Source organism: Haliaeetus leucocephalus, unplaced genomic scaffold, assembly GCF_000737465.1.
Source record: "Haliaeetus leucocephalus isolate CR32 unplaced genomic scaffold, Haliaeetus_leucocephalus-4.0 Scaffold751, whole genome shotgun sequence".
Lineage (NCBI taxonomy): Eukaryota > Metazoa > Chordata > Aves > Accipitriformes > Accipitridae > Haliaeetus > Haliaeetus leucocephalus.
Genome location: NW_010973187.1, coordinates 899,085 through 971,173, shown reverse-complemented (window position 1 = coordinate 971,173; position 72,089 = coordinate 899,085).

Sequence of the window (72,089 nt, the reverse complement as noted above, 5' to 3'; positions counted from 1 at the left end):
GAAGGAGCGGCAGAGACAAGGGGTGAGGAACTGACCCCAAAACCCCCATTCCCCGTCCCCCTGTGCTGCTGGTGCTGGGAAGAGGGAGAGAGAACCGGGAGTGGAGCTGAGCCGGGAGGGGTGGGGGGAAGGTGTTCTAAGGTTTTGTTTTACTTCCTAATATCCTTGTTTTGATTTGATTGGTAGTAAATGAAATTGATTTTGTTTCTTCCCCAAGTTGAGCCTGTCTTTTGCCCGTGACCACAGTTGCCACGTGATCCCTCCTTGTCCTTATCTCTACCCATGAGCGTTCCTTTATATTTTCTCCTCATCTCACCGGGGCCGGAGGAGGGGGTGAGTGAGCAAGCAGCAACGTGGTGCTTTGTTACCTGCTGGGCTGAAACCATGACAAGAAGAAACTTAATTGTGCTAAGGAAAATATATAATGATGGATTTTTGGAATAGTATAAAAACCAAAGATTTTGTTAAAGACTGTTGTTAAAGAGTGTTTCATAGAGGTGCAGTAGAACTGAGAAAAACTGAAATAAGAGGATATTGGGTAAAATTAGGCAGAAGCAGACACCTTTTTTTGTTAAATCTGCTTTTGTTGAAAAATGGTGAGTGAAGCCACACATCAAAAATTACTGTCAAAGTCTTTACTTGTTTCCAGACAGAATAAGCTGGTTTTCATTTCAGTAATATTATTTGTAAATATATTTTGATTTTAGAAAGTTCTGAAATATCTTCAAAAATGCCCCCCTTCTTGCAGACTGTATAATAGTCAGAATTCTTGTACTTAATTGATCCTAGACATCTTAGAACTAATACAAAAAGCAATTGATAGAAAAAATCTCTCAAATGTTCAAGCTTTATTTCACTTAAGGAACAAGACAGATTAATTATTATTATTACAAGGAAAAATTTATAGTTCCTTAAAATTAAGATTATAATTTCTGACAGTTTCTCAAAGGTTTGGTTTTGGGGATTTGGTTTGTTGGTTTTTAACTTGTCTTTTTCTCCAGATGTGGGAAAAGTTTTGGACACTAGTCAGAACACCATCAGCCTGGCTACTATGCATGTGAAGAGATGACAAACAGGTAGCTGCAAACAGATTTAGGTCTTGAATGGGCCTAAAGTAGGAGAAGAGTAATTTTACCTGAGAATAGTTTCAGGTGAGCTTAACCTCTCCTGTGTACCCAGTGTTTATGATATTAAATTAATGGGAAGATATTTGGAAACTAAGTGTGACAGAAGGAAATGAACAGAAGAGAAGAGGTAGAAAGAGATGTTATACTGCCTTTAAGCAGTGCTTGACCAGGTAAGCATTGTGTTTTCTTCATTCCAATTCAAAGTGAATCCATTGCTTAGACATTTATGGTGAAAATTCATTGTATAGCAAAAGAGGAGGACCCCAACAACCAGAGCATTATATCAGCTAGGAGGGAGAGGCTTTCTGGCACTGCTTCCTGAGCAAGACTCATGCCTGAGAGCCTGAGTGGCTCTCGCTCCTTTACAGGATACAGTTGAACAGGTTGCGTTAAAATACTGACTAGCACTGACCCAGTAGCATCAGCTAGGATGCCAAAAATATGATGTAGTATCTTTCCTCATGCACCAATTGCTGCCTCCCAGATTCAACACAGTCTGAGCATTTCCTTAATTTTGACATGCTAGGAGGAAAGGAGTTTTATCTTACAGTTGACAAATGCCAGAAGAATCCTTTATCCTTACAGTACCCTACAGTACCATTTCATTCCTTTTGAAAAAAACACCTTTTTTCTCTAAAAATGTAGCTGCTATTTTGATCTGCCTATTTGGGACTTCTGGAGAAAAGGCATACAGAACTTATGAGACACTAACAGACTCCAATTCTTAGCAAAGCAGCACAAAGTAGGACACTCATTGCTATGCTGCCCACATTCCTTTAAAATTGTTGCTGTTCTTGCCCAGTTCTCTGAGAACTGTAGAATTTTATGAATACATGTGGCAAAGAAACAGTGGACTTTGTTATTTTATTTTCTCCAGATTCTGACGCACCTCCATCTGTGTTTCCATGTACTAATTTGGTCAAAGAAAGCTTTTCTTTTTTTGCCTTTTTTTTTTTTAATCCAAGACAAGTAAATTTAAGTTGTTTTCAGCTGAGTACTTGTCAGTGTATCAGGTTTCTCTGATATACTTCAATGAGATAGTTCTTTTAAATTCAAATTATTTTAGGAAAAATGGGCTAATTTCCTAATCCTTCTCATAATGCCCCATGCTTGAAGAAGATGGCATTTCTGTTCCCTTAAGCTTTCTATTAATTTTTTTAAAGTATCTAGGGAAGGAATTTTTTCTGTGCCTGATACTTTTTAATCTATCATGCTATTACACTAAGAAAATTTACTAATTGTAATGCTCCCTAGGCAGATCTCCTGTTGCTGTCCTCACCTTCACAGAAGATCTAGAAAGGGACAGATACTAAATACTATTTTCAAATGTATCACAATAACTTAGGCATCTATAACTCCATTTTCAGTCACTACATTCAGAATAATTTTGGAAAGATGAGATTTGTGGTGCTTAAACGAGGACAAAAAAACCTTGTCTTATTCATTATTTTGAACATACAGGAAAATGAGATACTGATGTGGCCCTACAAGCAGAAATCAATGAAAAATGAAGGGATATTTGGTGAATGGATGACAAACCGAAAGCTAAAGAACATTAAAAATTTTTGGCAACTGTCTGGCAATGAGTGGCATCTGGCCTTTTTTGACACTAATGAGTGCTCACATATCTAAAATTTCTGTGGAAAGCTTATGCTTATAACTAGCACTGCCCAGGTAATTTGTTTAGCAAGGCTTTTTCTCCGGGAAAAAGTATAATTTCTAATATATTGCAGTATTTGACACTGTTTTAACTATAATGGAAAGGGTGATAATAAGGAAATTGATTGATTCAAGTTCATTTGCAGATTGTTGAACTTTTCACAACAGAGCTCTGTGTTTCATGTTCTTATATTCAGCAAAGGATAAACAAAAGACAAAATATATGAGTGGATAATTATAACACCAGGCATGGAGTAAAAAGAATTAATTTTAACCCTAGGTATTTTTACAAAGGGATTTTGTATCCTGTAAGTAGACATATTTATTCTTATGAGCAATTCTGAAGTCTGAAATGGAGTTCTTTCACTGACTTCAATAAAACTAGTATTTACTATAAAAGATCAAACTTGGGGTTTACATCTGACTTTCTGATAAGCTCTGAGGTTGCTTTTTTTAAAGAAAGTTGAAGAAATCAACTGTATTATTCATTAAATAAGATTTTCAACATTAAAAAGAATAGCAACTAAGCTGAGAGCTTTGTTTTTACCCTTAATCTAATTAATTACTTAAGTATGTATGCATGAATGCACACACACACAATTTACAGTTAGGTTTTAATTCTCCTCATGCTGGCTGCACAGCAAGGCACTACACATTGTTTTGCATTGCATTTAATACAATAGGATATTGGGTTACATTTACAATTAGAGATTTTGTTATATTTTAAAATACATACAGAGCTCTGGAAATAAAGGCAGCAAGAGATAGTTAGAAAGTTAAAAATTAAAGGTATGACATCAGTCTCCCTGAGCCATGACAATTACACAAACAACACACCCTGCTGCTGGTTGTGTGCTGTCAAATGCTTTTATTCCATTGTTGCACAAAAGCACAGGGGAATGTAAAAGGAACCATGAAGAGGAATCAAACCATGATAATTCCATTAAGCGCTCTGATTTTAAAAACCAGAATTTCAAGCACACTTCATAATTCAAAAAGAAATTAACCATTGCATCATACTTCAGGGTTATGAGATATGATGGACCACCATGTTAACCAAGATGTACACTTACATCATTTCTAATGCTTAGGACTTTGTGAGATGGCTGACTTAAAAATGCTATTGCCTATGTCTGTATAAATATGTATCACAGGGAGTGAATCTGCACAGCAGTTGGTGTTAATGACCTTTTATCCCCACTGTATGTATTTACTTTTTCTTTGTTTGGCTTGTTGTGTGTTTTTTTTTCTTTCCTGTTTTTTTTGCTTCAAATTATCCCTGGTCTGGTTCCATGATAGCACCAAAAAAACCCAAACAACAAAAAACCCCAACTTATTGGTTGGAGAACATCAGGTGCTTTTCCAAACCTTATCTGCTGATTTGGTTTCATCTGAAAAGAACCACATTCCAAGACTGCTCTGTGATGCAAAAATTTCACTAATTGGGGTCACTCACTTTAAAGGTTCAGCCTTGTTCTGTACAAAAATGCTAACCGTTTTTGCTTTTCCTATGCTGAGGAAACAGTCACTGACTACCTCCCCTTTACAATCCTTTGGAGAGTCATAAATTAACCCAGGATTATAATAATAGTAATGCCATGTAACACAGTAAGTGGTATCTCCAAAGAACAGATTCCTTCATTTTATTTTTCAAGCAGTTCATTTTGTAGGTCAGTTCAGGCAGGTAGCCAAGTACTAACTAGAGCATACACCTTGACCTGAACCTATAAAGTTCACAGCAGTTCTGAATTTAGAGAACCCCAGACTGGCTAAATGGAAACAATTATCTACTTGGTTTTTTTAGAAAAGAATAATTACCAAAATTCAAAATGCCAAGAGTATGATACAGTGTTTCTCTAGTACTCTCTTTTTTTTATTTATTTATCCAGTCTGTATGCATCTAAGTAAGTACCACATGAACATAACATATACATGTAGGAATCTACATCTCAGTGTTATCCAGGGTTTAATTTTCAACATAAAGGATAAAAGTTAGGAGTGTTCCATTTTCTGCCAGTGTTTTACCCATTTATTGGCACTAGGTTCTCAACAGATGAAGCTAGCCCTAACAACAATCTCTTTCTAATTCTTTAAATGGTTTTCTCAATTTGCCATTATAAAGGGATGCTTCCCACAGCTTACACAGCATAAACATGCTTTCCAGGATCTAGGAAAGACTGAGATGATTTAGTGATTTTTTTTGTTGCTCCTAGAAGTCTAGGAGGAGATTGGGTTTGTTAATTACAGATGCTCTGCTACTAGTAAACATTCTGAGGTGCAGTATACTAGGAACTATGATAATGCAGCTATTAAAAAGTTTGTAAAGAAGAAAAGTACTTATTCCATCAATAGAAATTCCTAATATTAAAAATAATCTGATATTTTCTCAATGTATTACTTCTATTGTCTGTTAAATGTTTTGTTTGTGTACTAAAAAAAGCTTCAAAGGAAGCACAGAATCACAACTGATTGAAATAATAGCATATCCAATACTTCTGCTCTATGCTATTCAATAATCAAACTGACATCTTCAGAAATGGGAATCCTGTTTCATGATGAAACTAAGGACAACCTTACTGGCTCTGCTGAGCTGTATAGACACTTTTACTTCTTGTGAGGTTAAGATTCAATGCATAAACTTCACATGTTTTCCTTTCGTCTTGGGTTGTAATAAGACTTACTGTTCAGTTTTAGTTTTTATTTCAAATGAAATGAATGTAAGTAATTATTTGGGGGGGGGGAGTTTTCATTGCACTGGTTTTATGAAAGCAATATATATTCTTGCTCCAATATCTTGATATTTTTTCTTGATTTATGATTCATACAAGTTATCTGCAGAAAGGTAAATTGATTTCTGTTTAGCTGCTAGATGTTGTCATACAGGAAGATTGCACTTTCCATAACTAGTTTAGTAGTGAATGGCAGTGACCTTTTTTTTTTTTATATATATATATATACACACACACACATATATATTAGCACTTCAGTATAACAGGAATGAGAAAAAAAAAAAGCCTAAGAAGCCAATTCTTTCACTGCTGTCAAGCCAAACAAGCAAATATATGTTAAAGTTTACTGCTAGCAATGGCAGAGAGATTGATTCAAACTTTAATTAGCACTGGCTTGAAAAGAAACATTGCTATTGCTTTGTGCAGTTAAACAAAAACGGTGCATGTCTATGCTACAAAAAGTGCAAACATTCTTTCTTTTCCTTTCTATTGTTTTTTTCCCTGATAAAGAACTGACCTAAGTTAATTCCCAGCAGAAAATGACAGGGACAAAACCTCAGCTGGCTGTTGTGGTTATTTACTAGGCACTTACCTTATTATGTGTTCTTCCTTAGGGATCAGGTACAGTGGTTCCTATGGGCAGGTTTGTTTGTCCAAGCTCCAGAAATGTCACACGTGAAATAGTAATTATTAGCAGAGATCACTTAGCCTCGATCCCAGTGCTTTCAAGATTTGTGTCTATTGTTTATTTACACCTGAATAGTTTTCAGGAGTTTTAACAACAGCAGACCCAAAACCCAACAAAGTTTCTTGGCAGTTTGTTATCAGAAGTGACAGAATGCCTGTGTAAGTATCACTTATCTAGTGGCTACAATCAACTTATTTAATAATCAATATGTGTAGAATATTTCTACTATGACCCTGTGTAAAAATTCATAATGAAAGTAAGCATTCACCTAGGAAAAATGGACAATCATATGTTGATAATTTATGTGAAACCTACAGGACTTTTGTAAAGCACTAGAAATGGTCCATAGCCACTGCATTTCTAAAGCTAATGAAACAGTGTGTGAAGTATTACCATTTGTCTACTTATCATTGTCAAATTTTATATAATTGGTTACAAAGACGGAAAGGAAGGTGAGAGTGGCATGCTTTGGCAGGTAATATTAAAATGCAGAATTACAATCCATTATGTTCCATTAACAGTGAACAACCTGATTCATAATACAGTGTTAAGTGCCAATTATTATAAGCACTCTGCTTATTAATTGACATGTGCTAGTAAGCATTATAGCTTTAAAAAAAAAGATGGAGATTTATTTGGATTGGCATCCTGATTCTTTCCAAGGACTGAATATGTGCTACGAAAAACTACTACCTTTAAACAAATTTAGTTCCTTGTGATGTTTATTCAAACTCACAATAAACTGCCACAGTAAATACATACTAATATTTTGCCTGGGGGGGGGCAAAAATGCACAAATATGGAGACAAAAATATCCTCCAAAATGTGCTGAGTTCCCATGGGTAGGTCCCTTCCTCAAGACTGCTGCCCTGAGTAGAATTACTAGAATTTTTCTCCTCTTTGAGTCATAAGCTCAGGTTCCCCACTTTGGTGAAGCAGTTTCTATCTCACAAAGCTTACCAGCCATTTAAGGTCTGAAGGTAGAATTACCCTTACAGCTTTATCTATATACTGTTGTTCTCTTTTGAGATAGAAACCTTCTTTGTGCTGTGCCATTCTGTTTGCTTCTGAACATCCCAAACTTTTATGAATTTTTATTTGATTATTTGAAATGTTTGAGGAAACATTCTCAAGGTTTTCTCTGCCTGAATTATACTGTTTAAATTAGATACTCTCCACAAAAAAACCCCAAGCAACCAAACAAATAAAAAGAACACGTAAATGTTAAAGATAATATCATGTTACCTTGCTCCTAATTTTTCACTAGGCCTACAGAGGAAATACAGGCATTCTCTGTAGGGAATCTACTAGAGAGAAAGCTGGCCTGCTTACATGCAAAACATTAAGGTCTGGATTTTTCTACAAAAATCTATTAGATTATAATAGAAACTAATTTCTCAGAAAAATTCTGCAGAATTTTCATCTGAGTTGTGAAAATGACTGCTGTTCCTTTTAATTGTTAATAGTGATATTATTAATACAGAAGTCAACACATATAGTTTGGAAAATGAGCCTATTTTACTCAATTTACTCAAATGTATCTAATTAACAATAGAAATTATATGCTTGTTTACCCTGAAAAAGAAGCTCAGTTAGTAGCAGAGTCAAGATATAGTCTGTTTACATTACAGTGAATTTGGTTAGTTTTCTGCTGCTTCTTTCCTTCTAACAAACAATAGCATACATACACTTCAGGAGAAATTTTGAAGCTCTCAGATACTCATCAAGCTCTCCAGGTGCATTTGCCATTTTGTATCCATTGGCTTCTGTTCTTCTGTCCATACATTACCCAGAAAATATGTCAAATTCTTGATGTAGGAAGCTTGACATTCTGTATTAAGCAGCAAAAAGATGGAAAAAATATATATGGGATTTTAGAAATTATCGTTATTGCTAATAATGTTGTAAGTACAGGCATACTTACTATCACCATTCACTTTGACACAAAATGGTTTTTTTAATGGAAAAGTGCAGATGAAAAGTCCCAATGAGAGCTCCCTCATGGGTCTCTTGATGTTTTGTGAAGTCAGGGGCAGGGTTTGCCAAGTAACAATTATCTAGCTAGCGGGACAATTTCAGTTTTGCATAAGAACATCGTGACCTCCCTCAGGTGTATTCCTCATCTGTGTTAGCTGCAAAGAATGTAGTTACAATTAATTTTACTGTACAGATACCGATTCAGTAACACAGCCAGCTTTGATCTATTTATAACAGTTTGCCTGGCAGTGGCCATGGTAAGTTCTTCAGTCACAAAAATGTAATTAGTCACTGTTCTGCTACGTAGCATAAAAATTCAGCCATTGATGCTATTTTTTTATTTTAAACCCAAGTTCATTTTATTCCATAGTGATCATGGACACAGCTGCACAAAACACAGAGACTAAGACTTCAAGCATATACCCTGCAGCAATAACACTTAGTCCCTGAGGTTATTAGAAACTCTTTAAGTAGACGTAAAACAAAGGTAAAAATTCATCAGCTGAGATTAGCTTTCTCTTGTTAACTAACAGCTATTATGCATGGCACTTTGAGATTCATTCTCCCAATGTGTTGCTGTACATAAAATAAAGGCTGATTGAGTGATTGATGGATAACAAGGCTAAGCTCAAGTAGAGCAAAGTTTTCCCTAGAGAAGCTTGAAAGTATTTAATGCTTTATTTTCATGTCAAGAAATTCTAAAATGGGATAAATGGGGAAAAATGTTTGTAAAGAAAGAGAGAAAAAAAAGGAATCAAAATCTGAATTCACAAAATATTATAACCTTTAATGGAAAAATATTACAATTTACTAACTGTTCTAAACAATCAGCCTAGTTAAAAAATTATGGTGAGAAAAACTACTCCAATTTATTTGAGGAAGGGCTTTTTGCTGATCATGTGTTAGAGTGCTGCAATATTTCTGATATGCTTTCAAATCTCTCTCTTCTGGTTTGAGAAGAATACTTCCCTTCTCCATTTCCCTCATATCTCTCTATGGATAGTACTTGAACTACAGTACACTACTACTATTGACCTGTTGAAGACTGTGATCTTGAAAATAGAAACAGAAAAAAATGCTAGAAGATGTTTTGTACAATCTGTTTAAAAATAATGTTATGGATTTGTTTGGAAATAAGGGGTTTTTTAATTTCTTTTTAGTCAGGTGCTGATTTATATCCACGTAGGTTTTATATCCCATGGAAATCCATCAGGCGTTGTATTCAAAATGATGCTGCAACCTGAATTGTATCATTGTGTCTTTTTAAAATATCTATGTCTCAGTTGCTTATCAACATTAATTGTTATAACCACTAACCTGCAAAAATATTTTACATAATTTTTTTAATAAAAAAGCATGTCAGTCTAAGAAGTTAATTCTTCCAGTCAACCCAGAAACTAATCTTCTCATTAATGGATTTAAAAATACACATCTGTGATGTAGAAAAGAATTTATAGATGAGGAGAAAAAAAAAAAAAAGCTACAGATCATCATGCCATTTTCCCCAGACCAAAGAGTGAGTTATCTCAGATATATCAGAAATGGGTGGATGGACATCTGCAAGACAAAGGGTTGAATCTTAGAGCTTAAATCTTACAGGCTTAGGTCATTTCTAAGAAATAGATGTTTAGGAATTTGGGAGGAGAAATTGAAACTAAGGCCATAAAATTAACTCAGAGCACACGAAAAAAGCAATTGACTTTTCTGCGAGAAATCATTCATGTCTTCCTAATTTCAACATTTTCTACCTGAGCAGCAAAGCATAAAAATCTTGCTTCCTACTCATAAGTGTAAATAATGACAAGTAATTCTTGGGGAAAAAAAAAGTAGGTGAAAGAGCAGAATTTTCTGAAGCCCTAAATTCATGGATACTTTGAACATGTTTTACTTTAAATTTTTATTATACAAATTGAACTCTTCATTTTTTGTCCTAGGCAAAAATGCAAGGCATTTAAAATATAATTAGGCACATGATAACATACCTATTCCGAGTCTCAAGAAACTGAGGTATTATTGTAAAGACTAAAGCAGATGAAAAATCTAATGTAATTTAAATACAGAGGAATGAAAAGATCAAGAGCAGGAGAAGTTCAGGAGTCAGCAAGAAGCACATAGATAGATACAAATCAAATCTGATGAGTAATAAGATACCTGATGTGTAAATACTCATCATTACTTCCGGTAAGTGCATTTTAAGTTCTTCAGGGTGGAAAAATGGTGCCTCTGATGTTAGTCAGAATATTTCCTTTAATTGTCTGTTGGCCTCAAGTTCATCAGTGTTTGACTATGACTTTTCTGCTGTGGGTTTAATCCTGTGATGTATTAGAAGCATGCCATTTTGAGTCAAAGTGCTAAATACAGTGATTTGGTTTGAAGGTGGTGGTAGAAACTGTTCTTTATTTTTTTGTGTATCTACAGTTTTCTGTTCATAACCTGAGACTTAACCACATGTTATGAATTTAAAAAAAAAAACAACAAACCAACAAACCACAAGATTTTGAGCTTTTGTGGACTGTAATCCTTCTGCACAGCTGTTCTGAAAAGATCAGCTGTATTGTTCATTTTGTGTTCTCTGAAAGACTGGAACACCTCCTGAAGAGCCCAGATGAAAATTTGCAGATGACTGACAAGACAATTTAAAAGAATTCAGAGCTGAAACAGTAACAGGAAGTGATCAAAACATATTAAATGATGGCAAAATTATCATGCAGCTTTGTTGTCTTAGTCATGATGATAGATCTGTGTCCTACTCTGTGCTAGCAGACCTAAAGTGATACTCCTGTTCCTATTCTCATCTATCTGGTATCTTTTTCAAACTTCTTTGTTACTTACCAGTTTCAGTGGTGGAGATGATCTTTTTAGGCCAGAATCCACTTCTCTTTTCTAGAAAAGCATAGAAAATAACTCCTATTTTAAAGCAGAAGAGAGGACAGAGTCTTCTTGGAAGACAGAAGGAAGTGGGTAAATCAGAGGATTTCAGCCTGCACTGTACAACGTGCAGAACAGGTCCCAGCCCTCCACAGAAATCATGTTAGCTAATCACAGTCGGCTGGAAAATAAGGAATTGGAGAAGAGAGGCAGACTGTTGACACCCCTATCCTCAGAACCACAGTAGTATCATAATTATATGATTTTTGTATTTTTGGCATTCATTTTTGTGTTTTCAGGCATTCAAATTATTATATTGCTAATAATTACCAGAAGGATGTTCACTTGACAACACCTTTCGTAGCAGACAAAACCTCTTACACTACTCAACCTATCAGTTTCACAAACACGTAACAGGGTATGTAAATTCTGATTCTTTAAAATTGCCATCCTCCTGTGGTAAAGAAAGTCTTGATGATGCAAGCTCACTACTTAGTAGTTCTTGCAACTGTGCATTACTAATGACTGATTGTATGACATATAAATAAACAAATGATAATAGAAAACGTCCTTGAAACATGGTTAAAAAAAACCCAGACAAAAACATAACAACAGAGTACTTGATTTGTACTTCTGCTTGCTTTTTTCTTTTTGAAAATAGGAACAAAGTGGTATATAACTACATTTAGTATATCGCTGATTACTTCTATGCTGAATATTTCCATTCTGAATTGTAACTTTTTAATTATTTTTTTTTATTTTATTTTATTTGTAAAAGTATCTTGCAACATAGACATTACCCTGGAATATCAAAGAAGCATACAGGTAAATTCTTATACCTAGAAGAGAAGAATGTCAAAGAATGTCCCTCCAGGTAGAGAAGATACAGACTAAGAAAACTAGTTTTCATTAATGGGCTGATAGTTGATTTGTCAGCCAGAGAGGAGAGGACAGGGAGCAGATCCTGGGAATCGCAGAATGTGGCTAACAGTTTTTTGGGGACAGGGAGAAATCACAACAGGATGTTGTGATTTTTGCATATAGATTTTTAAAATTTTTTTTACTGAGGGAAGTCTTTGATCTTTTGAATGATCTAAAATAACAAGTGAATGGTTTAGAATCTCTTTTCTGAAATCTGGATGTTGTGTACATCATATTATGTATCAATAAACAGACCCTGTTTGAATACCTGCAAAGGAGAGAGGGGAGGTACGTGAAATATCTCAGCAGCTGAATACAGAGACTGATTTCTGTGAGGTGAAAACAGTTTGTGTCCAGAAATCATTTCAGAGTGGCTAAAACAAATGTATTGTTCTACTGAATAGGAGAGAAAGGAGAAAAGTGCATCTGGGAAGGAAATTAATAAATTAAACCTAGAAGACCAAAAACACTCAGGAAGAGGGAGGAAAACTTGAGAATTCATGGACTTTGGAAAATGTGTAGAGGTGGAGATTGATACATAATTGATCCTTTGTTTTAAAAGTGGTCACTCAGGAGTCCTATGCATCTATGCATTGTGTAAGAATGTGCACACTTTTAAAAATCATAATATTATGAATATGCAACAGGGGAGTTTAAAAAGTATCCATGAAAAAGCACTGTTTTTAGCATTTGCTTTGAATTTTTTTTGTGGCCTGCCAGATTCCCCATTACTTCACTACAGACTGTTTAAAGAGGAGGTAAACAGTCTTTGGCTTCTCGTGGATAATACAAGAAAGAGGCTGCAACAAAGAGATTTGGACAGATAATGCTCTAGGAATATTTTCTTTTACATGTTTGCTTTTTTATTATTATTTGCAAATTATTCACAACAGAGTTCAGTGTTTACCAATGAGTTGCTTATATGAAGTCAATCAAGAAATTGTTTGTGTGAATGGTTTAAAATAGTTCAAGCCACAATTTGATTACGAACACCTTGCTTTGAGTTTTAACTATTCGGTCACTGTTGTTCTTGATGGTCACTTAAATCACAATATTATGTCCTTTTCCAGACTGAATGTCTCACAAGCCAGGAGTGAATTTTAAAGATGTTACAAAAGCACTTCCTTTACTAAGTGGAAGTGTCATAGCCATGATGATCTGAGAACATTGATAAGTAAGGCAATTTTTATTTTTAGGCTTGATGGTTCTGATAAGGCACTAGACATGTAACTAAGGCTGAGAAAATATACTAATTCTCCCTAGACACTTGTTTGTCTTTGAAAATTCACATAAGTGTAAGTGTTAACAAATGTCCTCCTTTGCTGCAGTCAGTCCTGCAGACAGAATGGCAACAGGCATCTTGAGGTATGGGACAAGCCAAGAGACCGGAGATGACAGATGAGTCTGAGTAGCTGAGGTGACAGGGTACATTAGCGTTTTTCAGTTGTGACTATGAGTCAGCAGAAAACCTTAAACTACCATACGGACATTTAAAACCCATCACCACAGTAACTCTAGGTAAGCCTGAAGACTCACAACATCAGACTCCAGATGACTGTCTGAGGCATAAAGAATTAAGACAAGAAAACTCTTTAAAGTAAATAAATAAATAAAATTTGTGGACAATCTGACACTGAGTTCTGAAGTCACTCATTTTCTAGCATGAATGATATAATAGTATATATTAAGTTTTTAATTTAATATTTCTGAAAATATTCTGTTAAAAAATACAGCTGGAACCTTAGATTTTTGTTTTGGACCCTGGTTGATACGACAATTAATTCAGAAACTCTGCACACAAGCTTAGAATGATGCCAAAAGCCGTCAGTGGAACTACTGCTCTTCCATTATATTTCTTATTATTTAAATGTATGTATGGTAGTAAATGGAAGAGCACAAATTACAACTCCATCCCTAGACAATACCATCTGGTGCCTTCCTGTGGTTCTTTCTGTGTCTAACACCTCTGTGAACATCAGCAATGAAGCACACAACATAGCCAGTAGTTACTCTTGCCTGTGGACAGCTGAGGTAGGGAAGGGATATTTTTAGATAGTTAGAGGAGATATCTCTACAGGGACAGGATGATGGATTTTACTCCTGATCCCATCATCAACTAATAGTTTCATTTGGGACATATCTATACTTTAGTTTCTTTATTGGTAAAAATAAGTATGCTACAATATTTTGGAAAAAAAGAGATGTTTAATATGGAACAGCTTTTGAATATAACAATGTTTCTTTTTCTAAGAACAGAATGTTGAATCAGACCTCAATTCCATATGGTTCAGAAAGGAAATTAAGCATAAAAACTATTATATATCCAAAGAGATTAAAACGAAGAAAAAGTAAAATCAAGTTATGACATTTAGTTCAGCTCCATACTTTTTTTTGCGCAATGCTAGTTATTTGCCAGTGAGGCTGGACAATTTTCCAATAATTATTTTCATTATATGCAGATTTCTATTAGATGTTTTGTATCAGTGTTTTACTCCTTGTGTCTTCTCAGTACAGGTATTTGTGTTCCCAGTGGCAAATTCTTGATTAGTAGGAAATGTAGACCTGAGAAAAATACTAATTCTGGTTCATTAATTGCAGTGCAGATGGATAGCTGCTTTCATGAAAAGCTACAATAGTATCTTTGCTTTACATAATCTAAAAGCCTATATTATCCTACAGAAATATCTGTGCAATTGTGCAGCCTGAAAGGACAAGAGAATGAATTTCAGCTTTATAAGTAAGTTGCAGTCAGTTGATAAGGTGTAGATAGGAATATATTTGTAGAATAAAAATCTTCAAATATGACTCATAATCTTTAAAAAAACTCATCTGTATGGTTTTTACTATATTTCATAGAGAAATAGGCTTGAATGGTATGTGAAAAGGCTCCTCCATTTCCCTCCCTCATTGACCTTCAAATCTAACTGTACGCAAATTTATATATATACATTTGTATAAACATATTTATATCTCAGTGCATAAAGAATTTGCTGCAATAACATGTCTTCCATACTGAAAGATCCAGTTATCCAATTATTGGTTTTTCAAAAAGAAAAACCACAAACATGCAAAATGCATTTAGGTAAATGCCAAATGACAATTTATAAGCAAAGTTAAATTACCCAAAAAGAAGGACCAGATTCATTGCTACACTACTGCAAGTGTTTCTGAAAGGCTAATTTATAAAGTTTCAAATGTCCAGAGTCTGTTGATGCTGTTAGGAGTCATTTATGTGTCTCTGTATTGTATAAGGAAAAATGTGTCCCATTTATAGTTAGTAAGGTGTATTTTTGAAATGTTCATCACATCAACACTGTCGATAGCTAAATATGATCTAATTCCAGCTTTCTCTTTGGTCACTAACAATGAGTTGACACTTCTATAGTACAATTCCTTTGTCCTATTTTTAGCGTACACTAGGATGAGACAAATTGCATCCTGTAAGTGCTTGTTTACCTCCACTGCCCATAAAGGAGTCTGTTTAGGTCATGTGGATGTCTGCTCCGTAAATATCCGGGGTCAGGTGAGAAGAACCAGAGCATTACTGATGAGGCAATGCAATACTCGGTGCCTAAGTACTTTTCTTGTTCCAGATCTTAGCCTCTAGTTAGCTGACACTGTCAGCTTTGCCCAGCAGTTTGAGACACAAAATTCTGTTGCCTAAAGAACTTCTTTGCGTCTTTCTCTATATGATTCTATTAATTTGACAGTTTTGGAGTTTTCTGGTTTGGGTAAAATAAGTGTTTAAGTAAACAGGAAATGACTGAAAGCTGAAAGGGAGTAATTTCTATCTTCTTTCTGTAACTGCTGGATCATTTGTCTCCGTCTTTTCACCATTCTTTTGCTGAAATTAAAAGGGGACAACTAAGCAACTTTGTGCAGCTAAAGACAGGTTATTGTTTCTAGCTTCTACTCTTTATTGGAATGCAGTGGTTTAGTACTCTGGAAATCAGGACATAGAAAAGTGTATTAAAAGTGTAGAAAACTAGGACAATAATAAAGAATGCTGGGGTTTTTGCCAGCTTAGGTCCTTGCACATTTTAGGAAGGTATGGATAATCACTTGGACTCTGGAGCTTGTTTGTTTATTTCCAGAGCTTTCCCCTTAGGTGGGTATAATAAATATGGGCAATTTGTTTTCTCCACCTGACCAGAACAACTGTTGGAGTTTTAGTTTTGTTTTACAAGCTGACCCATCCACTCAATCTGTGTGATACACCTGCTGAAGGCCTGGTTCCTGTAATAACTCAGAAGGAAAAGAACCAACACGGAAGCAATGCAATTAGTAGAGCTGGTTGTTATCCCATCTTTTGATCTTTTACAGTATACCCAGTAAGATGGACCAACAAAGCATAATAGAGTTCATTATTGGCTCCTGGTCTGGCAAGGTTCTTATGGCTTCTGAAATATTTAGGGCTGCTTGAGCATGCATACATTATTTAAATGAAAGAAAATAATGAGGGCTTTTTCATGGATATTAATTCTGGATTGATACTGGAAACTGAAATATCTGAAAATGGAGAACAATGGAGAACAATTTGTGACACAGAGATGCCATGCCTAAATTATTGTTTGGCTGTCTCCTCATGTGCTCCTCTTAAGGAATACCACAGATGATAGACTGAATTACCCATGATCTGCTATAGTAGCCACCCTTGCCAAGTGACTATCCTAAACTGCTGGTTTGGGTTTTGTTGTTTTGGAGGGGGTGGGGGGCATGGCTATAATATACAACACATTTGGTGCTGAAGTAAAAAAAAAAAAAAAAGATTCCAGTTATAAAGAATTTACACATGTTAATGCAGAACATGTTTTTCCTTTGGAATTAAAGAAATACTGAAATCTTTATCTCCTGAAAAGCTGGAGTGCAGTTTGAATGTTTTTGAGGAAGGTATGTCTTAGTTAAATGCACATTATTGGGCCCAGAGTGCACAGTGTGTCACATTAGATGATCCAATATCCTTTTCTGGCATAAATGTCTATGAAACTATGAATTAATAATATACCTATAATATCCTAGACAAAAAAACAGAGTACATGAAGATTAAGTCATTAATATAATGCTATCAAAATTCTAAAAGGAGGGAAGGTTACTCACAGCCTAGCCTACTATTACTGAAAATGCCTCCTTAATTACATGTCAACTGCATTAATTAAAAGATCAACAAGTATGATTTGTGTGGAGCGAAATACAAGGGAAATCTTATCATTAGTGGACTTTTCTTCTCCTCAAGACACTTCCAGGTCAGACTTCCCTTTTAAAATATGATCTGAAAAGTTTCCCTCTCTCTAATAAGTAAGTCAGTAGTCAGAAAATTCACCCAGAGGTTCTTCATACAAAGCAGGAAGGGTGATTTTATAACCTCTAAGCTTGGGATGCTAATGTTGTGGAAGATACCTCAGTCCATACTTTCCCAGCCCTTCATACTTTGATGGGATGTTTCTCGTGGGGATGGATCAGACAGTAACTTCATCACAGATCCTTCAACATATTTAAAATTCTAGTTCTGACTAGATTTGGAAAAATTTTTGACTTTGAGCAAAAATCTCTGAGGAATATCACCAAGTTATCTTTTTGGTACAAGACAGTAAAATAGCTATAAAAGTCATGTAGAAAATCAAGAAAACCTATTACAAATGTCTTAGAAACAGTGAGAGAAAGATGAAGGAGCAGAAGAAGAACTGGGAAAAGTAATGAGGAAAGTTGGAGAAAATTAAGTTCCCTGTATGTGATAATAATAGGATATTGAAGGGATTAAAGAGTTGAAAAGGGAGGAAAGAAATGTAAAAGATGATGAGGGAGAAAGCATAAACAGAGAGAGAAATACCTGACTTTGATGTTGCTATAGAGTGTAACATTTATTGCACAGCTATGTAATGTTATAGTTTAGTTATATTTTGTAATGATGAGCAACAATAAGTTGGTACTCTCTGTGCCTGAGAATAGGATATTATTTCAAGTGCATATTTATTTTCCACTCTATTCACATTCTATGTGATCTATGGCAACTACACTGATCTTATAATAAACGTTGGTGATTTATAGCCAAACAATGCATCAGCTATGAAGCAGACTTATTAAGATTTCATAGACTTTCACTGTCATTCATGTTTTACAGTCTTTTCTTTTTCTGCGCCCCCCCCCCCCCCCCTTTTTTTTCAGGGGGATAAGGGAATAGAGGTTTGCTGTTGAAATGTATGTGCAGAAAAAATACTCGCAGCACAAGAGAACAAGGCCATCTGTTCATTTTCAGCAAGGACACAGTGCAAGCATTTTGATTTAGTTCCACCACTGCACTTAAAATCAAAGAACAGAATATTCTCTTGATGCATGCAGTCATTTCTTGTAAACATGTTTCTAAGTGTTCCAATTATTACTGTCTAGTTTTCCTTGACGGGATGTCCTAGGCACTAGGGTATAAGCTGCTCTTCATCCCATCTGAATTCTGAATTCAGTCTTCACATATGTTGAGGGGCTCCTTTTTCCCTGAGGCAGAGAATTCAGGTTCTTTTTGAGTCAGATTATATTAATCATTGAACCCCAAAAATGCCTCTTGTTCTACACTCATTACCCCAACACAGGAAAAAATATTAATTTTTTCATAATTGTTTACAGTTCTCTGAGTCAGTATGAGTTCTAGTCAGGAGGGGTAGAAATGCTGATTTCTGATCAGCATTAGAAATTCTGGACTCAGTATAGAACAGGACATTTCATTGATAAACAGGTACATGAGAAAAATAGGAGAGCATGTGAATACAGTATAATAAAGCATAAGCATGTGAGTTACCACTTAAAGCAAACTTTACAGTAATGGAGAATCCACAGCGTTATGACTAAGAAAATGCAAGCAGACAAGAAAAGAAAGACCAAAATGAGATGCTGAAAACCTGTAAAACTCTCAAAGGATTATGGGGAAGTGGTTTGGCCAAACAACTCATGGTTTTTTGGTTTGTTTTTTTTTTCATTTCTATTTTTAAAGAGTCACCAGCTGTCTCTGGAAAATGCTAGCCAAAACTCATGAGTTTAACAAAATGTATTTATAAGTAATATTTTCATAATATTTTATTTGCAGATGGTTCTTTGAAAGACAGTTTTAATAATGTTGTTACAAACCCTCTATCAATCCTAAATATTGTCAGCTCAGAGCCTTGTCATAAAAGCAACAGAAATTTTTTGCAATTGCAGAAAGTTTTCATCCCTTTTGTAAAGTGTAATTGAGTTGTTGCCCCAAGACTAGTTTCACACAACAGTCATGAATCCCACAACATGGGCTAGGAGATTTTCTCAGCAAAGATCCATTCTCCTAAACTACTCAGTAAATACTTTTTTCTTTTGGACTCCACAATAATATTTCCCTGTTCCTACTGCCCAATCTCTACTTTGTATGTGTAAGAGGAAATTTAAGAATGCCAAAAAGGTTTGAAATCTGTGTCGGGGAAGGGAGTTGCTCAGCCTGGATAGTACAATAGGCCTTAATGTATACTGCTGTTGTGGGAGAAGGCAACTGCTGATCTAAGATGGACCTTAGCAAGTGGCTAGCCACCATAGTAGGGGAGAGGTGGCCACTAAGGTCAAGATAAGCCTTGGTGTGGCATTTGCTAGTACAAATGTATTTGGTATTGCATAGATATGGACTAACTGAAAAGTTGATTAAACCTAAGGTTTAGATAGTGAAATATCTATGGACTACAACAATTGAACTAATGCACTGCTGAGCTAACATAATAACTGGAACACACGAAAAACAGTGGGATAATGATGTGGTTGTGTCAGCTGCAGAAAGAAGAAGGAACAGTCATTTCTGATTAGTTTTGAGGAGCTGACTCCCCAGAGGATCATTTTCAGGACGAGAACGTGATGACCAAGGACACAGCAAGCAGTTATCTCCAGACTGAAAAACAAACTCAGCAAAATTATCAGTCTGCAAAACTAGGGAAGTAAAGAACAGAACAACATCATCAGTCTTTTGAGGGGATAAAAGGCAACTCGAAAGACTACTAAACTTTTGATGTAAGGAGGACCAGCACTACAGGTATCAGTGACTGAGAGTCAACTTCTGTAGAGGCAAGCACCTTCTCCAAGTCACCTTGACACTCCAGCAGGATGCTACTGGTTCCCCTGTACCATGGATGTGAACTCTAAGGACCAAGATAGGAGTCTTGTTAACTTAAGCTTGTTTGAGAGCTCAGGGATTTGGGACTGAGAGTGCCTGCCATACCCATAACACTATTCTGCTAATATTTTAATGATAGCATGATGTTGAGTTTGTAGTAGTTATCCACTACCATTGACATAATCTAATTAGTTATTTTATAAGATTGCTGATTATATTTTCTACTGCCATACTCATAATTATCTTATTGCCGTAATTGCTAGTTACTATTTGTTGTTTTGTCCCATAGTTGAATGTTGTTGAACTGTAGTTGTACTTATTATTGCTACGCTTAAGTGCTGGAATTCACATGAGCTTCCAATTAACAAAAGCTACTAAATATCATACATATCTGCTCACATCATTAATCTCTTTCTTTGCTGGATAAAACCTCTGCCTACTGCTGAAGACTATCCTGCTAACTGCTTGTCCATAAAATTCCACTTGCTCTCCCCCATGGTTCTTCATTCAGCCTGGCTCCCTTGTTGCCTTCTGACCTTCACTTGTGTCTTTCCATTAGTGCTCAAATGCTTTCTAATAAAAATTTTCACTTCTGGGCTCTACATCTAATCTCGCTTCTTCTTTTCCACCATATTAACCATTTTATTCTGCAACAGTGCTATGGTTTCTTACCAGACTATATCCATGCACATTTGTCTAGCCTTTCCAGACACCTCTAATTTCCCTTCACCTCTAAACACAGATTCCTGAACCACTCTCTGGAAGTTATATACAAGAATCCTGCTGACATTTTTTTTTTCAATAAGTCTCAGTTTACACCATGTAATGTGTTTTCCTTGAAACTGAACTTCCTATGCCCCTCCTAGTCTCTGTCTAGTCATCTAGCTCCAAAAATATCTTTTATTTTAACTGAATTCAAATAGGATAGTTTGCACCCTCATCTCCTCTGTCCACTTTCTCTTGCTGCCCGGGCACAAATACAGAGACTGGTTGTTCAAGAGGAACAATCCTTTTGGTGTAGCTTACAATTCTTAGATGAAGAGCTACCATGATTCATGAATATCTGCTGAGACCTGGCCAGAACATGCTCAGTGCAGATGCAGTGTTTAGGGAATGGAGCTGTGAAATTCTGCTTTACAATTGAATATGTATGAATGGGAATTTTTTTTTTTTTTTAGGCAGTGCAATTTGGCTAAACTGTCTGTTTTTCCACAAACATGGCAAAAATCCATGATTCCTGACAAACTTAATCTCCACAATTCAAAGCATGAGGCGTAAATAGCTTTAAACAAGTTTCTAGATTTCTTTAACATGGATAAAACCCCAGATATTCACCTTAAGCCTCTTTCAGAGAAATGTCTAGCCTATTTGGGCTTGATAATTTTTTTATTATTATTTTTAGTTTAAACCAGGTATACATAACCTTTAGAAGCTGAGTGTTCAGATGATTACAGTTTAACTAATTTTGGTTAAGTATTAAGACAGGTAGAAAAAAGGTGTTATTTCAGAAACATTAGGAAACCTTATAGTAAGTAATGTTATCATCACCCCTATTTGCTGTAATCAGTACAGTATTGCATTACTTTAACTGTTGTTAAAGTAGTTGTGTGGTTTAATAAAATCCCATTTAAATAAGTTGCGCAACATCTTTCTTTTCTCTTGGAACATTTTATTTAGTAGTATACAGGTCTTAGTTTGATCTGAATTTCTAAAGGATGTGGCAATATTTCCATGTAATATAGTTTGGCCATAAGAACTGGTGAAGACAGGATTTTTAATCAGTATCAGTTTCTCTGCAGAGAACTGTTCAGCTCTTTGTTTAACACCAGACTGATTTGTCTGCACAGTGCAAACACAATGATTTGTTTTCCCAGCAAGCGTAGTTTGTGTATCGTGTAGTCAAGTAGTATCGTGTTTTACCAAGATGACAACTGTGTTTGAGAGACAGAATTTACTTTAGAAATTGATATCAGTGCTCTGACAGCTAATGTTCATTAAGAGATCCCGAGAAATTTTTATAAGGATAAGGGTATTAAACCCATTTTGCTGGTGAAAATCTAGTCTGGGTAAGTTGATCTGTGTGAAACACCCTTATACTTCTCTCTGGAGTCTTTTTTTTTTCTAAACAGTCTTTTTTTTCTTGGGGGCATGGGGGGTGGGGGGCATTGTTTGGTTTTTGTTTAGGGTTTTTTTAAGAGAAGTTTTGTTACAGAGGATAACTACTATGCTACACCCCAGAGACATGTGCATTGAAGTAGTGAATGATCACACAACAAAAAGCTCTACTGAAAGAATAAAAAATGAAAAGCAAAGAATATAATGAAAATGGAAGTTGCTTGAATGAAAACTAATGAAATAAAGGGCTTTACAGATACACTAAACTGTGGTGTATTAGAAGAAGAACAATAGGTCAATTGTGGGATGACATTTTAAGGTAGCTTCTTGATACTCCTCAGTCAGTTTCCAAAAGTCATTTGCAGACATGATTGAATTGATGCTGGGTAATGCTAAGGGCAATTATTAACTCTTCACTCTTCCATGAATGAAGTTTGGGTATGAAAATTTTTCATTTTATTTTTAGGAAAAAAACACTTTGTGAGAACAAAACAAAACATAATGACCTTTGATGAGCATAGTAATATCACAAAAAACAGGTTGTGCACTTTGATGCTAGCATTAATATTTGTCCATTATTTTGTTACCAGGCTCTAAATTACCAAAGAACTTCTAAAACTTACATAGGGGACTGGAGGGAAGGGGAATCATCAGGAACTACTTATGTCTACATACATGCATTTGCATGAATACATGAATCAAGGAAATGTGCTAAGGCAGATACACAAATACTTTTCACAATGAAATAAGGATTATCCTGGGTTTGGCTGAGATAGAGTTAATTTTCATAGGAAGCTGGGAGGGGGCACAGCCAGGACAGCTGACCCGAGCTAACCAAGGGGATATTCCATACCATGTGATGTTGTGTATATAACTGGGTAGCAGGCCAGGGGACGCTATCGCAGCAGGGGAAGTGGCAGTGTCAGGTTCCGGGTGGTGAGCAATTGCATTGTGCATCACTTGTTTTGTATATTCTTTTATTAGTACTATTGTTATCATTGTAACTTCTCTCCTTGTGTTCTCTCAATAAACTGTCCTTATCTCAACCCATGGGGTTCTGCCACCTTCCCCCCCCCCTCCTTTCTGATTCTCCTCCCCATCTCACCAGAGAGGATGGGAAGGGGGGAAGGAGTGAGCAAGTGCCCTCCTGGTGCTTTGCTGCCGGCTGGGCTTGAACCACAACAACCATTCATACAGATTCATACATCAAAAATTAGCACAGTCTCATTTACACCTGACCCAATTTGGAATAGTCTTATACTCTGACAAAGTTTCAAATAGATTCAACTCAAGTTACATACATTTGACAGAGCTGACTTTGCTATCTGTTTTATAACTTTTAACATTTTTTATGCTAAACTGTTTTAAAAGTGCTTGTATTTCAAAATAATTTACATGCTTTTTAGGGGCTGATGATTGTTGTGGTCATTATCTGAATTATTGGCTGATAATTCCATGTGTCTGTTGCTTTGTGTGTACTCACTAATAGAAATCAGTATTTCATCTGTTCAAAGCTATCAAGAATGTAAACTTAATACTGTTTCTAAGCAATTAGCTGAGAATCCCTTAGTAGATAACACCTATAAAATGTAATCATGACACAGAGAAGTAAACCCCTGAAAATGAATAATTTCCAAGATTTATTGCTAAGCAGAACCCCAGCTCATTTAATGTGATGTAAGTACATTGAAATTTTATCAGCTCCCAGCTAAACATCTGACCTGTCCATGTAAACAGAACCAGGAGCTGAAAACAGCAGCAGAATAGATGTACTTACAATTCAAGAACATACTTCACCAGAAGTGGAAATTTAACTTGAAAGCACCTTAACTTTGGTGAAGGGGAAGGAATAGAGGAGAATGATTTTGCTGAGAATTTAGATACTTTGCCCATTTCCTGCATTTTCCCACATATGCTATCTTGCTTTTTGAGTTCTACACTTAATGTGTGGAGAATTTCCATTAACTTTCTGACATATAGTTAATATTTTTAGTGACCATGGCCTGTCTGAACACTTGCCAGAAAATGATGAAAGTGAAGAAATGGTTTCCCATGTTACCACAAAGAAGGTGTTCCTGTCAGTTCTTCCCTCTGACATTTGGTTCCATCTCATCCATGACTAAACCAACTATTGCTGAGCAGAAGAGTTTTTCAGGTCTGTGCTTTGCTACCTACTCTGTCTCTTTATGTGCATTTTCTAGAGAAATTGTACTATTAACAGAGAAGGAACAGTCCCTGACAAACAATCTTCTAGTTACAGACAAAAATTATGTGGAACATCATGGCAGGGATATCAATCTCCATTTTGTTTGTGTGACAAATCAATGAATCCCTACAATGGAAGAAGGCTCAGAAAAGATAGGTGTGGTGGGTTAAGCTTGGCTGGCTGGCAGATGCCCACCAATCTGCTCTCCCACTTCCCCTCCTCAGCAGGACAGGCAGAGAAAATATGATGGAAAAGCTTATGGGGTGAGATAAAGACAGGGAGATCGCTCAGCAATTACCATCATGGGCAAAGAAGACTCAAGTTGGAGAAAGAGCAATAAAATTTTTTGCCAGCAAAAATAGAGTAAGATGGCAAGAAACAAAGACAAAACTGAAAATACCTTCCCTCCATCTTCCCAGGCTCAATTTCATTCCTTCATTCCTGACTCTTCTACTTTCGCCCCTGAGTGGCCTTGGGGGATGGGGAATGGGGATTGCAGTCAATTCATAACACTTTGCCTCTGCTGCACCCATCTTCCTTACACTTTTCCCCTGCTCCAGCATGGGGTCCCTCATGAGGGACACAGTCCTTCATGAACTGTTCCAATGTGGGTCCTTCCCATGGGCTGCAGTTCTTCAAGAACTGCTCCAGCATGTGTCCTCTGCATGGAGTACAGTCCATCAGGGACATACTGCTACAGCATGGGTCCCCCATTGGCTGCAGCTCCTGCCAGGAGCCTGCTCCTGCATGGGCTCTCTAGAGTTTGCAGCTTCCTTCAGGGCACCTCCACTTGCTGTGGCTTGGGATCCTCCACGGGCTGCAGGGTGGATTTCTGCTCCAGCATGGTCCTCCGTTGGCTGCAGGGAGAACAACCTGCATCACCATGGTCTTCTCCATGGGCTACAGGGGAATCTGCTCTGGCACCTGAAGCACCTCCCCCAGTTGCTTCTTCACTGACCTTGGTGTCTGCATTTTTTCCCACTCCTCACTCTCTCAACTACTGTACAGCACTTTTCACCCTTTCTTAAATATGTTACCACAGAGGCACCACCAGCTTGCCTGACAGTCTCAGCTCTGTCTTGCAGTGGGTCCATAGGAACATCTGGAACCAGACATGTCTAGCATGGGGCAGCCCCGGTCTCTCTTCACAGGCCCCTGCTACCAAAACTTGGACGCATAAACCCAATACTATAGCAAGGATGATGTGCTCATGAATTTCAGAAAAGAATATAGTGACCACAGCTATTACAAAGGAAGCACAACATAAAGGGGACCAGAGAGTAGCCTTTGCTTTAGATAAATGGCTGTATCAGTTGACTGTGTCAAGCAGTTATGTAAATGGCCTTCTCTAGTCAATAAAAAGTATTATCTTCCCCAGCCAGACAGACCTGCATGGGAAAGTACATGTGGCTCTAATAAAAATTGAAAAAACAACAAAATGAAGTTTGAAGAGAGCAACAGGCTTGAGCTGGCTTTACCTCACATATTCCTGGAGACTGAAGACATCCAGCACCGTGCTGGTGATCTTACAGAGACCAGTAATAGGAATCATGTCTGTATTGTGATCCAACTATACATTGCAATTGTTATATTGTGTTTGTGTTGTGATTTCATTATATTGCTGTACTATTCTGCAAAATCAAAGTCCCATGTAACATGAAATATTCACAAACAGGTAAATTTTATATTAAACATTGAACCCTCCCTGTCTGGAATATCTAAAAGAACCTGGCCAGAGAGTACTGGATTCTGACAATTTACAATAATTTATTGTGCTCGTTTTGGCTGGGATAGAGGTAATTTTCTTCATAATAGCTGGTATGGGGCTATGTTTTGAATTTGTGCTGAAAACAGTGTCGGTAATACAGACATGTTTTCATTATTGCTGAGCAGTGCTTACCCAGAGCCAAGGGCTTTTCTGCTCCTCACCCCACCCCACCAGCAGGAGGCTGGGGGGGCACAAGGAGTTGGGAGGGGACACAGCCGGGACAGCCGACCCCAACTGACCTGAGGGGTATTCCAGACCATAGGACGTCATGCTCTCCATATAAAGCTGGGGGAAGAAGAAGGAAGGGGTGGACATTCGGTGTGATGGCGTTTGTCTTCCCAAGTCACCGTTAGGTGTGATGGAGCCCTGCTGTCCTGGAGATGGCTGAACACCTGCCTGCCCATGGGAAGTGGGGAATGAATTCCTTGGTTTGCTTTGCCTGCACACTCGGCTTTTGCTTTAAGTATTAAAATGCCTTTATCTCAGCCCACGAGTTTTCTCACTTTTACCCTTCTGATGCTCTTCCCCATCCTGCTGTGGGGGGGGAGTGAGCAACTGGCTGGGTAGTGCTTAGTTGCCAGCTGGGGTTAAACCACAACATTTATAAATATAAAAATGAGAGTTAATCTGGGAAAAAAAAATCCCAAAGCTAAACCACTGTCTCTAACAATTATAGCAGAATAAAATACCAAACACGATTATTGTATTTGGAGTGATAGGAAGTTAGAAAAAGGGAGAAAAACAGAGTAGTTATAAGTCTATAACTAGTCTGGCTTGTCCATTATATAAGAGCATTATGTAACTCTTTAAAGTTTGAATTTTAACTCAGTTTAGGAGGGTGAATAATTCTATTTATGTCCAGATACAATTTGATCAGCCTCCAAAGTGTAATTAGTATGGTGATCCATGTCTTCAAATCATTGGACTGCATTACTCACATGTCTGTGTATGACACGTCTAGTTTTTCAGGAAACCAGTGAGAAGAAAATATTTACTGATTTCATTTCTTGTAGTTTATTTCTTATAGCTATCAGTGGTAGATTTTATGAAATATTTCTTCTAATTTTTTAAATGTGTTTGTCTGAAAATGTTTAGGTTACTGTTAATAATATTTAACTTTTTTCTTTCCACTGTTTTCTGTAAGTCAAACTTGCAGGCTGGACTGGCAATCCCTTAGTTGAAAAAGCAAGATGGCATTGCTTGAAACCTTTATTTTGAAAGAACATCTTGTTCATCATTCAGTGTTTAGCTTTGTTAAGCTGTGTCATATCAGATTAAAAGCAAGTACCAAAAAATGAATAGTGAAATCTCCACTCTGCCAAACAGCCAATATACGATGTCAGTCACTATCAAAACAACCTGTGAGTCTTGGACACATCTCTCCTAATCATAGAACAATTTGGCCTGGAATCTTATGAGAACAAACCTCTCCTTCATCCAGGTACAGTGTCAAATCCATAGATACTTTATGGGCTGTAAACAGCTAATGGATTCACTCCCTTGCACTTGAAAAAATCCTACAGAAAGGCCCCTCTGCTTCTCATGGAGCTTTCACAGATACCCTCTTTGCTTTTTAGTAATTCAAGGGAAAGTCTCTCTCATTTTACCCCTGTGATAAGATACAGTGTGTTGAGGGGAAGTCTGATTAGATTTGACATTTAAATTGAAGAATGATAAATGCCCTTCACCAAATTTTGTAGAAACTGTTCACAGGTGACTGCTTATGTAATAGATTTTATCCATGGCAGCCTCAAGGTATGCTTTGAAAGTCTTTTTGGCTACAACTAAGAGAATGCAAAACATCTTTTTCTTCATTTCTCCACATCTCACTCTGTTGTGAATGTTATATATTCTTTGGCATTATCTTAACTATTGATCAGACAGTTGTTCATAATGCAGAAGCTATTTATTGGTATGTCTGTAAAGGTTTATAAACTTTATGTTTGGAAAATAAATCCAAGTAGTATATACCAGTTAATAGGAATATGATAGAAGAAATAATGAAAAAAAAAACCCCAACAAACCAAAACCCCTGGTTTATTGTCAATTGAAGGCAAATGTCCACTGCATATTCCTAGTACATGTGTGTTATAATGTTGTGGTTTAACCCCAGCCAGCAACTAAGCACCACTCAGCAGCTCACTCACTCCCCCCCCACCCAGTGGGATGGGGGAGAAAATCGGGAAAAAGAAGTAAAACTCATGGATTGAGATATGAACAGTTTAATAGAACAGAAAAGAAGAAACTAATAATGATAATGATATCACTAATAAAATGACAACAGCAATAATAAAAGGATTGAAATGTACAAATGATGCGCAGGGCAATTGCTCACCACCCGCCGACCGACACCCAGCCAGTCCCCGAGCGCCGATTCCCCGCCCTCACCCCCCAGTTCCTACACTAGATGTGACATCCCACGGTATGGAATACCCCGTTGGCCAGTTTGGGTCAGCTGCCCTGGCTGTGTCCTGTGCCAACTTCTTGTGCCCCTCCAGCTTTCTTGCTGGCTGGGGATGAGAAGCTGAAAAATCCTTGACTTTAGACTAAACACTACTGAGCAACAACTGAAAACATCAGTGTGTTATCAACATTCTTCTCATACTGAACTCAAAACATAGCACTGTACCAGCTACTAGGAAGACAGTTAACTCTATCCCAGCTGAAACCAGGACATATAAATACCTTGGTGCCTGTTTGCTAAAAAAAGGAGACAGAGCACTTCTCTTCCTGATCAAAATGCCTTTCAGTCATTAAGACCTATGTTCCCTAAACCTCTATGTACTCTCTGCACATAGTGATGAAATTTTCACAGGCCAGAAGATCAATTCCTGAGCGGCTTTGCTATATATTCTCCTACATGTCATAATTAGCATTTTCCAACTACACTTCTAATTAGCATATTCTGAGTTGGCTGGAACCAGTAGATATCTTAGATTTGTCTCAATCTGCCATGTTTTTAAGTCTGTCTCTGTCCTGGGTTCAGCTGGGATAGAGTTAATTGCCTTCCTAGTAGGCAATTACTACTGTTGTCATTTTATTAGTGTTATCGTTATCATTATTAGTTTCTTCTTTTCTGTTCTATGAAACTGTTCATATCTCAACCCATGAGTTTTACTTCTTTTCCTGATTCTCTCTCCCATCCCACTGCGGGAGGTGGGGGGGAAGTGAGTGAGTGGCTGCGTGGTGCTTAGTTGCTGGCTGGGGTTAAACCACAACAGTCTCTTAGGCTCAACGTGAAAGTTCAAAAATTAGTGGGTATTACTAACGGGTTAGTGAGTTAAATGAATTACCAGAATGTCTGTGCTATTAACCTAAGGAAGGGCTAAGTATATCTACATAGATCTAGTCATGGACAATTAGGGATATCTGTAGTTTCTGATTTAATTCAGCTTGCATTAGGTTCTCAACTTGAATCTCCCTTTATGAAATTCATCACAGTAGAAATAAATAGATTCTATTTGTTAAACATTAGAAGCATAAATGCATTGTAAAAGAAATCTATACTCAACAAAATATTTTACAGTTCTGTTAAATGGTTAAACAGCCCAATAACCAAAAAAATTATTTTCTTGAGACTGACAATGGCAATTATGCTGTTTAACAGCAAAGTGAGGTATGTTTGGAGGATAAGAAGGGCTTTGAATAGGCAATCACATGCATACCAATAGCTTTCTGAAATGTAGAATATTTGGGCACAGCACAAAGAGACAGATAAAATGTTTGAGGTAAATCATTTCGCTACAACTGACATCCAGCTTAAATTATATATAAATTACGGCAATGATAAAACTAGCTGACAAAGCCAGAAACAAACAAAACGCTCCTCAAGTGAAATTATCATATTTTTAACGGCTATATCAAATGTGACTTAAAATTATAGCAAAAAGGTTTAGTCATCACTTTTTGTATAGCCTTTCTTCTTTCATCCTTGCTAATGGAAATGCAGTAGCAGAAGCCATGAAAAAACACGCTAGAAACTTCTAGAGTACATATTTCTTCCTTAACAGCCCAGAATAGAAATGCAGTAAAAATTAAGTCCGTAGATTTAGATTCACAAAAGTACTGAGGAATCAAAAAAATACAACATAAAGGACTTGTGAGCATCAAAGCGCATGAGTACAAGGTATGAAAACCTGTTCTTCAGTCAGTTAAATGTCTGGTGGTGACTGGCCTTCACCAGCAAAGCTTCTTCTGGGTCACATTGTGTATGGTCTTAGGTTTTAAGTCCTGCCAGAGATTGCTTGCTGCCTGCATTCCTCTAGGTGTTATGTGGAAATCCCAACACACCTGTCTGCGTTTGCATTCCTTTGCAGAACTCAAGCCAATTCCTGTTTCAACTACATCAAAACCACACTCAATAGCAGCATATCTGCCATAACTATTCTCTCAAAAAAACCCATTGTGATAGAAAGTGTTGCTTTCTCACCATGCAACAGCCTACTCCTGCGATATTCCCAAGAAGGGACAGACCTCAGTTCTATGCTTCCTTGTTGCAGATCCAGAGCTCAGAGTTCAAGTCTTGCTCTGGCACTGTGCCAAAGCCCATCAGGCAGCAGCTCGGCTGTGAGGGGTGTGGCAGTGCATCCCCCCGCCCCGCCCCATCCCGCCAGCGGGAAACGAACCTTCTCCGGGCAGGGAGAAGGGGAAGGAAACCCTGGAGGCCGCAGGTTGAAATTTGGACTGGCCAGTCGAGACTCGCCAGGTACACCGAGGTGACCCTCCTGGCCAATAGAATTAAATGACCACAGGTCAGATTCGACAAGGCTATAAACGGGGTCCCACCATAGGACATGTTGGAATCAGTCCTCCTCGGAGTAGCGTGTCTGCCGTGGGGGACTCCCCCTCGGTAACTCCTTGAGGGAGAGAGCCCGCAGCTTGTAGGGGAGTGACACGCGCGTTTTGAGCCATCACTTTAAACCTTGGGGATTCTGAAGTAGGCCGTCTAGTGTTAATTCTCTTTACATCGTTGAGCCTGTGGCTTCAGAAAATGTTACCGGACTTCTAACTAACTTTTACTTAAGAATAAATCTGAGTTTTAACACCTATTGGTTTTGGTTAGTCGTGCATCCGTAACAGTGCCAAAGCTTGAACAATTATTACCCCCCGCTGTTCTTCTATATGGGCACCAATGGTACTGATAAGGGCAACCTGGAGAGTATCAAAAGTGACTACAGAGGTCTGGGGGTGACAGTCAGTGATATGAGGTCCCAGGTGGTGGTGTTCTCAGTCCTGCTGGTGAGGGGACAGGGTGTGAGGAGGATGGGCTGGTACTGTATGTCAACTACTGGTTGCAGAGCTGATGTCAGCAACAGGGGTTTGGTTTCTATGGTCAGGGGACCCCATCTGAGGGTCAGCATCTGTTTGGGAGAGACAGGATCCACCTCAGTTAAGTGGGGCAAAGGTATCTTTGCCAATAGGGTGGCTGGCCATCATCTAACAGAAGGGCTTTACACTAGGAATGATGGGGGAAGGAGGGAATTTCCAGCAGCCCTGTCAGGGAGTGGTGGATAGGGCTGACAAGCAAAGGACCTGGGATGATGTGAACAAAAGGGAATAAAGCAGGGATGAAGTTTGGTCACCTCAAGCATTTGTATGTAAGCAAGAAAGTGCCTAGAAGGCATCGTTATGGGGAAACAACCCACAGACTCTTTCTGAAAAATCAGCATGCTGGGATGCCTCTCTGAAGTGCCTGTACACTCCCACACATACATGGGGAATAAACACAAGGAATTAGAGATCTGTGTGTAGCTGCAGGGCTATAATCTTGTTGGGATCATAGAGATGTCGTGGGATGGCTCAGATGATTAGAGTGCTGCAATGGAGGGATACAGACTCTTTGGGAAGGACAGGCCTAGATGAGGAGTGGAATTGTCCTATGGGAAACAGCAGCTAGAATGCATGGAGTTGTACCTGGGGACGGATGATGAGACAATTGAGACCAAATGGGTAAGGTTTAAAGAACAGACCGGTATGGGTGACATTGTAGTGAGTGTCTGCTACAGGCTGACTGACCAGGAAGAACAAGTGGATGAAGCCTTCTACAGACTAGTAGTAGACTCACAATTGCAGTCCCTGGTTCTCATGGGAGATTTCAACCACCCTGATATCTGCTGCTTTCATCATGAGATGGTGGAGTTCAGGATCCTGACAGGAGGGAGCAGGGAAAAAGTGAGATCACAGCCCTGAACTTCAGGAAAACAGATTTTGGCCTCTTCAAGGATCTACTTGGAAAAGTCTTATGGGATAAGGCCTTAGAGGGGAAAAAAGGCCCAAGGAAGCTGGTTTATATCCAAGGATTACCTTCTCCAAGCTTAAGAGCAGTCCATCCCAATGAGCAGGGAACCAGCAAAAATGCCAGGAGGAGTGCATGGATGAACAAGGAACTCCTAGCAAAATTCAAATGTAAGAATTTAACATGCAGAAGATGGAAGCAGGGACAGGTGACTTGGGAGGAATACAGAGACAGTAAGCATGCAGAGGTGTGGTTAGGAAAGCCAAAGACTACCTGGAGTTGAATCTGGTAAGGGATGTCAAGGGCAACAAGAAGTGCTTCTGTAAGTACATAAATTGCAAAAGAAAGACTAGGGGAAAATGTGGGCCCACTGCTGAATGAGGCAGGGGCCCTGGTGACACAGGACATGGCTAAGGCTGGGCTACTGAATGCCTTCTTCACTTCAGTCTTTACTAGTGAGACCAGCCTTCAGGAATCATGGAATCATAGAATGAGTTGGGTTGGTAGGGACCTTTAAAGATCATCTAGTCCAATCCACAGGAGAATCTTTCACTAGATAAGCTTGCTCAAAGCCCCATCCAACCTGACCTTGAACTCTTCCAATGATGGCACTTCCACAACTTCTCTGGGCAACCAGTTCCAGTGCCTCACCACCCTTATCATAAAAAATTTCTTTCTTATCTCAAATCTAAATATACCCTCTTTCAGTTTAATACCACTGCCCCTTGTCCTGTCACTACAGGCCATGGTAAAAAGTCTCTTTCCATCTTTCTTTTAAGAAAATAAGCCCCTATATATATATTGCAAGGCCACAGTACAATCTCCCTGGAGTCTTCTCTTCTCCAGGCTGAACACCACCAACTCTTTCAGCCTTTCTTCATAGGAGAAGTGTTCCAGCCTTCTGACCATTTCTGTGGCTCTCCTCTGGACCCATTCTAACAGGTCATAGGATCATAGAATCATAGAATAGTTTGGGTTGGAAGGGACCTTTAAAAGTCATCTAGTCCAACCCCCTGCAATGAGCAGGGACATCTTCAACTAGATCAAGTTGCTCAGAGCCCCGTCCAACCTGACCTTGAATGTTTCCAGGGATGGGGCATCTACCACCTCTGTGGGCAACCTGTGCCAGTGTTTCACCACCCTCATTGTAAAAAATTTCTTCCTTCTATCTGGTCTGAATCTACCCTCTTTTAGTTTAAAACCACTACCCCTTTTTCTATCACAACAGACCCTGCTAAAAAGTTTGTCTCCATACAGGTCCATGTCTCTCTTGTGCTGGCGGCCCCAGAGCTGGACACAATACTCCAGGTGGGGTCTCACAAGAGTGGAGTAGAGGGGCAGAATTACCTCCCTTGACCTTCTGGCCATACTTTTTATGCAGCCCAGGATACGATTGCCTTTCTGGGCTGCAAGCACACATTGCTGGCTCATGTCTAATTTTTCATCCAACAGTATACCCAAGTCCTCCTCCACAGGACTGCTCTCAATCCATTCTTTCCCCAGTCTGTATAGATATTGGGGATTGCTCTGACCCAGGTGCAGGACCTTGAATTTGGCCTTGTTGAACTTCATGATGTTCACACTGGCCTGCTCCTCAAGCCTGTCAAGGTCCTTCTGGATGACATCCCTTCCCTCAAGAGAACAAACTGCACCACTCAGCTTGGTGCCATCAGATAACTTTCTGAGGGTGCGCTCAATCCCACTGCCTGTGTCAAAATTCTTGGGTTTTTTTAATCCAAGGACCTGAAGATGAGGGAAATTCTGGAGCAAGGAAGACTTACCTTTGGTGGAAGATGATGAGATCAGGCAGTACTTATGCAAACTGGCCATATATAAATCCATGGGCCCTGATAGGATGCACCCTATGAGGATTTGGGGAGCTGGCTGACTCTAGGTGACCCTGCTTGAACAGGAGGATTGGACAAGATGATCTTCAAAGTTCCCTTCCAATCTCAGCCATTCTGTGATTCTGAGATTAAGAACCAAGTAGGTAACTGCTGGAAAGAGATAGAATAGCTCTTGGAAAACTCTAAGATGCCTGCCTTCCATTCAAAGCTGCCATTTCCATTCCACAGAATTTGAAGGGATGGAAAATCACCCCAGATACACTTAGAGGAGCAGATATTCAAATAAAAACTGAAACCAGAAAGGAAAATTCTCCATGATCAGAATAGCTGAAGAACAGAAAAACTGGAGAACAGAAATATATCATTTTAACATTGTGGTATGAATTCTAAGACAAAGCTGTAATGTTCAGACAATGTAAAAGAACCCTGATTTTCCCATTGCTGTCTACAGTAAACATTGTCACAGCAGACACATGCAGTTCAACACCTAGTGATGAAGATAAATTTGCTACAAAGATAATTTTTTTTTCCTTTAAATAATTTTCAAGGAAGATGTGGAGAGATTAATTTGACTTTGGGCTAGGAGGCTAGCTCCTTTCATTACAGCTTTTCAATTTATTCACTTCATAGTTTCACAAGGGTGATATACATTATTTTCAAAGACAGTATGGTCTGAGATTTTGTTTTGCATGTCTCCAGACCTCTTGGGTTTTTCATCTTACAGTACATTATCTGCAGAACAATAGCAGGAGTAGTAATAATAATAAGAAGAATAATAATAATGACAGTAACAGTGTGTGGGAGAATCCATCTGCAACAAGCCAACGTAAAGAATGGAGTGATGTATTCTTTATACTTTGTTCATTATAAAGAAAACAAATAACCATAAAATATGGTATGTTTTCCAAGTCTCTCACGAACCCCACTTATCAGCTTTGTTCATTTTCACGTTATCCCACAGTTCTTTTTATTACTTAATCCCAAACCTATTTTCTTAGAAGAATTTTAAAAACATCTGTTTTCTTCAGTGAGTGCTAAGCATCATGATTATAATGATCCTTAGGCCTCTGAGTCAGACCGAAGCCCCATGGTGATAGAAGATCACCATGTAAGAAAACAAAGTAGAAGTTTGCACCCGGCACCTCCCATATAAGACGATGTATAATTTGCTTTTCTTTTTCTTTTTTATTTTTCTTTTATTCTTGCTTTCTAGGTGATCAGTCATATACACTAGTGAAAGACTGAGATTCTAATGTACTTTGGCTTGCTAGAATATTATACATCAGTGCATGCATAATTTCTTAAACTTTTTGAAGGACTTTTCAGATCAGACCATTCAGCCGTAAAGCCCTCCTGGGTATGTTCAGAACTGTATCTTAAAGCAAGATTAAAGCAATTGCTTGTGAGGCAGCAATAATCATACATTAAAAAGTTTTGAGACTAAACTGATAGAAACAGAATTTGACCCTTTGCTTGGATTTCATGTGATGCACATAGTCAGAATCATGCAGTAGTTACTTAAACACATCTCTATACTTTTCATGAGAAACTGTCACCTTCGTAAGCTTTAATAGACCTCCCCTGTGGAGTATGACAAATGGGTAGCAGAATAGAAATAAAACTTCCAAGCACCCAGTACTGCAGCTGAACCTAGGAATATGCTTTCTAAAATTTCTAACTCTTTGTTTAAAATGTATATGCTCAGAAAATTTATGTTTAGCTTCAGAAAATTTTGCTCCTTAAAACATACCTTCTCTAATGATTTTTAGTCAAGTTTTCAATATCAAAAGTTTCATTATCTGTCTTCTACTCACACTAAATTGCCTTGATTGTTTTCAGAGCAGTCCCACTAAAGCTATTCTGTTTGGTTCTACTTTGAGTGTGAAAAAGCTTTCTTCATTTTGTAGGAGTTTTCCCAGCACAACCTCTCACTATTATGTTTGTAGACTTTAATATAATCCCACACAGGAAGCAAAAGCATTGGAACAAGCACATAAGTTTCAAGTAATCTAAATTATTTTTGTGTTTTCTGTGTATTTTTATATGTTCTGATTCTTTATTTATCATAGACGTATTTGAGTGCTTCAGTTAATTTTGTATAAATCACAAATTCAATGTCTATTTGATAAATCTTTAAGTAAGAGAATAGGAATCATCAATTGATGAAAACAGTAATTGTAAATTTCATATATGATTATATTATAAGCAGGTTGGATCATAAGGAAAATAGAATTCATATTCAGTCATTATAATACAAAACCATTCTGAGTTGAATGATATATTCTTATTATCTAAGAACAATTTATAAGAAAATTGCCTAATTACTTAATTAATTGAGATAGAGATAAAAAATTAAGTCCAACTGCATAATACTCATGAAAGAAAAATCCATTTTGCAAGCATCTTGCTTTGCTCTTCAAAAGCCTTGTGAAGAGGAGTATATATGTAATTATAAATTATTTGCTATTTTTTATTGTATTATTTCTTTAATCCAATGCTGTCCACTTAATCTTAATGAGCAGCTCCAGATGTTAGGTACAAATTGTCATATAAATATTTAGTCTAAAATTATAGAGCTTTATTATTTTTGACTAATAGCTACTATGGTGAAATGTTTGAAATGTTGACCCTTGAATAGTAACAGCGTGCCACTGTAAGAAAATATTTTTTATCATTCATATCACTGACTTTACTATAAATAGTATTGAGCCTGCTTTTGTACACACATCAAAGGTTTGAGTTAAGCTTTCTGGTAGAAAAAATTATCATCAGTCAAAACCTATTCTTCTTTTTTTTAGTTATTTCTTGAAAGTTTTTTTTTCTGTTAAAAAAGTTCCTGTTCTGTTTTTTGACTCAAACATAACAGTGAGTTTGCAAAGGTGATACAGAGCATGCAGTAAATCTACTTTACTTCCTGTTATGAAAATAATACCTGCAAAATTATACTGCAAGAGGATGATATTTCTGATTTCCACAATACATTTATGATCTATTAGAATGCAAAATATCCTTGAAAATTAGATAAAAGTGGTTATTAGGATATTTAAAACTTCAGATATGAACTCTAGCCACATTCTTCTCTCCTTTGTGAATTGTTTTCTGACAAAACTGCTTTATAAGCTAAATGCATAGTTACTTGAAACTTCTTTAGAATTAATTAAATAAACCTAATTCAACACCTAGAAAATAAGACTTCTATTGTCTTTGTCCTTTCTTAACTGAAGTAACAAATTCAAAATTTGTTTGTGCATGCTGTAACCCAGAATATAAACCACATAGATCTAGATTGTTCCTTTCTGTGGAAAAATATGACTGTGAAGTAGTAAAGTACCCTGACAATTTTCTCCAGACTTCTCTCAGAGTGTTTTTTACCACTGAAGTGTAGGATATTTTCTCTATCATCTCCCTTGTCCTGCACAGGACCTTCCCAAAACTTGTAAATCCCAACAAATTCCAAGGGAATACCAGATACTTGCTTGAAGGTCTTCTGCATCTGCTCTGGCTCTGGTTTCTAAAGCCCTCCAGCCTGAATAGTAGGCCAAAAAACTTTAATAGTTTTAACTATAATTGCCATAATCTGAGTTCTAGCAAGAAATAATCAACTATATCTCTTCATGTGATTCTGTCATGGTCTTCTGGAGAGAAAGACAAGGTGGCAGCAAAAGGAGGTAGAGACCTGCCTTCTGTGGCAGTAATATAAACTTATAAGTTAGACATTTTTCTTCTGGCATCAGTTCAAGGAATACATGGATCTAATAACTCCTGTGTATCATTTGTCTTCATATCCTAACTTCAGCACTAGTCTTTCTTATGTTCTACAATACTTACAAAATTAGGTAAAAACAAAACAATATAAAAAAAAGATTCCTGAAGTTTTGAGAAAATAAAGTCTTCTAAACAGATGTGTGCAGTCATTTGAGATGCCTTAGAATATCAAAACCACCTGTATAGGGCTGACAAGATATGACCTCAGGCAGACACCTATGCTCTCAACCTTAGCTGTAGGTCTAGGGTGACTAGGCTAGGTTTTATTTTAGATGAATAATAAATTAAATATAAATCAGAATATGTGCTACTAAAATGATATATATGAACTCGTAGCGAGAAATGTTTAACAACTTTTAAACTGGTGAGGCTTCAGCAATTAGCTTGATGGGATAGAAATCCTACAATTGTTTGTTGAAATAATACTTCAATCAGTTCTATAATTATGAATTCTTATCAAGATCAGTCTTGACCTCTGTGGAACACAATTTATCAGAATAACGTTTAGATTGTGGTAATTAATGTTTTCAGTCACAAATATAATTTCATATAAAATATGGAAAAAAATTGAACTTTCTGATTTACAGCATCATTACATCCTTGTTGTGGTAAATTCAGTGCTTTGAATCCATTAAATTTTCATTGTGTGTTGTTATCATCCACTGCTAAAGATTAGCTACTGACACATTTATCAAAGGATGATAAATGAGCTGTCCTTTCAGATGTCTGATTATCTGACCTTTATTCAGTTAAAAGCACAAGGGGCTGACAGTGTTAAGTACTTGCTAGTTCAGAATGAAATTGAACCCAGGAAATGAATGTTCGGTATTGTCTTCACCAATACAAATATTCTCCATCAATTTATTTTTAAATTAAAGAAAACCAAATTTATTGTAAAGCCCCTATTTCCACACAAGTTTATTTTAACAAATTCATTATCTCATGAAGAATCCTTAATTCTAAAAATTCTCTTTGAGAGAGAACAGGTTTATCATTATCCACTGGACTGTAGATAACCAAAAAGCATATAGGGTTGCAGAATGCTTTCAAGTGTCTAACAAAAATGTGTTAACTTTTATCTATTTCCATGACATCCAGATAGCTTCTGTCATCTGGATGACCACAACTCTAGAAGTCATGATCTAAAAGTTCAAGTATTGAGTAAATCCACCAACTTCAGATAAATTATTCTAAATGTTCACTAATATTAATTTGCTCTTGTAAAAACAGTGATTTATGTGTCTTTGCATATGTAAAGCTTAGATGCAACTTTTAAATTTCACAAAGCAAGTAAAGCACAATAATCAGTGTTAAATAAACAACCATAAAATGTTTTTTGACATTCAATATGAAATAAGCTTCTCTAGAAATTAGAGGTCTAAGCTTCCATTTTACAGGGATTTTGCACATGTCCAGAGACCTCTGGAAATAAATAATGCCCAGCTGAACTCTGTGTTAAATGTTATCATTGGTGTGAGCCTGAAGTGTGATGCTGGGTTAGGAAATGCCAGTAGAGCTTCTTGCAAAAAGATTTTTATGCAATCCAGCCATCTGCCTTGGCTGCTACTTGTCACTGAGGGAAAAAAATGTCTAGAGCAAGTAGTTATAATCTCCAAACTACGAGATTTATGAAGATACATCCTTGGTATAAAAAGCCTCAAATTAAGAAGTAGTATGTAGCAAGTTATCAGGTTCCTTTGCTATAGTGAGGGTGTAGTTGTGTTTTCTTTTCTAGGCAAATCTTGATAATTATATCCTCCTTCCAAGGTGGCTGGACATGAACTATCTTTAAACTAGTAGTCAAGATGTTGAGATGTTAGCATAAGAGTGAGCTAACGTTCTTACCATCATGACTTACTACCATGAAGAAATCATTTCGGGACTAGCTCAAGTTCATCTACCTTCACTGGCTGGAGTGTACACAAAGCTCATATCTGTTTTAAAAATAACATGAAGATGTACAGATATTGTTTCAAGTTAATTTTCTTATCTTGGGAATAAACACTGAAACTTTAGAAGACATATAGTTAACAGGTTTTTTTGAAGACTATAAATGCAGCAAGGCACAGTTGGTGTTGCCTGTAGCAAATTCTTTTCCTGAGGACAGATCAGTCCTAGGAATCATTTTCTTGAATTAGTTTTAATGTATGAATCACTGTTATTAAGTTGGTATACCTTATCCAAACCTTCTTCCTAAGATGACCTATTTTAGCCAAAACGTAGCTCCACTGCAGTACAGTCATTGGCAGCATGACAGTAAAGATCAAATTAATCTCTGTCCCTTTCCTTACTCTGTTCCAGGTTAGTTCTTCTTGTCTGGTTTTGTACTAGTCTTTTAGAGTGATGTCCATGACACTAGCTTACCTTTTCGCTGTCAGTGTATATTTAAAGTTGGTCATCCAGGCACTTTTTTCTGCAAATATCTTGACAGAATATTTTCGTCTTCTGTGATAGCTAGTGTTTCTCAGTACATACCTACCTCCCTAAGTTAAAATTAGATAAAGCTTAAAGGTTGGGCTGAGCACAGGATTAAATCTTCTAAATTTAGTTGTCTACATGTGTCCAAGCCCCCACCACTGGTCAATACATTCCATGGGTGTAGACAGAGATTCAACACACTTTAAAGTCAACATCTGCCAGGTGGCCAGCTAAATAGCTCTCTAAACTCCCTTGGCTAGATTTCTGCTGACTATAAATGGAAGCTTAGACCTCCAACATGTCTCTGGATACATATGTCTAGACATGTGCATCTAAATTTCTTCATATCACATTAAATCACAACTTCAGATATTTAATTGCTCAGGCAGAGACATGTAGTACTTTTTGATATGTACCCAGATATTCTCACAGGCCTACAACTGTCTCTCAAAAAAGATATGGATTGTCTCTAGGGTTTTCTTGTGCTTCATATCCACCAGCTCTACAGGTACTGTATGGAATATTGAAGGGCACTGGAAACTAATGCTTCAGTAAACAAATCACAACCAGTAGCTGTTTAGGTGGCCAAAGTTAGATAGAACGAAACCCATCTTTTCTCTCCAATTATTGATTCTTTAGGCAGAATTGATTGCCAAGAATGGGAAGCAGGTTTTCACTAAGACTTGAGGGAAAACAACCTTTTCATTTTATTTATGATCAGAATTCTCTTCCAGGACTAGTTGTAAACAAACCAATTTATATTTAGAAAATAACTATTTTCCCCTGAAATTGTCCTCCCTAGCACATTATGCACTAAACCTGCAAGGCATTATATCTGTTTTCTGTTTGCTTGTCTTCAATAAAGAATACATAAAGATTTTGGAGCAAGACTGGTATTGGGAGAAACAGCAACCATCATTATTTTAATTATTTCTTCTTATCACAGTAATATTCAAGTCATTTTGCTTCTTCTAATCTAATCTAATCTAACTCATCTAATTTAATTTTATACATGAAGTTAGGATCACAGCTAAAATATTTTTGATCTGTTTCCAAAAGACAAGCCACTTCCTTTCTCTTTAAAAACTCTTGTAAGTTGAACTTCATGGTCTTTTGAGGGCGTCTCTGAAACTTGCTTTCCTGTACTTATCTTGTCTAGTATTAACCACTGACAGGCCACACTGCAGCTTCAATTCTTCAATTTTATTTTAGATTTTATGCAAGGTTGCAAATACTCTACTGCTTCATTTATAAATGAGAAACTGAAATGCAGAATTCATTTGCATTTTATAAAACCAGGCTAGTTGGTAGGTTAGCAAGTCACCTTGATATGATTGCTAGCCTCTGCTCTCCATAGGTTAATGGATAATCAACAATAGGAAATCTTTAGAAATCTGATTGTATCTGAACAATGTCAAAATATTCAGAACTGTCAGATACAGTCTCATAATTTGATTAAAATATTTCTCTGCCACTTGTTCTCTCTATCATGTGAGTTTACATAGCTGAGTCTTACTTTCAAAGAAATACCTTCATTTTGACATTGTAGGTGTCTTTATAGGTTTGCAAAATCAGAATGGATACCATCTGCCCTCTCCCTTTGACCTGCCTGTCTGATGATAGTGTCATGAGTAATACCTCCTAGTGACAACCAAGTATATTAGTCTGTTTCCATTCCAGCAGACTAGCTGACAATCCATCATGCTCTAGTAGGCTCCTGTGAAGTCCATAGGGATTGTCAAAAGTCTTGACAACATTTAAACAGCTAATTACAATTTATTGAGATTCTTGACACAGCAACCCCATAAAACTGTGTACAAGACCTATACAGCAAGAAAGGTTCATACTTTCTGAGTCAACATCCCAAACTGCAGTTCAATATGATGTTGGCTATGGAATTCTACCAATGGTGTATGTCCTGGGATAAAAAAGAGTTTTAAAAAGAAAAAAAAAAATGTTTGAATTGTAATAGCCTCAGGAAATGCTTTGTAGATTTTGGGAATGTTCCTTCAGGTTTATTGATTACTTTTTTTTCATTCCTGTAAATATTAGGATTGTTTCACCAAAACTTTTGATTTTTTAGCAGCCCTTTGCAGTCTTCCTTTTCTCCCAAGCATATATCAATGAAAAAGACAGTAAGCCAATTGGCACTAAATCTTTTAATAGAAGTGCATGGCCTTGAGGAATTTTATGAACAGCTTGTCTTATAGAAGGATTTAAAATGAAAGTTTTGACTACAGAAAGCACTGCACTTAGGTTGAGTTTCTACAGTTTGGATATATATTTCTACCAACAAAATGGTACTATACAAAAGTATAGTGACTCAAACATTGAAAATAAGTACTGAACCACAGAAAAAGAAGTTTGGCATGAACCTAGCAGGTCTTCAAGTCCACCCTTGCCTTAAGGCAGAATCAGTGTGTCTATTACATTCCTGACAGATGCTTGTTCTCATAAACCCCTCTGATGAGAAATATCCCACCATATTCTAGTTGTTTACTACTGGAAATTTTTAAAACAGTCTTTCCTGAAGAAGCAGCCATTTACTTTCTAACCTCTTTCTAGCAGATGTAAGGAACAATTACCATTCCCTTTGAAGAAACTTGGAACAGTGTAAAAACTTATTACTTCCTCAGTTTTCTATGTTCTAGAATAAACAAACCCAATCTTCAAACTTACCTCATAAGTCAAATTCTGTAAACATTTAGCTCTCCTGGCTACATGTAATTATCATGGACTTTCCCCAGTTAGCCCCCACCTTTCAGGTAGTGTAGAACACATAAATGGGTTCAGTATTGCTGCTGTGGACTTAATGCTGCCGCTCATACTAGACTATTCCTATTTATACACCTCATTATCATATTTGCTTTTTTACTTATCATGACCTGTCTTGAGATCAGAACTATTAGCTGGTTTTGTCTTTCCTCATCTTGTATTTGTGTGATTTTTCTACCTAAATGTATTTATCGCTCTGAATATTTTTTGTTCAGATATTTCCAAATGATCAGGATGGTTTTGAATTCTTACCCTATCCTTTCTGGTTTTCAGCCTCTCAAGCTTAGAGAGGTAAAAGTCATCTGCAAAATAAAAGGACTACTTATTTAATTCCCTGGGTTATTAATGAAAATACTTAGTAACTGTTGTCCAAGATAGACAAGCAGAAATGTCACCTTACTCATCTTCAGGTGGCAAAGAACCCTTTGATAATAGTATGGTCTGTTTTTCCAACTAGTCTTGCACCCATTTATGAATGTGCATGCTACTATTTTCTCTTAGTTTTCTTACAGATATCAAATATGGTTGTGTCAAAAGCTTTTCTATGGTCACAGCATATAACATTTCTTAATTCTCTTTCAACCCTCAACCTTGCCGGTCTGCCACAGAACAACATTAAATTGTATTGACATGATTTGTTCCTGATGAATTCATACTGGCTGATACTGAATTTATTTCCTGTGTATGGGCACTTTTTTTTTTTCTGTATACTTCTGAGGGTAGAAGAAAAAAACCACGAGTTTATAATTCACAGTCTCTTCTCATTTTAGCAACAAGCACTGTTTTCTAGAATCTCACCCATTTTTCATCATTTCTTCAAAAATAACTGTTTATATCTCTGCTGCCAGCACTTCTTTAAATATTTCAAGATTAATTTTGGTACATCTAGTTTCTTTAAAGCCATCTAAATGATGGCATTACTTCATAATCTGTTTTTCTATGCTTGCCACTCTGTGACTGCTGTCGATGGCACTAGATGCCTGAATGCCCTAAGAATTAAATTATTTTCATTACATTTGTTCAAGTGGTTTCCATTTTCTTTTCTAGCTTAAACTTTATTTTGATTCAGTTCATTTTTTCTCCTCTTTTGATACAGGATCTTATTAGTTTCACAGATCATCTAGGTATGAAGCACTTGCAATGATAATAATTGAAAATACAGAATCATAGAAAGACCAGAAGAAATGGAGGCTCTGACTACATCTAATGTGACACCTTCTGTTGCTACAGAAGGTAAAGGCAGAGCAAGGTTTTGAAAATATCTGCTTCAGAGAATGGTGCCGTCAAAACCATTGTTACAGGATGCTATTCCTGGGCTAAGAAGTATATTTAAGGAACTGAGTACATTTAAAAAATTAAGCAAATAGCCTTGTGAGAGTTAAATGAACACAATCAATAAAAGAAAATTTAAAATCAGGAAGTCAGAGCACAATGTTAGGATTTTTTTCACATCTAATACATTAGTGGGATGGAAACCAGGCAAATCCGGATTTAGCTGTGTGTCCTGGTTTTGGCTGGGATAGAGTTAATTGTCTTCCTAGTGCCTGGTACAGTGCTGTGTTTTGAGTTCAGTATGAGAATAATGTTGATAACACACTGATGTTTTCAGTTGTTGCTAAGTAGTGTTTAGACTAAGTCAAGGATTTTTCAGCTTCTCATGCCCAGCCAGCAAGAAGGCTGGAGGGGCACAAGAAGTTGGGAGGGGACACAGCCAGGGCACCTGACCCAAACTGGCCAAAGGGATATTCCATACCATGTGACATCATGCCCAGTATATAAACTGGGGGGAGTGGGGGTGGGAGGAATCACCACTCAGGAATGAATTGGGCATCGGTGGACAAATGGTGAGCAGTTGCATTGTGCATCACTTGTATATTCCAATCCTTATATTATTATTATTATTATTATCATTTTATTATTGTTATTATTATCATCATTATTAGTTTCTTCCTTTCTGTTCTATTAAACTGTCTTTATCTCAACCCAGGAGTTTTACTTTTTTTTCAGAATCTCTCCCCCATCCCACTGCGGGGGGGGGGAGTGAGTGAGCGGCTGCATGGTGCTTAGTTGCTGGCTGGGGTTAAACCATGACACTGTGAAAAAAAGATTAAGTGAAAGCAGTATGTGAAAACAGCATTGATTAAGAGCTAGGAAGCCTAATATGATGAAAGATACCTATACCTGTATAAGAAAATGCTGTGCTCATAATCTAATGCACAGATTGTGCAATGCAGTGGCGAAACTGGAATTCATTGCTGAGGCTGAAAAGAAGGTACAAGAACTGATCCTAAGAAATGGCTCTTAAAAAATGACCAGCATTCATAGACCCCAATACCTGCAAAAGCAGATTCTCAGGGGATCTTACTAGCTAGCTCCTTCAGCAGCCCAAAATCTGCTCTCCCCATACCCAAGGTTGAAATTTTGCCGGCAGTTTTTCTCATATCACCAATGATGAATTGCTACACAAACCTTCCTGGTATCTACCCCTTTTTTCTGATGCTGTGCTCATCCCTTCAGTGTCCCTCCAAGTCCAGCAAAGGGCCACTAATATGAATAAGGAACTAGAGCTTGGGCCCAAGCTCAAACCTTGGCCCCAGTCCTTGCCTTACCTATGTCACAGAATTACTGAGGTTGGCCAGGACCTCAGGAGATGCTTCAGTCAAAGCCCTGTTCAGAGTAGGGTCAGCTAGAGGAGGTTGCACAAGGCCCTGTCCAGTTGGGTCTTGATTTTCTTTAAGGATGAATACTTCACAACCCCTCTGGGCAATATATTCCCACGTTCAACCACCTTCATTGTGTCTTCTTGGTTTCTGCTGTAATTGAGCTAACAATAAATAAAATCCAAATACACCAAATGTTGGAAATCTGAATGATTTCTAAGGCAAACACATATTCACATACTCTTCTTAATCTAGTTGGAATTTATATATGTTGAGATATAGGTGATGATGCTTATTTTTTCAAGATGTTTTTCAATCTGGAGTAAGAACTTAGATGTATCTGTTACTCCAGTAGTGGACAGTAATTCAAAGTACCAGAGACTTTTTTCTGTTTTAAAAATATCCTGAGGAGGGAAAAAGCTTTACTTTGCAAAGTAAACACCCATCCAGCTTTTGCAATGAAACCTCTGGGGGAAGACATAGCATTGGGATGGCATGCTCTTCCCTTTGCTAGTAAATAAGGCAGTATCTATTTTCCCATGACCAGATTTAGAGTATAGCCAAGTGTAAGACTAAGAAGTTTTGACTTGCCTGTGCTTGCAAGTAAAGGTTGTGCAAATCTCACTGCAATGGATATGAAATAAGTGTATTATCCTAACACCTCTGCTGCTCTGAGGCACCCAGGAACAGTTTACTGTTTGTTCCACCCACCTCCTACGTACACAGCTGCATTTCAGGTTGCTTATACTTGTGCTAGCATTGACTGAGTGCTCAAGCCCAGAGGATGTCACGAGCTCTGGATCTCTACCTTGTGAGGCTGGCCTCACGAGCTTTCTGTACAGGGCAGGGGCCAGTCTGAGCCTGAGGGCTGCTCCTGCAGGGGTAACTTAGTGTCAGGGTCCTATCACTATATTGGCTGACTCCTTAACAACATTTTAGCATAGTGGAGACTGAAAGATTGAAAATAATTAAGTGTTATCCACATAAAAGCAGATTTTAGTCAATGTTCTTCAGGGCCATTGAGAATATTTTGTGCTACTAACCAGTCTACTCATTTGAACTTATTCAAGATTTTAATATTTATTAATTAAGATATAGCATTATGATACAGTAGGTTCCTTTAGCATTCCAGTTGCCACTGGGTAAAATAAAGTGTTTGCTCCTTAATACATAGTAACAATGCAGATGGGAACTAAAGTAGAATTTTATATGCAGTTAAAATTATAGGGGGAATTTAAGTAGTTCAGACATAATTGCCTGGGATGGAGTTTTGCCAGAATGAAGAATTTTGCTCTCACTGAAATGTCCTTTGGATCTCTAAAGATCACTTTTGCTTATGTATTTGGTTTTACACCTTACTGGACAGATGGTGTCACCAATACAGCAATATCCATGTAATCCGTTTAATATCTGGTCAAAAGGGAGGGTTGTGTTTATGAAATGCTGTAGTGGGTTTACCATGGCTAGCTGCCAGGTGTCCACCAAGCCCCTCTCTCATTCCCCCTCCTCAGAGGGACAGGGGAGAAAATACGTTTAAAACCTCATGCATCAAGATAAAGGCAGTTTAATAAAGAAAAGCAAAGGCTGTGCAAGGAAGCAGAGAAAAAAAAATATTTATTCTCTAATTCCCATCAGCAGGAGAAGTCCAGCCGCTTCCTGGGAAGTAGAGCCTCAGTATGCATAGTGGTTGCTTCAGAAGACAAACACCTTAATAATGAATCCTCCCCACTCCCTTTCTCTTATCTTGTATGGCTTGGCATGATGTCATATGGTATGGAATATCCCTTTGGTCAGTTTGGGTCAGCTGTCCTGGCTGTGTCCTATCCTGACCTCTTGCCCACACCCACCCTACTGGCATTTGAGGGAGGAGGGAGGTTGGAGAGACGGCCTTGATGCTATGTGAACAATGCTCAGCAGTTTCCAAAACACTGGGGTGTTATCAAAAATGTTCTATCTACAAATACAAAGCACAACACTATGAAGGCTGATACGGGGAAACTTAACTCATCACATCCAAACCCAATATAGATGCCCAGGACTGACTTCATTTTAATATGGTACTCACCAAATAAAAATATAGGGTTTTTAAAATATAATTTGCATAATACTGTCACTCTTCAAGTCCTGTCATTGCTGTACTAGTGTTAGTATTCTTTTACACACTTCGACTCCCTGCCTAATAGGTTTGGTTAGATAAAAGAGTTCTGTACAGGTTTTTGATCAAGTTTAATTTAAAAGACTATTGTGGAAACTGATAGAGACTATTCTTGCTAATCCCAGACCTTAGTTAAAGTAGAATATCTTTATGTTAAGGTATTGGTTTTATTTGAGAGTAAGGAAAAATAATCACTTTTAATTAGTAACGATAACAAAGTAGCCCCAACTTTTCTCTTTTGCATTTGCATGGGACCTTTCAATACTACTTAGCTCATTAGACTGTTGACGGCTGCTGATGCAAGTAGTCTGCTGGAGGTAATTAATGGAGATTTGTTCAATAAATTGTGACCTCAAATTTTGTCATTTAAGACTTCAGATACCTCTGGAGACACAGAAGACAAGTCTGTAAACAAGACTGCACACGGTCAAACAATGCATAGCAGTAGCAATGTGGTGCAGAATGATAGTAGGCATATCTGATGCCCTGAAATATATGATCAGTTCTGGCCCAGGCAGGTAGGCAGATATTTACATTTAAAATGGTAAAAGTTAAGAAAATCACCCCCAAATAAACTTTGCCTTATATTTTTCCTCTTTTCAAAGCATAGTCTTGTTAAGTAGCCAAGATTCAATCCTGAATTTAAAAAAATTTGGCATTTGGTAAATATTAGAGAAAAAACAGAAAATAAAATTCTGCAATCATTAAGAAGACTACATAAATCAATAGCACTCACAGAAAAGTTAGAAAGAGTCTGAGGACATATATTATTGGTGGAAGGTCTAAGCCATTAAGGATAGCAAATATCATATGGGAACTGCCTTAAGAGATACTGAACAATAGAGAGAATAAATACAGTTCAGGATTTGTTTTATTACTATAGTGACTGATATAACAGAGATCAACATTAAAGTACCACTTCACAGTGATAATTCTAGAATTACTTGATACTATTTCCATTTCTAATACTGCCATGAGAGCTATTAAGCCTATTAGATAACAATTCATTTAATAAAGCAGAAACAAAACAAGCTAGTATACTTCATTCAGAGAATGTGATGAGAAAGCAGTACCAAGTCTTGCACCAGCTGGTATGCTTTCTGATATATCAGGATATTGAATGGCCGTGACTGGAGTAGAAGGGAATACCTTCTGTCTTGTACAGTTGCTACATGAATACAGTATTTGAGCATGTTTAGAGTTTTCTCAGGTTTAATTTCTAAGGTCCACTAAAGTTCACCAAGTTGGCAAGGCTAAGTCATATCAGGACGTGGTCAACATCCAAGCAGATAAAATAGCAGTTTAGAGTGGGACTGATAGATGTTAGGCTTCAACAGATGCTAAATGGAATTCATGTTTTAAGCCTAAAACTTGTAGCATTAAGCCTACCACACAACTATGAGGCTCAGGAGTGATTCAGAAGTTTTAATATGGATGTGTGCCCCTGTGTCACCTCAGCTCTGCAATGAGACGAGAAACAGAGGATCCCCTTAGTAGTAGCACAGCCACTATTCCAAACTAATGTCACAAATAAACTAATATTGCCATTCAGAATCTTGGAGTAATGAATAATTTAACAATGAATTCAAGATGGGAAGGAGTTACACATGCTCATGCAGGTGAGATGTTGTGCAAAGAAAGAATGATTTAAATTGGCTTTAGAAAAAAAAGGAAGATGATGACATTACCCTTGGAATATGCAGATCATTACACTTGGGATAAGTTTACCTGAAACACATACATTTGGTGGTAGGGTGTAAATCCTGAAAAATAGAATGCTGAGAATTATTTCACTACAATAGTGAATTGGACACAACGCTTGTGAAGGAATAGGGAAACATAAAAGAGCAGGAATACATTGATCTGCATATACTGCAGGGCGAAGACTAACAGTCCATTTCTCTGAGGATCAGATACATCTATCTTTGAACTACTTTACTCAACTTAAGCTCATTATTGGAATTAGATAGGTAAATAAGAAAAATAATTTTCAAAGACCTGAAGCAAGTATCAGCACATATACTATTTGAAATAGTACAATTGATTTTATATGAGATATACCAGCTTTACTCTACATCCTGTCTGTATTTGGAATTCAGTAATTGGTTGTCAGGGATCAATGAGGCAAAAGTCTCCTAATCAATGCAAAGAAAACATTAACTGAAATTTGTACTTGTTAAATCTACCTGTGTCTGAAATTAGAACATCCTAGCCACTGAAACCCACATTTGAGCTTGTCTATACTTGAGTTGGCAACAGTAAAACTACGTGATTGCTGCTAACTGACTACTTAATTCTAGTGAGGTCTTGCAACATGACACATGATATTCAAGCCAACTGACTGACAGACATGTTCTGCTTTCTAGAAAGAAGTTGAAAGACTTGCTGTGATGACTCAAAAATAATTTAGAGAAGTGAGTTTTAAGTAATTCTATTTAAATACTTACAAAAAGACTATAAAAATAAACTCAAAATAGTGCGATATAGTTTTAAATAAATGCATGTATATGCAGTATGCCATTATCAACTTATCAGAGAAAGGAATCCTACTATGGAATATGTGTAAGTTCTTAATTTTTAAAAGAAATTCTCTGAGGTAGCCAGGATACCGGGAAATCTTGCCCAATTTTCAGTTAAATTCCTCCATTTCATCTACAAATAGGTATTTCAACATGAATGAGATTCTGCTATGAAAGGGAAAACATCTCAAAGCAGAATTTTAGTTTATTCTCAATAGAATTTTAGTTCATCTCTAACATAAATCTGCAACAGTACAAATATGTCAGGAACATTTTTTCAGGTATATGAGACCTAACTTTAGCCTAACCCTGTTATCGTATGATTTCTTCAATTATCCTGATTTTCTGTGCTTAAACTACTTAAAGAGTGTCAGAATGTTTGAGAAGCTTTTCAACTTTTATCATTTCCATCATATTGCTTCCATTGGCAACTGCTCCTGGTCTTTGGCCTAATTTATGTTCTCTTGCACTTGTAAAAGGAGTTCTGTGGCTTATTAAAGGTTCATAAAAGTATATTATTTTTATTACCACCTTCTTTATAAGTTTTTTCTTTAGTTAGGACTAGTCTCTTCTGTCATCCTACAGTCCTCACACAGTGAGGCAATGCAGCTCCTACATTGTAGCCCAGTAAAAATGATTTTGTGATTTTTTGTGTAGGGATCTGTACTCCTGACCTGAGAGTGCAGTCTCAGGGCTGGCCTAGGCTCACCGTGGCCGGAGCTGGGCTGAGCTGGTTTCAACACCTGCCTTGTTGCCAAGTGCCTGTTGTCTCCACTGCCTGAGCCTGAGCTCTGCCAGTGCCATCAACATTAATAAAATCAGTTTCTTGTTCAGCAGTAACCCTCACAATTATCATAAACAAAGAATATGGGTATGTGTTTTGAGTTCTCCTGTTTGGTGTATATGTGATAGCATGCTGTTAGTAGGTAACCTAAGTCTATTGAGAAAGAGATTATTTTAGCCTGATTAGAAAGTTTCACCAAACTGTGACAGTGCTTTGGTACCCCCACCCATTCCCTCAGAGCTAATTGGCTGTACTGCACTTGACTGTATTGTATCATACAGACGTACTGTAATTGGCTTGCTAAGAATAACTCAAGATTTTGCTGTAACTGGGTACAATTCTCTGACTTTACTTAAGAGCTTTGATCTATTTTCCCTTTTTTGTAACAAAGATCAGTAAAAGCTGACTGAACACACATGAGGTAGTGAACCTGCTTTCTACAAAACTATTATTTTTGGTAAATAGCTGTATATGGACCTTTATATTTCATAGTTACTTCTAAGATGCTCTAGCAATACAAATCAAATTAAGTTTTGGTAATTGCAATGGTTTGAAAGATGTTCTTTAAAAAACCCTACAAAATAAAACAAAAGAAAACCCAGCTGGCCTTTCAAATATTGCTTATCAGTCTTTTTGCTAGTTTTATTTGAATAGATTATGATTGCTTGTCCAGGGCTGAATTATTCTCCCACTTGCTTATACTGTGGTTACTGTGACCATGAAATTTAAAAAAAAAAAATAAAAAAAATCATAGATAATGATATCTGTGGTCCTATTAAAACAAATTTACGTTGTTTAAGAGCAGATGGCTATATTAACACTTAGTGAGAAAAACTGTCTTTTAGAAATCATTTTGAACTGTCAGTAATCTTGAAGTGTAACATTCACAGCCATTGCTGCTTTTGCAGCACATTAAGCTTTTGCGAAAGTAAAAGTTAATTACATATGATGACTAAACCCCAGGGATCATAATTAGCTGAACTGAATGGCTGCACATCAGTAATTAAATATCATTCCACTTCATTGTACTGAGCCCTAAACCCAACCCGTAAAATGTCATAGGTATTGGAATCTGTTGTATCAATAGGGTCATTTCTTCAGAAGACCTAATTGCAGAATGCTATACAAAATATATTAAGTGGAAACCATAATTATGTGTTAGTTACAGCACTTATGCATTAAGCAGCTTAACCTTTTTCAGAGGTTGTCTACGGAAAAGAGATTGTACCTTGGACAGATCTTTTTTCCATGTCTTTAATGTGGGGGTTGGGAGGGGTGGGGAGGGGGAGCGTGTTGCTTTTGCTTTTCTTTGTGCCTGAATTCTTTTTCTCCTTTTTCTTTTTTTTTTTTTTTTTCCCTGCCTGACAAGGTGTGTGACTTCTCTGCACATTATTTAGACTGTAGAATATACAAAAATAAATGGCCACATCAGTCTCTGGATAGGGTTTGTTTTGACTGATGGAGTATCAGAGTGAAGATTTCATACAAAGAAAGACCATTTATCTTAACTTGCGTAGAACAAAGCACAGTGCTCCACCACAAAGAGATGTTCTTGATCTGCATTGCTATGCGGAACTTGTCAGCTTTACAGCACATGGGAGGTAAAACTGTTTCTCTGCAATTTCACTACATTAGCTGTCCGTTTCAGTTGTTTGAAAAGCCTGTTTCCATATCCTGTTACAAAAAAGCGTGGATAGCCAAAAAGTATAGATTTAAAAACAACTAGATCTTCTTGTGAGAAGATAGTAATTAACTTTAATTTTCCAGTTTTCTACTTTAAAAACTATGAAGAGTATTTTAAAGCACATAAGGAAGGCACCTGTAAATTAATTTAGGTGTTCTAAATGTCCTTTTTGAGGTACCTCTGTTGACCATCAAGGGAAACTTTTCACTCTCCTTATTAGACCTAAGTTCATCACCTAAACTGATAGCATAAACACGTTTCTTCCTCCCTCAGCTCAGAATGGAGGTTGCAAAGTTATTTTTATCTGTTTTTAGCCTAAAGACATTTAATGAATTTTTACTAAGTCCTTAAAAAATGTAAGTAACTAAAATCTTTAAAATGCCATTCGGTATGTTCAGTGCATAAAAGATAAACTGTAATTGCTTTTATGTAGTACAATTTGTTTTTGCTCAGCTGGATTAAGCATCCTAGTACCATATGTCACCATTTCTTCTCTTCCATTCACCACCTGAGACAATACTGGCCATTGCCAGTAACACAGGAATCCAGGTCCAGCACAAACAGATGGTCAAATTGTAAGAAAGCCAAATTTGGAGGACTTGTCGAAAGAGGGGTTTTTTTTTTAGTTCACAGAAATACTTTGACATTCAAGGGTTTCATAAAATTCAGTAGGAATCTTAAACAACTTAAAATCCTGACACATGTATCTTATGCAAAATCAAAAGAGATATGTTTACATTCTCTGTGTTTCTGTCTAAACTGCCTTGAAAAAGAGCACAAATAAAATGTCACTATGCTTGTGCCTATAACAACCCCATTTCTTTCTGAGATGCTAAATCTTAATTATACTATCTAAATATAAGATAGGACTCAGATACTTGTAAAATTATCATTACTTCACAGGTCACCATTTATCAGTCATAATACCTGTCTGTACTTTTTTGGTGTGCTATATATGTAAATCAAGGAACACTGCTAAATATCAAATAACAAAAGGCTTACTGGTAAGCAAAGTCACAGTATTTTTTGTTGTTACAGGCTGAAAAATGCTTGTATAGCAGATGACTTATTATTGAATAACATGTTAAGCCACAGTAATACATTTGAGGAATTTTTTCTGTTCTATATTTCTGTTACAAATGCTATATATTTCTTTGTATATTAACCAAATAAATATTCACAACAATGTAGATAGATGATTATGTACTTTTAGATATGGAAAATAAAATTTAAACAGAATAATAGTTTTGACCAGGCTCTATTTGTCTGGTTTGCTTTGGTCCATTGTCAAAGACAATGAACTCTGCCTAAAAGGCTGATGAAGATATTCGTGCCATAAGGGTGTGACACAGATTGAGTCATATGCCAATTACAACTGAGTCTCACAGGTGAAGTACCAGGACCAGTACAAGAAGTAGAGGTATATTTCCCTTTCATTATAAAAAAGAGATAGCTTAGTATCAGTACAGGATATCAGACTGATCGGGTTTGCATACAGAGTTCTGAAGAAAAGAGGCATATCTGCATTTAGTTTGGGTTTTTGTTGTCTTGTAAGCAGTCTAAAGATTATTACACCTATGCTACCAATCCCTGGTATCTGCAATAGGCTGTACCAGAATTCTATACATGTTCAAATTATGCCCTAAAATGGACCCTACCCAGCTCTCAAAGTTGCATTTATTAGTAATTACTCATTTTCGATTTACATTTATCCCTCTGTGGTCTCTGAAATCATCTTGTCCTTTTTCTTTCAAAGTACCTGCTTGTACTTCTGCTGTAGTCCCTTGTTTTTCTTCAAAGATGTTGAAGATGTGGCTTCATGGTTATGGTGACACAACTAGCATTTCATCAGTACAACCTAGTCACACTTGTGTCCTTTTTCACTTTGCAAAAGTAGGAATCATTTAACAGAAATAGTTCACAAGGAAAGGGTGAAAGACATGACAGAAGGAAGACCTACTTCGATTACTTGTGGTGGTTGTTGTTGTTGTTATTATATTTTATTATGGCAATATCATTGGTATTGAAAACATTTTACAAGAAATGGCAAGGTGGTCCTAAACTCTTAATGTTTGTGTTTAACATGAGAAACTTACAACATCCTGTTGGCAGATCTAAAACCTGCTCCTGACTCCTTAGGGCCCGGATAAGTGCATAATTCTTGGTTTGGAGAAACCAAAAGACTTTTGGAATATTCCTCCAGGTCCTGTAGTCAATGCAAATTAAGATGATTCAAGGATCCTTGCCATTCTTAATACAAGATTTGGAACTATAGTGTGTATGTATGTCCCTAGGGCTTCTGGGAACAACTGTGAAGATCATAAGAAAGATGAAAGATGAGTGTATCAGTTACTCTAAAGATAAATGTAGGCAAAAGTTAGGCATGTGTGACTGGGAGAGTAATCCTGGATGAACTGCTCTAACCTATCTAAAAATCTCTGTATAAAACGGCTGAGCTGACCTCTGGGAAATCAACCTTCAGTTTAACATTTCTGCAATATTTACTATGTAAAGTAAAGATTAACCCACTCCAAATCTAATGTAGTCATTTCAAAATATATCAATGTGATGTAATTCAAAATCTAACACATTTCCCTGGTTTTATGCCAAATTTGGTTCTTACTAGTTCTCTCTTCCCCCCCCGCCCCCTTCTCTCTCCCCTCCTCCTCTGTCTCTCTGTCTTTTAGAGTTTAAATCAATAGTCAGTAGAGTTTTAACTACTAAAAGGAGTTTTGCAGATGCTTAAAATGGGTAGGATGTATCCTGAGATGCTGAAGTGCTGAAGCACAATGAGATGACTTGTTACAATGGTAATAGGAGAGGAATGAGCTCATTATTTGAAAGCACTGTGACTAGAATTAGCCATCTTAGCCCAGAGATTTTCACACACACTACCCACATTTTTGTTCTTGTTTTCCTAGCATGTTACACCAGAATATCAAGATGTCCAAATCTTGCTTCAGATAAAGTCAGAATCCTGAGCTGCAGTGCCCCCAGTCAAATGGTCTCATCCTCTTAGATGCTTTAAGGTTTTTATCCTGATGCTTGGAAAGATTTCTTGTATCTTGAGAATGGGAAAAAGAAAAGGTAACAGAATGAAACACAAAATAAAGGAGAAAATCAGTACCTTACATTAATATGTGGAAGAAGAATGCTTAATTTAGCTTTCTTTCCCCCTAACATACAGGCCAAATATCACATTTAAAAATAAAATAGCTCATTTGTCTTTGAGCATTGCTGAAGATTGAGGGTATTTCTTGCTGAACAAAGAGAAACAAGTGCAATACAAAAGTAAATAATTAAAGTTAAATAGGATGGACTGCCCATATAGCTGGTAATAAGATAGAGCATTACACCTCTAGGTCACTTCTTCACATCTGTACCAGATCAGTAGTGACAGAAGGTGTTACCCTCTGACAGTTATTCAATGGCCTGTGTGAAATGATTTACTGGGTTTAGTACCATTTCTAATCGACAAGAATCCACACTGCAAATGACATTAATTGGCATCCTTGTGTGGTAATACAAGCAGAGAGGCCAATGCCTAAATTCTCTTGAAGACTTAAAAAAAGACATCTTTCCTCTGGAGATGGTCAGTCACAGTCAGGGTTAAGGTCTATTGGTAGAATCTGATAGTCAGAGAGCTGTTTTCTTGAGAGACATAATTACACCCCAGTTACACAGAAAACTGAAGTTTTCAGCATTACCTTTCCAGATATATTCCCATGTATCTATCTATTTCCATAGGCTGTTAACAAAACATGCGCCAGTAGATGCAGAAAGATTCACATATATAGAATGACTCCTGGTCTAACAAACACAGAGACACTGGGAGGCTCTCAGAACAGTATTGAGAAGAGTAAATCTCACCAGTAATTTTTCTGCAGAATTCATCTGTCTATCCCTCTATCTTTTTAATAGGCTTTCCTACATACATTTCCTTCTTTTTTTTTTTTATCAAAAATGGAAAATAAAAAGACATTCCATATAGTAAGTTTATTCTTTTGGGCTGACACTACTAGTTTGATTCTTACAGAACAGTGACTCAAGCTTAGCTTCCACTTTTCTTTCCCCGTGTTTTGTTTGTATGCCCTCAGCAAGTCATGCAAGAGGAAACATCCTTCCCTTCAGACAGTAGGCTAATGGTATTAGCATAAAGTTTAGCTAGTAGTCTGAAATTTTTGTCATCAAAATAATAAAAACTTTTTACCTTTATAAATAACTCTGTGTTTTCAGACATTACAACTCTCTCTATATCTTTGGTGTCTATTGCTGGTATACAGTACTATTTAGACTTTATTTTGTTGTTAGCTGGTCAGCCTGTATCCTGATATGTAGTCCAGCCATTGATAGAACTAAATCAGGCACGATTGACAGATGCCACGTCTGATTAGACAGTAATACAGTTAAACAGATTCCTCTGTGATGGCCCATTAGAAGCATAGTTGTGAAGAAATTACTGATCCATAAAGAACTGTCTGTAGCAAGCCACAGTGGTCTTTTTATATCACTTGCCTTTTTCAACTGAGAAATATTGTCTGGTTCTTTGTAATGAATGGATATTCAGCTTAAAAGCAGCACTAAAGAGTATAAAATAAAAACTTTATTAAACCATTTTATCTTTTATATTGCACTGACTAATCCTTTTAAAGGAAGCATTAAAAACAGCTTCCAAAATAAAAAATGAAAGCCTCTTTAAAACACCTTTAGAGATACTGTTCTAACATTATAAGAGAATCCAGACAAAAAAAAAACATGAAGGAACATGTCCCTTAAGAAGAAAGTCATGTTCAGTTAAGTTTTATATCAGCAAAATAAATGAGATAAAAATAAAATCCAGGAAAAAAAGGGGGGGGGGGGGAGATAAATTTTCTACAAGAAAACATGATGAGAATAAACATGCCTTGTTGAAAGATGCTTCTTCAGCAAAACCTATTAAAATTTTACCTACGTTGTTACCAAAACTCTCCAAGAATGAACTTTAAATAATTCCCTGTAAAGTCCAAAGGTGAACATGCATTTATTTTGAAAGAAGTAAGTTCACTGACAAGCACAAGATCTGTCATTCTAGGTTGACTAAATACTCTCAGCTTGAAAGAGGTACTTGTGTTATGCTATTATCTACTATTTCAACAGTTTGAAACTGTTTACTTCTCTGTGAGAAGAGTTGTAGAAGTGAATCCAAACCAGTCCTTAGCTATTTTAGATCTCCAACATCTTACAATGAGTGTTGTAAGCACTAAGGTATCTGATCAAAAGGCAGCAATATTGCTATTGGAGTACCTACAGAAACCATTAGAGAAATGCAGGACTAATTTTCTTGATTTTCCCCATGCTTTTTTAAGTGTTGGAAAAAATACTTTCTATTTGGACTGCTTCCCCCCGTCCCCGTCCCCGCCCCAATTTTAATTATGTAAGAAGAACAAACATATGTCTAATTCGGAGGGGGTTTAATGGATTTTTCTTCAGTCTTAGGCTTGGCTGTGCTGAAACATCAGTTATTCACAAAGACCTTCTGTCATTTTGACACTGGAACTCAAAGTTTCTTAGTACACAAAATACAACTTATTGTATCACGTAGCAGTAAACATGCATTTAAATACTTAATACTTAGAGAATGTATGCGTTTCTAAACCATTCAACATAAGATTGTTTAACTGACTTTAACTGAATATTAGAATATTCATTTGCTAAGGAAATGAAACAGAATTGAATATGCAGAGATATATCTGCGTAAAAGTTTGGCTAGAAAGATTGTACAGAGGTTCTGATCAAGACCTAGACTTTACATGTTGGATTTGTATTTCTTATGAAAATATCACTTGACTTGTGAAAGAAACATACCTTTCTACACAGGGTTGCTCAGAATATTTGAATACTGTGTGCAGTTTGGGACAGTGAGACTGTGGTGGGTTGACCCTGGCAGGTCCTGCCAGGAGCCTGCTCCAGTGCGGGGTTCCCACGGGGTCACAGCCTCCTTCAGGAACCCACCTGCTCTGGCATGGGGTCCTTCACAGGCTGCAGGTGGAGATCTGCTCCACCGTGGACCTCCCTGGGCTGCAGGGGGACAGCCTGCCTCACCAGGCTCTTCACCACGGGCTGCAGGGGAATCTCTGCTCCGGCGCCTGGAGCACCTCCTCCTCCTCCTTCTTCACTGACCTGGGGGTCTGCAGGGTTGTTTCTCTTACATGTTCTCACTCCTCTCTCCGGCTGCCGTTTCTGTGTGTCCTGCAACTTTTTTTCCTTCTTAAATCTGTTCTCCCAGAGGCACTACCACTGTCACTGATGGGCTCGGCTTGGCCAGCAGTGGGTCCGTCTTAGAGCTGGCTGGCATTGGCTCTGTCGGACATGGGGGAAGCTTCCAGAAGCTTCTTACAGAAGCCACCCCTGTAACCTCCCCCCCACTACCAAAACCTTGCACACGAACCCAATACAGAGATGCAATGGAGCATGTATTGTTGTGGAATCTGCTAATGACAATATGATTATGATGCAAAAAGAGGTCAGTGAGAAGAGAAAGTATCAAAAAGACACATTTTCAGTACATTATAAAATAGATTCTAAATGACAGATACTCAGCAGCTACTGTGATAGACTCTTTATATGTGAGGAATTGTTGAGAACAAAAGAACCTACAAATTAACACACTAGTAGAGAGTTGGGATATCTTAGCTGTATTCTCAGCGAGCCACTTTGAAGGAAGGTAGGCTGCTTTCTGACCAAAAAGTTTTAATTTCTTCTGCTATCTCAGAAACTTTCTGTCTAAATTCAAAAGGAGACAGCTACTTACTGCTCTCTACTGGCAATATAAATGCAGTCCTTTAAAGGTTAGAATTCTGCACGCAGCAACCTCTGTAGCCCTAAGGGGTCAGTCACATATCAAAGTGAATGCAAGAAAAAGATCAAACTGATATCAGAAGAAAAAAAAAGCTAATATAATTCTAAATTTTACAGTAGAAGAATAGGCTAGTAAAGACAAATATTATTAAATCAAATTATGATTTAATTTTAAAAAATCTAATTATTTTAATAATTTGTAAGCTCAGATGTCTATGCAATGAATTTGTCCAGTTTCCATTGTCAAGGTGTTGACATTCATAATATCTAATGATCAGGAGGGGAATAAAGTACTCAGAAAGAAGAAGACTGCAGCCCATTGCTTTTCTGTATAAGATTCTAAGCTCACAGCAGCTGTTAATTCATATTGAGTGTTGAGTGTATGATATTGAATGTTACAAACTCTTGATTGATATTGAATATTATCCCATGTTAGCAACCATCCCAAACTGTCATTTAAACTCAAATTATCTATCAGAAAATGTAACAGAGGACTACAGCTTCTGGAGGACGTATCGTTATCAGTTATCTTTCCCTCATGGTCCAAACATGAAAAGACACAATTTTACATGTGCTCAAACATATACATAAAGGAAGACAAACACATATGTAGATACATATGTTATATATAGAAAAGTTATTTAATTAATATTAGTTAGCCAGCTGAATTTAGTGCTCCTTTTCACTGTTTTCATGATAGGAATCTCAAAGATTAATATCATATAATACCAAGGAACATGGTATGTCATGCCTAAACCCAAGAACCCCACAAATGTACTTTATAGCCAAATATATTTTCAAGAAAGAGAAAGAACTTTTTTTAAATTATTCTCCCAACTGAAAGTTACAGACTAGAGCATGATGGTAAAATAAAGAAAAAATATATTTTGGTGTATGGAGAAATTATCCCATTTCACTTACTCTGATTTTCACTCAGCTAGAATAGAACAACTGATGACATTGTGACACCTAGCTTGCACAGAATGATAGACAAGTATTAACACTAATTTTTTACTAAGGTCATTTAGAATCAAACCCTACTTCAAATTAATATCAGAACCCTGCAGATAACAGACACAGCCCTCCTTGACTGGCAGATATCAGAAACTTGTTGAAGCTTGTTCACCCATAGGAATTCTCAAAAGCCATTCTGAAGGCTGTTCAGAAGTGAGAAGGATCCTAGACTAATACCCAGCTACTCAGGAGTTACAGGTATGGAAGCACTAGGAGGTCTCTCACCCAGTCACCCAAGTCTGTATTTCCTTCCAGACCCCAGTGTTTCTCCAGCTTCTGATGATTCCTCAAGTAGGCAGCCTTGAAGATAGGGTTCATGCCTGAAAACCCTCAAAATTAAATCTCTTAAAGCTCTTCTGAATTTTTTGGACATGTCAGGAGATATTTTGACCTTATCAAGGTGAAACTCCAAAATCAATATCCTCTAAAGAAATTCAAGATTGGGGGTAGTAAATTGGATCCTTTCATAACTATTTTATGTTAATTCCTTTTTAGCCATGTCTTAGTAAATTTTCATGATGTGTCTGGTTCTTGTGAAACTATTTATAATGTATAAATATGAATATAATCAGGTTTGTAAATAAGAGTTTGCATATCTTCCTAAGAAATATTATCTGGAGATCTTCCTTTTATTTCCTTAATATTCTGTTATATAATAAAAATAATTAAAAGTATTATGAGGGGGAGAATCAAAGCTTAAAAATTAAGTACTATTAAAATTAACTTTTATTGGGGGTGTTCTTCAGGATTACTGAAAATTTGGAGTTTTAGCCATCATTCCTTCCTGTAATCTTAGTTGTTAAAATTGTTAGAGAAAACAAATACTATTAAATCATTGCTAGTTAATGTTCTGAAATACTTAAATATATTCATAGAATATAATGTGGTTTTGCAGTAATAATTTTGCAGTACTTATGGAGATATTTTTTCACTTGCATTCCTTCTTTACTAAAAAAAAAGTATATTTTCATAGAATCATATCATAGAATTATAGAATGGTTTGGGTTGGAAGGCACCTTAAAGACCATCTAGTTCCAACTCCCCTGCCATGGGCAGGGACACCTTCCACTAGACCAGGTTGCTCAAAGCCCCATCCAACCTGGCCTTGAACATTTCCAGGGATGGGGCATCCACAGCTTCCCTGGGCAACTTGTTCCAGTGTCTCACCACCCTCACAATAAAGAATTTCTTCCTAGTATCTCATCTAAATCTACCCTCTTTCAGTTTACAGCCATTACCCCTTGTCCTATCACTACACTCCAGGTTAAAGTGTCCCTCCCCAGCTTTCTTATAAGCCCCCTTTAGGTACTGGAAGGCTGCTGTAAGGTGTCCCCGGAGCCTTCTCTTCTCCAGGCTGAACAACCCCAACTCTCTCAGCCTGTCCTCACAGGGCAGGTGCTCCAGCCCTCTGATCATCTTTGTGGCCCTCCTCTGGACCCGCTCGAGCAGGTCCATGTCCTTCTTATGGTGGGGGCCCCAGAGCTGGACTCAGTACTCCAGGTGGGGTCTCACAAGAGTGGAGTAGAGGGGCAGAATCCCCTCCCTCAACCTGCTGGCCACGCTTCTTTTTATGCAGCCCAGAATGCGATTGGCTTTCTGGGCTGCGAGTGCACAGTGCCAGGTCATGCTGAACTTCTCTATTTTACCTTGTTATTTTTCTTTTTGTGAATACAGTGCTAGCATGCATTTTAAGAAGGTCATTCTTGTGTGCTAAAACATTTATAAAAATGCTTTTGAATTATGAAGTACTATGCAATATTTTCTGAGAAATAAAATGACTACATTTTAAAAATATGCTTTGGCTAGACTTTTTCAGAATATCAGTTATCAGAATGGTTCAACAGATGCACTTTAAAAGTTAATTTCTTTCATATTTTGAATGTTCAGGTGAAGATAGCAGGCACTTTAAACCAGGAATTTCCTGTTGAGTTTTTGCATATTTAAACACATTTAAAACTTTATGAAATCTACAGCTTTGAATTAGGGTGAAGGAGCAAGTTGTGACCTGTCAATTCTTGTTATATCAGTTGCTTATCATTAGTTGGAAAGTATTCTGGATATTTTTTTTAATGGAAATTCTCTGAGGGAGAGGAAAGCATTCTGTTCGTAAATTCTGGTATCTTGGACAACTAACAAGATCCTTTCAAAACACCTGTGCTTAATTGTCTGTGCTAATTTACTGAGAAACTCCACATAGTGGTATTCAAAATACATCAGTTATTTGAGCATGGACTGCTCTCATGTTGAATTATTGTTTTCATCATAGCAGTAGTAAAATGTCATAGTTAAGGAATGGAGCCCCACCAAGTTGGGTGCTATAGCAATGAAGATCAAATTTGTTCCATGCTGATTCTAGTGTAAGTTGAGGAATGTAATTTTAAAAATTTGTTTTCCCATTGCCTGTAATGTAAAAGGATCAGCTATTCATATGCATTTTCCTCTTTACTGTCAATGTTAAGTCTTACAAGTAAAATGGACCTGATCCTCAGTTATCTCTTACCAGCCACTTTAAGCTCCGCATCCTGGAACTAGAAAAAAGCCTATCTGGTGTCCGGAGAAATCTCCTTTTTTAGTTTTTTTTGTGATCACATAAAGATAAAAACTGATACTATTCAGCACTCTAAATAATTTCTGCACACTTCATATCTTGAAAATAGACTCCTCATATCATCTGTATATCTACAAGGGCACAAAGAAGCCATTTAAATGATCATCAACAATTTTATTCCCATCACTGTGGCAGAAGTATTTTAAGTGTTGCCCTTGGAATTTAATGCAGATTATTTGTTTCTAGGAAACTGTTCTAAAGGGTGAACTAGTACCTCTTTAATCTTTCAGTTCTACATTTCCAAATTTTTACTTGTGGTAGTCACGTAAAGTAGTTCTTGCTTTGTTACAAAAGTTAACCATTTCAGCCTCTGTCTTCATTACACTTAGTCCAGATAGAATTCTTTTAGAACCCTAAAATGGATGGTTTCAATCAGGTGGTGATGGTGGTGATGGTGGGAGTGGGTTATGGTGTGTTGTCAGCACCTGGAGTCCTTCACCAAAAGGAATATGATGTTCATGTCCATTTTTTTTAATTTCTTCCTCAGAGATTCACTCCAGGTAGCTTTTATATGTTTGCTAACACTCCTTTAAACCTTTGCTCTTTCTTCTTTGGTATGAAGCTCCATGTTACATTCACACTTACCATACATGGTGCTTTTTATATATGTTGGATACTATTTCTTTGTTATCTTTGTTACCCCTAGAACAAGCTTTGTCCTGTTCCAATTCTTTATTGTTTATTGCTATGGGGTCTCCAGTATCAATGCTGTGTCCCATCTCTTATCATCCCATACCTGATGTCCCCCACTCTACCCCATATTCTGTGCCTCCCATCCTCAGGCTGCTGTTACTATACCTCAACACACTGGTATTTAGATTTGTGAATATCTAATTCTACATAGAATAACTGCTTGTTACTACTATCCATATAAAACTGTGGTCATACCACACAAAGATAAACCCAGGGAAAACAAATTAGCCTTTGACATCTGGTCAATTAGAGAAATTGCTGTCACAGTTAAACCAAGAAAAACAAAGCTAGAGGCAGGTCAAGAAAAGTTCAGAGAGACCAAGGCTGACAAGCTTCAGTCCTGGCAAACTCAGTAGAAAGCTTGTGACCTGTTACTAGCAATGGTAATAGACATTCCAGGTATACACGGTTACGCTTTGAAGGTATCAGGAAATGTCGTGGTCCTCACCCTGTGCTCATGCTGTAACCTTGTAGCCCTGCAAAGTTGCCATTGCTAGTACCAATATTGAATTTGCAAGGCCTCAGATTTGCTCTTTCTGGACTTTTCTTGATCTGCCTGCAGCTTTGTTTTGAGCTGAGATGAAATCCAAGCAACAGATACTGTCTTCCAGAGTTTTACTAATGTTAGGAGAAAGGAGGGATTTCCAACAGTAGAATGTCATTCTAGTTACCTTTAAATGGAATGATGTCTGTCCTGGTTTCAGCTGGGATAGTTAATTGTCTTCCTAGTAGCTGCCATTCATTCCCAGTTAGGCTTACTTCAGCTTCCAATACAGTCAACTTTTGGGATCCCCCATCACACCAGAAATACAAATGGGTTCTGCCCCTTTATAACTTGATGGCATTAGAGTGCACTGTGTGCCGGTGTCTACTAGAGCCTTATACTCCTGTGGGTCTAACGTACCAGCCCATCGAATCCACACGGTCCAATGGACTTGGTTATCCCTTTCCTCCACCTGGCTGAAGGCAGGGCCCCTCTAATTCTGGTCAGAGTATCCAGTACTCACTTCTCATAGAATTGGCTCAGAAGTCCCTTCAAGAGGATCAGAAATAAGATCAGCCCTTCTACTCTGTTTGGAAACTGAAGCGGCATTTTTCCTGGTAGAATCCCCTTTTGTGGTGTTTTAAATCGCAGCTCACGTACCTGTGCATTTAGGACCGAGGTAGGTTTTCCATCCCATTTCCTCATGTCCTCTCCATGATCACATAGGTAAAACCACAGGGCACCTCGCGGTGTGTACCTTCTATATTCTCTCTCTTGGGAAGAGGAGCGCTCACTCCTAATAGCTGAGACATTGGTCCTTACAGGTGGGGAATAGGACATATCCTCTTTGAATTGCTGGAAATCCTGGGACAGCTTCTCCACAGCCAAAATGCAGGCTTGTAGGGGGGAAGAGAGATTTTCTTCGTATTGACGGAGTTGGCGAGCCACTTCATCCACTGTTGGTGCCTCTTCGTCTTTCCAGGTCATTATTGCCAGTGAGTTGGCATAGGACGATGGTGCGCTCCGTACAAACTTCCGCCACATGGGTCGTGTGCATTGGACTTCGTCTGGATCTTTGGGTAATTGTGGGTTGTCCAGGTCATAATGAATGATCTCTAGCATGGCTAATTCCCTCAGATATTGGATACCTCTTTCCATGGTGGTCCACTTGCTTGATTGACATATAACATCTTCCTTAAAGGGGTACCTTTCCTTCACACTTGACAGGAGTCGCCTCCAGAGGCTGATCACTTGTGTCCCTTTTCCAACTGCCTTGTCAATGCCACCTTCCCTGGCAAGCGATCCCAGCTGCTTGGCTTCCCTACCTTCTAATTCCAAGCTATTAGCCCCATTGTCCCAGCATCGGAGGAGCCAGGTGATAATATGCTCACCTATACGGCGGCCAAAATCTTTTTGCATATCCTGCAGCTCACTCAAGGATAGGGACCGGGTTATTACCTCTGGTTCTGCCTCTTCCTCCTGTTCCCATGATGACCCTGGTTCACCTTCATCCTTTGCTAAGCGAACTGATTTTTTTGTATATTTCTTTTTCTGTACGGGGGCAACTGATACTGGTGCAGGGTGGTCTGCTGGTTCAGTTGCAGTACTGCTCACCAGGTTTTGGATAACCGCAGCGTCTGTCGCCAAGGTTTGGGTAGCAGCAGTGCTCATCGCCAGGGCTGGAGGGACCGCAGTGCCCGTTGCCGAGGTTTGGGTAGCTGCCGTGCTCGTTGCCAGGACTGGAGGGGCTGCAGTGCCTGTTGCTGAGGTTTGGGTAGCCACAGTGCTCGTCGCCGGGGCTGGAGGGGCCGCAGCGCCCGTTGCCGAGGTTTGGGTAACTGCAGCACTCATCATTTTGTTGTTAGGTCCAGAGATCTTCTCTTCCCCTTGAGGGTACTGAGTGGTGTCGAACAGGGCTCGATAGGCATGGGCTCAGGCCCCAGCATGTTGCAGTGATTTGTATCTCTCTGGAGCTGCCGGGGTGACAGCATACCTTTTCCAAATATTTTACTAGTTCTTCTGGATCCTGCACTTGTTCAGGGGTGAATTTCCAAAACACTGGAGGTGCCCACTTTTCTAGGTACTTGCCCATACTACCCCACACACCCTGCCACTCATAATTATCCAGCCTCGGGGCAGATCTCTGGGTGATCTTCTTAAATAGTTGTTTAACCTTAAACGAGAGCTGAACCACATTCAGAAGTATGCTAATTCCTAGCAGTAGGGCTAGGACCGTGCTAGTCCCAACATTCCAGGAGTATTCAAATTTTTCAAAATTCTCAAACACCATTGTAACTGGACCGAAGGAGAAAGGAGAGGGGAAGAAAGGTACCCCACCCATAGACTGGTTTTCCATGGAGGAAAGGTAAATGGTATAATTATTAATAGTTTCCCACAGATGGCTCCCGCAGTATAAAGGTGACAATGCTAAGTGCAAATACCGGATTAATCCCACAGCTGATGACTTTATCATACCATAAACCAGAGTTATACCATACATCAAAGCGAAAACCTTAATCCACCTCCCATGGATGATAAGCAGCAGAAGAGGGACTACATACAGCAAACGAGGTGATACATAACAGAACTTCAAAAACCAGAGCAACAACTCTAAGAACACATAAATCAACATAATGACCAGCGACTATTAGACCAATATAATGAATGCTTAGAACAAATTTGTTTTAACAAGCTCTGGTCAGGTTTGTCGTTATCTCAACCCTTCGTGCACCACGTTGGGCGCCAAAATGGACTGCCGTGGTTTAACCCCAGCCAGCAACTAAGCACCACGCAGCCGCTTACTCACTCCCCCCCATCCAGTGGGATGGGGGAGAAAATCAGGAAAAGAAGTAAAACTCCTGGGCTGAGATAAGAACGGTTTAATAGAACAGAAAAGAAGAAACTAATAATGATGATGATAGCATTAATAAAATGACAACAGAACTAATAAAAGGATTGGAATGTACAAAAGATGCTCAGGGCAATTGCTCACCCCCTGCCGATCGACACCCAGCTAGTACCCGAGCGGCGATCTCCCCCTCCCACTCCCCCCAGTTTCTATACTGGATGTGGCATCACGTGGTATGGAATACCCCGTTGGCCAGTTTGGGTCAGCTGCCCTGGCTGTGTCCCCTCCCAACTTCTTGTGCCCCTCCAGCCTTCTCGCTGGCTGGGCATGAGAAGCTGAAAAATCCTTGACTATGGTCTAAACACTGCCTAGCAACAACTGAAAACATCAGAGTTATCAACATTCCTTGCATACTGAACTCAAAACATAGCACTGTACCAGCTACTAGGAAGACAATTAACTCTATCCCAGCTGAAACCAGGACATGTCCCAGAGTAATTTAAATTTATTCCTGACAATCCCTATTTATGCTGCTGTATTTAAACTACTCTGTTATCAATACAATGACAGAATGGAGCTCTTCTAGGACTTAGGCTAGCTATCAGTAATTTTGATCTGAGAAGCAGTGAGAACTGATTGAGGTACAAATTAGCAAAGCAATGGATATAAAAGAAAGAATGTTCCAACACAAAGGAAATTCAAAGCTGGCAATATGAAATTGGTTTGTGGTATCACTGTCCAAAGTGGTCACAGATAGGCCTCTGAATGAAGTTTTATAAAGCTGAATATTGTTGAAAGATTCATTTTAGGTCAGGTAAAATATATCACTTTCTATAGACAAATGTAAATAAAATCAAATTCTGCTAAGAATTACATGCTGAAAAAATCAATTAATTTATAAAGCAGTGGCATAATCTGTCTTATTGTAATGGCTCACATGCCTCACTTGGGGCCAGAGGCTCACTGGTAATGCTTACACAAAACAAGATTAAGTGTGTTCATGCAAAGAAAGGTACAAGATTTATTCACTGATTGATTGATTTGATTGATTAAGATTCTGACAGAACAGACAGTTATGGATGAGTTGTAGATACAGTAATGGAAAATTCAGAGGGCACAGGCTCTGTGAGAAAGGGCATACTTCCACAGCAGTTCCTAGTGATGACTCTTTAAAAAATGATGCATTTTTTTACAAAAGAAAGTTATGGATCTCTGTGGTGAAGTGGACACAACAGGTTGAGAGAACATTCTCTCTTGAACCTCTTCCATGCAGAATTATAAATTATTTCTGTTTATCTTTCAGAACTGTAAAAATTTCAGCCCTGAGTCTGTCCTATTATATAGATGTCAGTCACAAGTTTCAGATCCCAGACCATGGAAGTCCCCAGAATTTGACAGTCTCTGAAGAATGCAGCCAAAGCTCGCGATATAACCCAAAAACATTAAAAGCATTTTATATGCATCACAACAATGTCCAATTCTGCTATAGTTATTCTTAAAGACATTTTTTTTTACATGGGAAATGTTACTCAAGTCTTAGATTTAGTTCAAGGGGTAAATGCTATGAACACAGGTAGTGTGCAGAACTGGACTTATGTGTTGACATATACATAGGAAATAATAATAAAAAAAAATGTGGCAGAGGAATTTTGTTCCTATAGTGAACATTTTTATGCAAGCCACTGCAATTATAAAAGTCCTTACAAAACTGTAAAGATGGATGAAAGACTTACTTTCAGAAATACCCAATTACATTTTTAATCAAATCTTTGACTTCATCCTCTTGTACATTCCTTCCTCTAAGACACCAAATATGGCTCATTAAGTCTTATACAGATTAAGTCTTGCATTCCAGAAATGCCCAGCTTTGTAGAAACCTAGCTTCACTGGGCACAATCCCACTGAGCTAGATGCTTGCTGGCTGGGTAGCTATAATCACTCAGAAATATTCTTTGACACAGCAAGGTCTTTATCCTTTTAAGAACTATTTTGCTATCCATATGGCAAATCCTAAGAGGAAACCTGAAAAGGTAGTAGAGTCCCTAAAGCATTCTGGGAGGAAGTCAAGGAGAGTGAGAAGCTCTTCTATAGCAACTGGGCCATTACACAACCAGAAATAAAAGAACTAGGAGACAAGAAAGAAAGTATTCTCTCTAACAGTAAGGCCTAACTCTTTGGCTGCTTTACGGGTTATAGATTAATCCCTCTCTCCAAGCAGATTCCCCTAGAATGCAGCCTCCCACTTTAGAGTTATCTGTCCGTAAGGCTATTTTGGAAAAGGTGAAGAGACTGAAATAATTATCTTTTTTGAGCAGCAATGTTTGCACAGATTAACATCAGAAGAGAACTGAGAGGATGAGATCCCCAGTTGCTGTAGTTTCTTCACGTATCACACTGGCTGCTCATAGACTCAGCACACTCAAATCTCCTTGGCAGTACATAGGTGTCTTTAGATGATCTGAGGTGATCCTCAGATCACCTAAATGGATCACCTAATGGATCACCTAAAGTATCTGTCTCCTATTCTTAGATTGTGCCTTGAGTTTGTAGTCTAGTGGGGCATGCTGGCTTTTACCCAAGAATTTTTGGTGTATACTGGTAGAAAATTAATGTAGAATTTTGATATTGAAGTTTCATTTTGTTCTAGGTGTCATCTGTTCAGGAAACAGAGGAATATCACATGATCCATATGCCAAATAAATAAAAATAACTGCATCTTCCAGTGTTGAACACTCATAACAAACTGCCTGTGGATGAGGCACAGAATAAGAACCATTTGAGAAAAATATCCAGCAAATAAAATCAAATAAGGGATGCATTTGAGAACATAATAATCTGCTCACTGACAACTGGCAAACAGAAACAGAGGCAAAATTTGTCAGATAAATGACACATTATGAATTATTCACTCAGTTTTGCAACACGTTGATTATAGCCTGTAATCAAATACTGTGCAACTCATTTAACCAGTGGGACTGAGGTCTGGAAAAGAAACACAGTTTCACAGCTCACTATTAAGATGAGGATGAGGATAGTTTGTAGAACAGCTGGCTCCACAGATTTAACCCTTCTGAACATTTGTTTCCCCAATCTGGCTCATTTGTTGTGTAAGTCACAGCAATGATCATCATAAAGATTACTTTTCATATTTTAGCTAGACTGTTTTTTATTTTTGTTTATGTACTGTACATTAGTGTTTATTTGATATTAACTGGACATCATTTAACATGTTAAAGGAACTCTTCGGCAGGGGGCCTCTGTTCTCACTTAGCATACATGAAAATAAGTTCCACACATTTCTGGAGATAAATCTATTTGGTGCTAATGACACATCATAGGATAACTGTACATTAGGCATAAATTTTACTCTTCCAGTCCTAATTGAATGTTGGTGTCATCATTCAGTCCACAGAAAAATAAGTAAGCACAGCTGAAGAGTATAGAGAAACTACATATAGAAAGGGAAAAGCAATGAACAGACATAGGGCAAAGGAGACATGAAACAAAGCTCCATAAATGTATCCAGAAAATGTGATGGATGGGAGACATGTACCCTTGTAAAATGACTTGAGTATCACCTCTGTCCCTGAATGACAATCAGAGTGGCTCCAGGGCTAAAGGAGGAATACGAATGGACCATCAGACTGCTATGAGCTGTACAGTGTGACAAATAGCATGATAAAGTAGGCACTGAGAGAAGGTTGTGCTGCTCTTCAAATGTAGATAAAAATTTAAAAGATCTGGAAAGAGGTTTTCTGCAAATATAGCATCAGTTCACTCCCTATAGCAGAAATAAGCGAATCCCCAATTTAAAGTATCCCATACTGTGTTCTGTTTAGACAAACATTAATTTAACAAGCAAATGAGGGAGTCTTACCCACTTTCTCTGACTTACACTAAAACAGAGCCCATGATTATTCTGTACTTTACCACTCGGTGACATTACATGAGATGCAGTACACACCTCTTCCTACACAGACTTTTAATCTAGTTTCATACTACATATCCTTAAGTCATCACTATTAAATCTCTTGGTGCCATTCAGTGTGGAATCACAGGTATTCTTATGCTGGGAGAAACTGGATCTTTTAAAAAGTGAAACACCTCACTTTCCATAAATGTACTGCAATGTTCTTAACTATCTCAGTATTGCCATATGTCCTGAGTCTTGAAAGTGCAAGAAAATAGATAAAGCTTTGACTATTAAGTTACCAGTTAGCGTAAGTTTGTGTTGTGGGGACTGACACCAGTTTATGTGTACCATTATCTTCATGTAAGAGAAATAGTTGTAGTTGTTGTAATTTTAACAGAAGCTCAAACTTAACAAGGGGCTGACTGTTCACAATTCTCACTGCAGTCAGCAGGAGCCGAGATGGAGGTATAAATGACCAGAACATTCAGTACAGAAAGGGTCTTCAATCAGCAAAGACCAACTATAATAAAAAATATGGCTTATGTCTACCGAACTTTGTTGAAATATATCCAGAAATTAGATAACAGCTTTGGCTGAATAAAGATCTTTCTGCTGAGTAACTTTAGGGTTCTTCAGAAGATATCCACTCTGATAAGATTAAATAATTTGCTCCCATGAA